The sequence below is a fragment of the Crocuta crocuta genome, unplaced genomic scaffold (genome assembly GCF_008692635.1).
Source record: "Crocuta crocuta isolate KB4526 unplaced genomic scaffold, BGI_CrCroc_1.0 scaffold207, whole genome shotgun sequence".
NCBI lineage: Eukaryota > Metazoa > Chordata > Mammalia > Carnivora > Hyaenidae > Crocuta > Crocuta crocuta.
Genome location: NW_027531996.1, coordinates 2,578,355 through 2,650,443, shown reverse-complemented (window position 1 = coordinate 2,650,443; position 72,089 = coordinate 2,578,355). Strand labels below are relative to the sequence as shown.

The window sequence follows — 72,089 nt, the reverse complement described above, 5'->3', positions numbered from 1 at the left end:
TGGTGCTGCTCAGACTACAACTCCCATCATGCCTCCCGGGGGCTACCAGGATAAAGGGTAAGCCTCTCTCCATAGAACTTTAGAACCATCACAATCCAGACCTTGTCCACTTTTCCAATCTTGAGAGCCCCGGACAGCTCACTGCTTCTTTTCACCTAGGAAGCACTCCTCTTGCTTTTCTGCTTTGCAAATGCTATCCAGCTTTCAAGACTTAACTCTGGGGTGACATCCTGTGTGAAGTCTCTCCCCTCTTCCTTTCCCTCTGCCCCCTTCTCTCCTTCACCCTGCCTACCCCTACCCTGGTTGAGTTGACTCCTCTTTCTTTCATATTCCCACTGGATGGATACCAGATGCCAAGTTAACTTTGAATTTCAGATAAACGCATTTTGGTGCTTTTCCATCTGAAACTGATAGTTAACTGTATTTTACTGTATTTTCTTTTTTTTTAATAGTTTATTGTCAAGTTGGTTTCCATATAACACCCAGTGCTCATCCCCACAAATGCTCTCCTTCATGCCCATCACCCCCCTCCCCTCCACCCCCACCAGCCTCAGTTTGTATTTTCATTTGCCAAATCTGGCAACTGTACACTGAACCCTCAATAGATAGATGGTCAACCCCAGCCAGGGCCAGACCCAGTTTGTATGAGGCCTGTAGATCATACAATCAGGGAGGGAGAGTACTTCTGAAGAAAAGAAATTTTAAAATAAAAGTAAAACATTGAGACAAAGTGAATCTTTATTTAGAATGATAAAAGAGGGGCACCTGGGTGTTTCAGCCGGTTGAGCATCCAACTTTGGCTCAGGTCATTGGGCTCCGTGCTGACAGCTCAGAGCCTGGAGCCTCCTTTGGTTTCTGTGTCTCCTGTTTCTCTGCCCTCCATCACTTGTGGTCTGTCTGTCTGTCTCTCTCTCAAAAATAAATAAACATTAAAAAATTTTTAAAGAATGATAAAAGAAATAACAAATCATAAATTTTAAAAGCTGACAAATACCACATACCATGAAATCCAGGAAGATGACTGAACCCTTTTATAAATTTGCTATGTAACATCTCTTTGTTTGCTTCTTCTTTGACAATAATTTTTTTCATGTTTTTATTTATGTTTGAAGTAGAGAGAGCAAGCAGGGAAGGGAAAGAGGGAGAAGAGGACAGAGAATCTGAAGACGGCTCTGCACTGATAGCAGCGAGCCCAATGCAGGGCTTGAACTCATGAACTGTGAGATCATGACCTGAGCCAAAGTCTAACCCTCAACCAACTGAACCATCCAGGCACCCCGACAATGATTTTTTAAGTGTTATTTTCTATGAAGAGAATAAAAAGATAAGTCTGTATTTCCTCTGATATGGTTGTCCAGAATTGGGTTTTTGTTGTTGATAGGTGAAATGCATGACATATGTGACCGGTCTGATAATTCCAAGTAATTTCTGTTTTACAGGGTTCCTGTCAGAAGATAAGACACTATGTGATTCATTTCTAATCATATATATTATGTTATTGAATAAGTATTTCTATGTTGACTTGACTTTAATGAAAACCAAATCTTTGGTGTGCTGTTTTAAATGACTGATGACTGAGTTTTCAACACACTTCCTTCTATCTCCATACATCTCAAATCTTGTTTCTCTTCTACTCCTCGCACACTTCCAGTAACAGGAATCAGCACCGTGGGTGGAAGGACCATTCTGGATGTGATTCTCACACCAGGATGGCCAGAAAAATCTTAACCACACACAGATGTGATTAGAAGCCATGGAAATATAACTCGCTAAAAGGCAAATGCATCCCCAAGTCAACTGCTCCTTAGCCTGATCTCCCACATACTGTGTATTCTCTAATGTCACCTGTCAGGAGGGGAAGTTGGACTGAAAAAGGTCACTGATCTTAACTGATTACAGCTAACATACCTTCCTCTCTTGAATTTTATACGAACATATGACATGGAAACACATGGCTAAGACTCCCCAGAGACATGGAGGGAGCCCATGCAAGTGAAGGACCCGAAGCTTAAACTTCCTTAGCTATGCAGTAAATCCCCACTGACCACAGACTCCAAGAGAATACATTGCATTTATTTGTATTTTAATTTTAATTTTTTTTAATGTTTATTTTTGAGACACAGAGAGAGAGAGAGAGAGTGTGAGCAGGGGAGGGGCAGAGAAAGAGGGAGACACAGAATCTGAAGCAGGCTCCAGGCTCTGAGCCATCAGCACAGATCCTGACATGGGGCTCGAACCCACGAACCGTGAAATCATGACCCGAGCCGGAGTCAAACACTTAACCGACTGAGCCACCCAGACACCCCTAATTTTAATTTTTTATCAAAGATTACCATGCATGTAATTTTAGAAGGCATATATATGATGAAAACTGTAGTCACCCCTGCCCTCTCTACCCTCTATTCCTATGCCCTGTAGGCAACACCCATTAACATTCAGCTTCCTCTTCTGCTACCTAGCTCCATAATTCTAAAGGACAAGTATTTATCGCTAGTTTATATTCTTCATTTTAGAAATGATCTATCAGCCAATTATAATAGAAGATAAAATGTAGTTCTTGTACAATGCCCATACTAACATGCTTACTTTCCTCCCCCATCCCACCAGTATAAACATATCACAATTGCACTTCTTTTGAGGCAACATGCCATGAAAGTCTACCCAAGGAGGTGGGAGCCATTGGGAGAAGGCAAAGTCCTGCTCTCTAGCACTGTGTCTCAATTTGTTCCAGGGAGAACCAGAAGAATAGTATCAGGTTCAAATATCGGACATGTTTTTCATTCCATTACCTTACATTTCTCATGGTCACCAACTCAGAATTCACAGACTGAATGGGGTTAGATTAACAGAAGTAGCTAACGACTATTAAGCACATTTATCAGCCCAGGCACAGTATTAAGCACCTATATGCATGATCGCTTTTGATGTTTCTACCTGTTCCTCAAGGTACATGCTACATTTGTGTCTATTTTAGCTGTGAAGAGTGACACCTGTCAAGTGCTTCACCTAAGGGCAGCTGGGGAGCAGGTGATGGAGATGAATGCCATCGAGGCAGCCTGGCTCCAGCACCCCCACTCTTTTTTTTTTTTTTTGGAAAAAATTTTATTGTTATCTTTTTTTTAAAATAGTTTATTGTCAAGTTGGTTTCCATATAACACCCAGTGCTCATCCCCACAAGTGCCCTCCTCCATGCCCATCTCCCCCCTCCCTCCCACACCAATGAGTCCTCAGTTTGTTCTCAGCATTCAAGAGTCTCTCATGGTTTGCCTCTCTCCCTCTCCCCCACTATTTCCCCCTTTCTTCTCCCCCTTGGTCTTCTGTTAAGCTCCTTCTAATCCTCCTATATGTGCAATCATATGGTATTTGTCTTTCTCTGCCTGACTTATTTCGCTCAGCATAACACCCTCAAGGTCCATCCATGTTGCTACACATGGCCAGATTTAATTTTTTCTCATTGCCATGTAGTATTCCATCATATAGATAAACCACATCTTCTTGATCCATTCGTCTGTTGATGGACACTTAGGCTCTTTCCATGTTTTGGTTATTGTTGAAAGTCCAGCACCCCCACTCTTAACCACTACATTCTACCAGCCACGAAGAAGCATCTGGTCCAGTCTTCTTATTTGCAGATGAGAAAACATTTGAGGCTCAGAGAAGGAAGAAGTGTCTTGTCTAAAGCCACACACTGAAAAGTGGTGAATTGGGGACCCATATCTCTGAACTCTCAGTCCAGTCCTCTTTTCCTTCTCATGAACTTTATCACTTGTCACTTCTTCTGGCTTCTTCCTACAAATATAGAAACCTTCCTACGAAGAAAAAAAAAAAAAAAGAAAGAAAGAAAGACACCTCTTTTCTCCAAGCAAAGAAAAGCAGAGCAGCAAATGGTATACAATACAGCTTGAGAGCACCCTTCCCAACCAACAAATCCAGGCATGTCAACAAAAACTGATTCTGTAGAAATCGGATGTGGTTTTTCCCTCATTGGTAAAATGAACCAAGTCAGTTGAAGACAGCTGTTCCTATGGGCACTGGGAGCCAAGGATTTCCTGGGGAAAGCTTCTTCTCAAGAGACCTGACGGGAAGAGAAGGTTGGGCTAGAGGCTGTTGGCTTACTGCATAGTTATAGTTAACGGGTGACGAAGCAAGGGCTGATGGATCTGAAATACTCGAGGTGGGAGAGCAGGCAGGCACGAAGACTCCAACCAGCAGCACACTGCTGTGGTATTATCCCAACCCTTAGGATCCTGTCTATCCAGAAAGCCAGAGGTTTTGCCTAAATTTACTAATCCTAGAGGATTATCTCCACTGGGTGGGTTAAACCTCCACCATATTCCAGGTATGGATTCTTTCCATTTGGCATGCTGAGTGGGAGCCAGCTGTCGGTATCTGTTAGAAGTGAGCTAGGGTTTTTAGTTTAAGGCTCAAATTTAGAGCATGTTGCAATTTTTCCAGAAATCCTCTTGCCCCCCCTCACTTCATTCTTTTCTGCTTGGTCTCCTTTCAGCACGGTTTCCTCCTCAGAGGACTGCATTCCAGCTAGCAACTAGATGGCTCCTTTGGTAAATCGACTTTTCGTTTGGAGAGCATAAGATCAAGTTCTTACTTGGGTATAAACTCCATAATGGCAGAGATCTTGTCTGTCTTGTTCGTTATTTTGCCTCCAAAATGTAACACATAGTAGGTAGTCCATAAATGTCTACTGAATGAGTGAGGAAGTGAATGGCAGATAATGGGAACTTCCAAAAGCGTATATACAGTTGCAGAGCTTTTTGGTGTTTCCCCACGGCCAGCTGTAAGTTTGGGTGAATTTAACATGAAGAGCTTGCCCAAGTTGGTTGCCTGGTAGGAAAGGGCTCCTGAATTTGTACCATAGAAACACTTTTCTTTGGTGCCCCTTAGGTAAAGCCTAATCATAGAAAAATCAGGGTTTACATGCTTCTCTCCCAGTGTCCATGACAATCAGCCCCTGGGAAGAAGTAGAGGCAAGCCACCTCGGCTATGGAAGAGTGGAATTGTATAGGTCTTTCTCTTTTGGTGTGTGCACCTATCTTAGAGATTAAACAAAATGTGGTACCAGAAGAAAAAAATTGTGAACATGATATTTTATAGATATTAAGGAATTATCAAACAGGAAGGGAAAAAATTCCATTTAGCCAGTTGTATACAAGTAAAATTAATTGTTTTGTCTAATGCACTTGAAGCACAATAACATTTAAGCACATTGTAAGTGTTCAGAGTAACATGCCATCCCTAAAGCTTGTAGCACCATCAGTGTTTAAACATAGAAAGTTAATCATGCCAGACTACAGATCCAAGATGTCTGCTTTGTTCCTTTGAGAAATTCATGAAATATACGGAATGAACCCCCCAAATGTGCAGAAGATACAAACTTTCTGATGTCCGCCTATGAATATTCAGGAGTCCATAAGCTCTAAATTTTAGACGTTTAAAAGACTTGCCTTGGGTCTAATTTTGACAGTGGCTGGCTATATAACTTTGGACAAGTGAACCTCTCAGTGCCTCACTTTCCTCATTGGGAGAAATGTAGTTGATCACCCCTGCCCTCTGTTACAAATCATGTGCTGCACACATGTGTAAGGGATGATAAGATGCACAGGGAGGGGCATTCATCTGGAAAGGAAGAATTGCCTTTTCTCTCTACCTATTTATCTAAGAGCAGGCCACAGCACGCTCCATGATGGAAGTCACAGAAGCAGAGACACAAATCCGATACTGGGAGGGAGCCACCACTTGGCCTCTTGGTTAAGTTTATTCATGTTAGTCCTCCCTAAAGAAGGCTCTTCCCAGGGTGGGGTGCTTGAACTATTTCTCCCTTAAGAAGAAGCAGGTGAGAAATTTCTGGCTCTCATGGGTCTACAATCCCCACTGAGAACTAGCAAAGTCAAATCATGCTGAATTATGGAATAGGCCCCGGACTTGGGCTGACCAGCCACCCCAGGCTGCCTAGGACTGAGGCATTTCCTGGGACACAGACTTTTCAGTCCAAAAGATGGAAAAGTCCTGGGCAAACCAACACAAGCTGGCCACTGCCAGTCAGACTGAGAAAAACAAGCCAGATTTGAGATCTGGCTCTGCCTCTTGCTAGCTGTGCAACCGTAGGCAAGTCCCATAAGGCTAGCTTCCATTAGCCTCAGTGTTCTCATCTAGAACATGGGGCAAATGAGGATGAAACTATATAATATATAGGCCTATTTCTAGCTAAAGGAGGGAATTCAATAAATATTTTCTAATTTGAAAACGCAAGCAACAGGAGTGTAACTCCCTGAGGGGAGCCTGTGCTTTCTGCTTCTCCACCAACACTCTTTTCCTTCACAAACGGGAGTCTGTCACCGTTTCACACACTCCAAAGCATTGTCACATATGGTATTGCTTGATATTCCAAATTCCTCATAAGTAGGGAAGATGTTCCTATTGTCTTACCCAGATGGGAAACTGAGGCTCAGTTGATTACAGGGTCATGCAGCCAGGTAGACCTCAACTCTTAGTCCAGGCACCTTCCTTCCAGACCATTCTCCTTCCCTCCCCCACAGGCAGCTGCTTGTGCTTCCCCCAACCTAAGTTCTGGGTCTCCGGAGGCTATGACTCCATGGTTACCAAGTGGCAGTGACCCAGTGGGCACCAGGAGACATTTCACCCCTCACCACACATGTTCATTATTGTTGCTGGGCAACACAAGACTTAGGGCTGAAATTATTCTTTCCCTCTAAACATGTGGAGATTCTTTTATTTTTTTTAAGTTTATTTATTTATTTTGAGAGAGAGAGAGAGCATGAGTAGGGGAGGGAGAGAAAGAGAGAGAGAGAGAGAGAGAGAATCCCAAGTAAGCTCCATGATGTCAGTGCAAAGTCCGTCAGGCTTGAACTCATGACCCATGAGACCATGACCTGAGCCGAGATCAAGAGTTGCACTTTTAACCAACTGAGTCACCCAGGATCCTTTTACAGTTCAAATGTGCTTCAGTCAGATCCTTCTTAAGAAAAGCAGGAGTCTCACCCCCAAGGCTTTGTACTTTGAGAATTCCCTTGTTAGGAAGCAGCCAGTGAGACCTTCAAGGGGCACTGGGGTGCTGAGATGGTGATGGGCAGGAGAGAAGAAACTGGAGCCTTTCCCCGAATTACCTACACCTGTGTTTCCTTCAGCCATGTCTCCGCCTTGTCTCTTCCATATCTTGCTCAGTGTTAGGTTTGTTTAACAGCATTCTCTCTCTCTCTCTCTCTCTCTCTCTCGGTGCAGCTTCTAGGATTTTATTAACATGAGTTTTTATTTTTTTTAAAATTTCTTTTAATGTTTATTCATTTTCTGAGAGAGAGAGATTGTGAGCAGGGGAGGGGCAGAGAGAGATACACAGAATCTGAAGCAGGCTCCAGGCTCTGAACTGTCAGCACAGAGCCCGACGTGGGACTTGAGCTCATGAACCACGAGATTCTGACCTGAGCTGAAGTCAGATGCTTAACTGATTGGGCCACCCAGGTGCCCCTTAACATGAGGTTTTAAAAAACACACATCCCTACCACTGTGGAGCGGTGAGGGTGGAGAAAGAGGGGACGAGAGAGGAGGGGGAAGAAATTCTGCTCTACTGGTCACAAAGCTCTATGAGCATTTTCTCTTTTTTAACCATTAGAAAAATACTCCTTGCTCTGCTAGGGAAAAATTGTGGGGACTACAGAGAAAAAGAAGGAAAGAAAAGTGGTTGCTCACAGGCCTTCTATCCAGGAATAACCTCGATGCCTTTTTTTTAAAACTTGGGATCACCGAGAGAAAAATAGAGGGTGCACACAGTGACCTATAACCCTGTGCCCCAACCCCACAAGGGCCCTAACCTGAGCCCACCTTAGTCGCTTATACATTCATTCAACAAATACCCCTGGGTCCCTGTGATGTGCCAGGCCCTGTGCTAAGTTCTGAGGACACAGTAGTGAGCAACACAAACAGCCTTGGCTCCCCACAGGCCTCTCAGTGGCAGAGGAAACAGGTGGTTAACCAGTCATTGCCATCACATCGCCCTTATCAATCAAGAGCTGACCTCTGTGCTAACCACTTTGAATGTATTATTTTATTTCCTCTTTACAGCCCTGTGAGGAGATTCTATTCTCAGCCACATTACACCAATTGAGAGAATTTAGGGGGAAAAGAGCTTAAATATTTGGACAAGGGCCATAGAGCTAGTCATGGAAAAGCTGGGATCTGGACCCACAGAGTCTGATTCCGGAGCCGGGTGAGGATGAGGACGGTGGGAGACCCCGTGTGGCTGGGGAAGAGCTCCTGAGAAAGTGAGGCTGACCTGGAAGCACAAGACAGAAGCACCAAGTTCCATTCTTTCCTCCAGATGGCCCACCAGACTCCAGCATCCCTTCTCAGGATTCTCGATCTATCTTTGCCCCTAGCACGGCTCTTCCAAACCCTACATCTGCCATTCTCGCGTGCCTTCCTTTTCAGCCCTTCTATCCTGGGGTGTTTCCCCATCAACCCTTCTCAGATGCCCTCTGCACTCAAGCTTCTTACCCAGGACCCTGCACTCTCTCTTTCTCTCAAGGCCATCTTGGAAATTCCTCTCCCTGCCCCCCAATTTTCAAACTTAGCCTGGAATTCTGGCTTTCCCAACACCAAATATTAATCACATTTCAGGCTAAAACTGCCGTGCTCAAGTTTCCACAAATTCCTGGGAGGGTGGGGCAGGGATGGGATGAGGAAGAATCTGGGACTTTTCAGCTCCCAGGCACCCCAGAAAGGCAGGGCAAGAGTCAGGCCTGAGGAAACTTGAAGAACCTGGCACCTCCTCCAAACTGAGGTGCAGACCAAGCCTTTTCCCCAGGTGTAACTGACTCTCATTCCAAAGGGTCCACACCAGCCCAAACGACCCCAGGTTCAAAGGGCAAAGAGAAGGTGGGTGCTGATTGCTGGGTGGCAGATACCAGGGACATCTGTCACTGACTCCCATCTGCCTCTCCTCAGGGCTGTCAAGCCTGGAGAAGCACAGAAACACCCAGCAGGTGGCAATGCCTGCATCCACCTGCTGCAATGGAAGCCAGTAGGAGAGAGAAGCCCAGGGCATTGGCACAAGACTAAGTGGAAGACACACCCAGACTGTTAGCCTTGAATACTTCCTCTTTCAGAGGATTCCTCTTTCGGGAATTCTAACCTCAGGGAACTCCCAGAGCCTGAGGAGGAGGAGGAGGAGGAGGAGGAAGAGGAGGAGGAGCATGTGGAAAGGTGCTGGTCACTCAAGGTCTCATTCTAGGGAAAAGCCTAATGGAGAAGCAGAAAGAACTTTTAACAAGGTCACCTCTTCCTCTGAAAGCTGCAGAAGCCATCATAGCGGCGGCAGCAAACTCTTACATTGTGCTTACCGTGCATGAGGCATTGCTCAAGAATGCTTTATACGCTTGAACTCAAGTCATCTTAGGTCCAGGACATCCTGCTTCACTGAGGCCTTATACAAGTGCTGGGCCCTGCTGCGAATCTGGTATTTTGATACCATTTTAATTTACAAAATCTGTTTTATCATCACATAATTCATTGATTCAGCATACTGTGAACATCTTCCAGATCCCACACACTGGGAAGACAAGTTTCTTCTCTTTAAGAGCAAAGAGTGTAGTGGGAGAGACAGGGAAATGAAAAGAACAGTCCATTACACAGGGAGAAGTGCTTTAAAGAAGGGAAACACATGCTGTGGCAATATAATGGAGAGTTACTTAATGCAAACCGAAGTGTGTGGGGTTAGGGGTTATCAGAGGATGCTTCCTGGGGGAAGCGACACCTTGACTGAGTCTTCATAGGGGTTGAGTCTGCATAGGGGTTGGTCAAGGAAAGAGAAGAAAAATCATGTTAGACAGAGGCCTGGGGATGCCTGAGAATGGTAAGTCTGAGAAATACCTGTTGTTCAACATGGGCAGAATTTGGAAGTGGGGTGGGGAGGAGGGTGGCAGGAAGGCATGAGCAAGATTATGAGATCCTCAGAGTTTATACTTAATGGGCTGTGTCAGAGGATCATCACTGTGCCAGTCCCCAGCTGTCCTTCAAGCCACCCCAACTGATGCCACATGGAGTAAAAGCAAAATGCTCTTACCAAGCCACACCCAAATTGCAAATTCACAAGCAAATAAATGATTATTGTTGTTTGAAGCCACTGTTTTGAGATGGTCTGGTTTGAGACGGTCTGGGTTTTTTGTGGGAACAGATACTTAAAATAATCACTTCAGAGATGGCGTAGTGAGAGGAGGAAGAGGAGAACTAAGTGGAAAATGGCAAAACATTAACACTAGGGGCTGATATCTTGATCCTCCCAGGAGCCATGTTTGTTTAGAATCATGTATTGTTTGACCGACATCTGCAAGCTAATCATATTAGTTAATTAATATTAGTATGTGATTCTAGATGATACTAAACGGACATTAGGCTCTAACTGCAGGGAATATCCTTGGAATCTTGATATAAGGGCAGAGAAAGGGTACGATGCTAATACCTCAAAGAGCATACATATACTGGTAAACTGATGTCAGCCTGAAGAGCAATTTCTAATAGCTGGCCACAGGCCTCTACCCTGTCCCTTGACCTATTGATTTTTAGAGTCTAGGACACCGTGCTTATAAAAGTTGCCAGAGATATGAACCTTGGGAATTTAGTGGTCATATGAAATGACGGAACGAGGATCCTGAAATATTTTGACAATCTGGAGTAGTAAGTTTAATCCAACAAGATAAGATTTAGGAGGGGTAAATATGAGACTTTATGGTTGAATCTAAAAAGAAAACTTTCACAAGTATAAAATGAAGAAGGTGTGGCCTAGCCATGGGATATGTGAGAATAACATAGGAGTTTAGGCTTTGGGTTTAGATAGATGTACACTTACATTTTGGCTATACCGCTTAGTAACTGTGAGCCTTGGGAAATTATTTAAACCTCTCTGAGCCTTAGACAAGTCATTCATTCATTCAATCATTCATTCATTCATTTTATTTTTTTAAAGTTTATTTACTTATATTTAGAGACAGAGAGAAAGCATGAGCAGAGGAGGGGCAGAGAGAGAGGGAGACAGAAAATCTCAAGCAGGCTCTGCATTGTCAGCAAGGAGCTGAACTTGGGGCTCGAACTCACAAACTATGAGATCACTGGAGCTGAAATCAAGACTTGGATGCTTAACCAACTGAGCCACCAGGTGCCCCAAGATAATTCATTTAAAGGGTAATTTCTGGCACAAAGTAACTTTTCAATAAATGGCCAGGAAAAGATCTAAGCTGTTTGTAAAGGTACTGATGAGACTGGAGCAACCCCCCAATTCTTTACCGAATCTGGCAAAGACCTGTCCAGGAGAACTTTCTCTGATGAAAGAAATATTCTATAATCCATGCTGTCCAATATGGTGGCCACTAGCCACATATGGCTACTGAGCCCCTTGATGTGCCTATTGCAACTGAGAAATGGAGTTTTAAATTGTAATTAATTGTATTATATATATGGACATATATGCTTTCTTTTCTCTTGGGAAAATGGTTGGATCATGTTGTAGATGTCTGTTTAGGTTTTTAAAGAATTTTTGGTGAAGAATCTGTTCAAATTTTATGCTCTGTTTTCAAATTGAATTATTTGTTTCTTTTCTGTTTTTTTAAAGATTTTATTTTTTTAAATGTTTATTTATTTTTGAGAGAGATAAAGAAAGAGAGGGAGAAAAAGAGAGAGGGGGAGGGTGAGTGAGAGAGAGAGAGAGAGACAGAGAGAGAGAGACAGAGACAGAGGGAGAAAGAGAATCTCAAGAAGGTTCCAAGCAGGCTTCATGCTCAACATGGGGCCCGATGCCTGGCTCCATTTCACAACTATGAAATCATGACCTAATTGATATCAAAAGTGGGACACTTAAGGGACTGAGTCACCCAAGTGCACCCTGTTTCTCTTTTTTAATGTGAATCCTTTATTGTCCTGTAAGGTCATGGCATTAAGGAAAAAAATGGTCGCTTCACAGATTTGCACATCATCCTTGTGCAAGGGCCATCCTCATCATCTCTGTATTGTTCCAATTTTAGTATAGGTGTTGCTGAAGTCAGCACAAATTGTTTGTTTCTTAATACAAAATGTAAGGGGTACCTTGTGTGTTTTCTGGATACAAGTCTTTTATCACATAGAATCTTTGTAAATATTACCTCCCATTCTCTGGCTGGTCTTTACATTCTCTTATTAGCAGTGCCTTCTAAAAAGCAGAAGTTTTTAACTTTGGCAAAGTCCTATTTACCAACTTATTCTTTTATGGATTGTGCTCTTGGCATTGTATCTAGGGGATCTTGGTTAAGCCAAAATCACGAAGACTTTCTCCCTGTTTTCTTCTAGAAGTTTTATAATTTTAAGTCATATACTTAAATTTCTGATCCATTTTTGTATATGACATGTGGTAGGGAACAAAAGTTATTTATTTGTGATGTTTATTTATTTAGTTCAGAGAGAGAGAGAAGAAAGTGAGCAGGGGAGGGACAGAAAGAGAGAGAGACAGAAAATCCCAAGCAGGCTCTGCACTGACAGTGATGTGGGACTCAAACTCATCAACCATAAGATCATGACTTGAGCCAAAATCAAGATTCCGATGCCTAACTGATTGAGCCAGCCAGGTGCTCCCCATGCCCCCAATCTGAAAAACAATGAATATCTAATTATTACAGCACTACTTGCTGAAAAGGTTATCCCTTCTTCACTAAAAGACTTTACATCTTTGTCAAAAATCAGTTATCCAAATGTATGTAGGTGTATTTCTAGACTCCTTAGTCTGTTTTACTGATGTATTTATCTTTACACACTGTCTTGATTACTATCACTTTATGATATGTCTTGAAGTCAGGTCATGTTAGTCCTCCACATTTATTCTTTTTCAAAGCCATTTCAGCTATTCTTAGTCCTTTGAATTTCATAAATTTTATTTATTTTTTAAATTTTTTAAATGTTTATTCGTTTTTGAGAAAGAGAGGGAGAACATAAGCAGGGGAAGGGCAGAGAGAGAGAGAGACAGAATCCAAAACAGGCTCCAGGTTCTGAGCTGTTAGCACAGAACCTGATGCAGGGCTCGAACCCACAAACTGCGAGATCATGACCTCAGCCAAGTTAGACATTTAACCAACTGAGCCACCCAGGCGCTCCTCAGCTTGTCAATTTCTATAAAAAGTGTCTGTTGGCATTTTGATTAATATTTGCTGAATCTATAGATCGATTTGGGGAGAATTGCTGTATTAATACCACTGAGCCTTCTGATCCACAAACAACGTACATCTTTCCATTTATGTAGGTCTACTTTCTAGTTTTCACTGCAGGTTTTCATAACTTTTGTCAAACTTAAACTTTGGTATTTTGCATTTTTATGCTATTGTAAATTGCAGTTTTCAACTTCAGTTTCTAATTGTTGGTGTACAGTTCATCGTTGGTGTACAGAAACACAATTGATTTATGTACAACTAGAAATACAATTTTTATGTGTATTAATCTTGTATTTTGCTCTCTTGCTTGACTCACTTACTAGTTCCAGTAGCTTTTTGTAAATTCTATAGAATTGTCTACGTAGACTATGAATAAAGATAGTTGCGCTTCTTCCTTTCCAATCTGGATGCCTTACATTATTTATCTTTTTGCCTTATTGCAATGGTTAGAATCTCAAATACAGTGTTAAATACATGTGGTGAGAAGCAATATCTGTGTATTGTTTCTGATACTGTGGAGAAAGTATTCATTCTTTTTTCATTAAGTACAATGTTAGCTGTAGGTTTTTCATAGATGCTCTTTTGTAAATTGATGAAATTCTCTTCAAATAATCACTTGGTGGTACAAATTTCACCCTAAGTATTGTTTTAGTAGCATTCTACAAATTATGACATGTAGTACTCTTGGAAGGCAGCTATGCTCACCACTATACCACCAACGCATGATGTGTAGTACTTTTGTATTCATTCAGTTCAAAACACTTTCCAATCCCTCTTTTGATTTCTTCTTTGATCCAAGGTGGGTTTTTTTTTCCAGAATTACGTGATTTACTTTCCAAATATTTGTGTATTCTTCAGATATCTTTTTCTTACTGATTTCTAATTTAATTCCATTGTGGTCAGAAAACACATATGCACATGTGTGTGTATGTGTGCGTGATCTTCAATTTACTTTTGACTAGTGTTAATACAGTATACCTTTTGGCATTTTCCACATTTTTTTTACATTTAACCTATTTGCATAACTAAAGTGTGTTCCTTGTGGACAGCATATGGTTGGTTTTGCTTTGTTTTGTTTGTTTGTTTTTAAATCCAATCTGGTGAGTACTCCCTTTTAACTGGGATATTTAGAACATTTATATTTCATGTTATTATTGATATAGGTATAAGGTATAAGTATTGATATAGGTATAAGTCTATTGTCCAGCTATTTGTTTTCTATTTGTACCATCTGTTTGTTAATGCTTTCCCCTCTCTTTTTCTGCTTGATTTCACTGAGTTTTTATTATTATTCCATTTTATCTACTTTGTTGACTTATTACATGTAAATCTTTGTTTTGCTATGTTAGTGGTTGCCTAGAGTTTAGTATACCTCTTTGGGATATTACATGCTTCCTTCAGATCATGTTGTACCACTTCATGTAAACTATAAAACCATATGGTAGCAAACTTCACTTCTCCCTTCTCAGCCTGTATGCTATTATCGTCATATTTTACCTGCACTGATGTTATGAACTCTAAAATACATCTTTGCTATTTTGTAAACAGTCAGTTACTGTTTAAAGAGATTCTTAAAAGAAATAATCTGAGGGGTGCCTGGGTGGCTCAGTCGGTTGAGTGTGTGACGGCTCAGGTCATGATCTCACAGTTCATGCGTTTGAGCCCTGCGTCGGGCTCTGTGCTGACAGCTAGCTCAGAGCCTGAAGCCTGTTTCAGATTCTGTGTCTCCCTCTCTAACCCTCCCTTGCTCATGCTGTCTCTCTCTCTCAGAAATAAATAAAACATTAAAATTTTTTTTTAAAAAGAAAAGAAATAATCTGATACATTTATTTATGTAGTACCATTTCCAGTGCTTTTTATTTCTTTGTGTACATTCAGATTTCCATCTGGTATCATTTTTCTCCTGCCTAAAGGACTTTAACGGTTCCTATAATGGAGGTCTTCTGGTGATGAATTCTTTTAACTTTTGTATTTCTGAGAAAAGCTTTATTTCACCTTCTTTTTTGAAAAATGTTTTCACTGAGTATAGAATTCTAGATTGATGCATACTTTTTTTCATTCAGTACTTTAAAGATAATAGTCTGCTGTCTTCTCACTTGCACTCTTTCCAATGAGCAATCTGTTATCATTTTTATCTTTGTTCCTCTGTACGTAATTTGTCTTTTTTTTCCTGGTCCCTTCTAAGCTATGTTTGATTAGGATTTGCCTTGGGGTCAATGTTAGGACTATTTTTCTATAGGATTATGCTATTCCCATTTTGCTGCCTAATCCCCCAAATCATGTTGATAATCAAGTAGGACTGACGTAACCAAGAAAGCCATGTATATAACAATTAAAAAGGGAGTATACTTTTCAAAAATGTTTTATTTATTTATTTAAAGTAAGCTCCATGCCCAGTGTGGGGTTCGAACTCATGACCCTGAGATCAAGAGTAACATGCTTCACTGACTGAGCCAGCCAGGCATCCCAGAAGAGGTGGTATACTTTAACTCAGGATTTCTAAAGGACTTGTGTGACAGAACTATTGAATGGAAAGAGAACTACATGCACCTTCCCAGTTAACTTGGCCAAGTAGGTATTCTTAGTAGTAAAATTTTGATTGTTTCTTCTACTATTTTCTCTGTGCCAGCTTTAAGACATGACCTTGCCCCAGATTCTTTAACATTCTTCCCACTGAGAATTGAGATCTATGTCTTCTGTCCTTGAATCTGGGTTCTGTGACCACTTGACTAGTGGATTGCAGCAGAAGTAACATGGTGCCAATTTCTGGGCTCAGACGTTTAAGACCCTGTCAGTTTCTTTTTGTTTCTTAGGATGCCTGTTCTTTGATCCCAGCCGCTCGGCCGTAAGTAGCCTTAAAGTGGCTGGAGGGAGGCCCACATGGAGAGAAGGCTCACAGCCCATCACCTTGGCTGAGCTCCCAGAGAGCCAGCACCAACCATATGAGTAACACATTTTGAATGTTGATCTGCCAGCCTCAGGCTAGCTGTTATAGCCATACAGTATGGAACAGAAATGATCTGTCTGCACTGAGCCCTGCCCAAATTGCAGATTTGTGAGCAAAATGAATGCTTATTGTTTTAAAATTTTATGTTCCTACATGATTTGTTACAAAGGAGTAGACAAAAAGAACATCTTCCCTAAAGAACTGGATTCTAAACCAGTGTCTCAGACAAGTAGCTTCTGCTCTGAACTACTGTGGTTTCCTGTTTCCCAGCTTCTGATCTTTTATATGACCCACGGCGTTCTGTTCTCTTTTCCTTCTGCTCCAGAATAATCCTGTCCTTCTAGAGAACTTACACTGCTATTTGTAGAACTTACACTTGTTCTTCAAATCTGTATGTGTTCAAAGTGTATTCCCATCACAGCTCTATTAACTGATTTCTATACTGCTCTGTTTCCCTCCATTACACTCCATGGGCTCTACATGTTAATCATTGTCTCTTGCTAAGTTTTCTAACCTACACACTCTACTTTGTCATCTATCTTCTCTGCTTAGGTAATGTTCTATTTACTGGCTATAATTTTTACCCATGTTAGCTTTTTAAACTCACATTAATATTGGAGTCTTTATTTAAAACTTCCACCAATTCTGCATCACTGAATCAGTTAAGATTCCCTCATAAAGTCAAAATCATGCCAGTTATTTGGATACAGAGAGTTTAATATATATTAACACATACCGAGATCCTAATTTGATAACTGTATCAGTCAAGTCTCTCCAGAGAAACAGAACCAAAACCTCTTAGTAGATTTATTTCAAGGAACTGACTTACACAATTGTGGGGACTAGTAGATCTGAACTCCGATGGAGTCTTGAAGCAGAATTTCTTCTTCTTCCAGGAAACCTCGAGTTTCGCTCCTACAGTCTTTCACCTGAGTGGACGAAGACCACCCACATTATTGAAGGTAATGCCCTTTATCTGAAGGGAACTGATTGTGGATGTCCACCCCATCTAGAACATATCCTAACAGCAACACCTGCATTAGTGGTCATTACATAACTGGGTACTATAGACTAGCCCAGTTGGCACGTAAAACTAACCATCGCAGTAAACAAAGGGCTAAAAGAGAATTATAAAATATCACGGAAGGTGCAACTGCTGAGCTCTGAGGAAGCAAAACAGAGATTGAAATTATCAAAACTTAGAAACTTAGTAGATAGGCCATGAGGAACTGAAACTCAGACCTCTGAGTAGGAGGCATTGCTCAGCCAGTATTAGTTGTCTAAGTTCAGAAGAGAAGACTCAGGTCATTGGGACCCAGTTCTTAATGGAAGGGCAGTGGGTGGCTGTTGTCGGCATCCCCAAGGAGGCACGATGAAGCTGATCCTGTAGGTGTCAGAAAAACTGCAAAGCAGATTCAGCTGCTGTTCCAGGAAGAAAATGCTTCTGCTATGAAGATGTTTTGTCGGGGGTAGTACTCACAGGAACCACAAGCAGACAAAAAACCCTCAGCAAATATACAGCAAGGGCTCCACTTCTTGTTCCTCCTCCCGCCTTGTCATCTCCATCCAGTGGCCCAAATGGCAGAGCCAACTGGAAAAGCAAACTATGGCTTTCAGAGTCCCAGCTCTAGGATCCTTGGTGCTCAAGGTTACCAAGGCTGCCAGCACCAAGGAGCAATCCCAGTTCTGACACTAGGTGCCCACCCACTCCCCCAGACATAATCAAGTTACTTTCCCATTTTAAAAAAATGGTGCATTTGAAACTGAGAGGCAATAACGTAATAACTGATACAGTCCATTCCTTTGGCTGGCTACTCAGCATCCATGACACTACTCTACAAATTTTGAACTCTGATATTACCACAAAAACCTTTGTTCTCCCCCCCTCCCAATGCAGCTTTTCTGCATACAAACCAAGACAGTGTTGCCTTCTTACCAAATTGAAATCTGCAAAGTCCCGACTACCATTGCACCCATCTCTGATCAACATTTGTTATTTTTCAAATTCAACTTAATCTGAACATGTTTCCTAAAAACCAAATTATAAAGTTAACTGTCAATAACACTTGTGAAAATAATAAGGATAAGAAAGAGAGAATAATGAAATAATATATACAATTGTATATACATACACATATATACGTAATAAGCAAGTAACTGGGCATGAGGCCATAACTGATGTTTAAACTTCCTTATTTCACCACCCATTTCTTATTTCCTTTGCCTTCATCCAGTACCTCAGATAGTNATTGGTTTTTTTTTTTTTTTTTTTTTTTTTTCATGATGGGGTAATCCACTTTGCCTAAAGGGTCTGAATCACCACTGGATATGCCTTTGTCAGGGGTGGGTGGGAAAATTGTCATCTTCTATTAACTTTTGCTGTTGGCATGAAAATACTAAAGTCACCCCAGAAAAGACCCTGCATTCCAAATACTATCCTTCCCATTGAGTCACAGTACCCAATTTTTCTTTGCTAATCAAAATCAATCACTCCAGCCAGTAGAGTGACTCTCATCTCTGCCTGTTGTTTTAGTAGCATGAGGAACACAAAATGACCAGGTGGTAGTCTCATTTTCCAAATCAACACAAGATTGATGTATACTCTAGGAGAAGCATTTGATTTTTGGGAATCAAGACTCCAAATGAACAGAGCTCAGAGTCACAGGGATTGGAAGCAAAACATCTGCGGGCAGGCTCTGAGATATAGTAGTGAGAAAAGCCAGTCCACTTCTACCTCTTATTCCCTGGCCCATGGAGATAGGCTAGGGAAAATAAAGAATTATATATTTATCTATGATTCTAAGTATAATCTACATTTTTTGAGGAAGAACTATCCTTTTAGGATATAATCTCTCAACTGGTACCCTACCTTCAGTAGGCCATTAAATCTTTCCACTGGTCAGCTGCTTCTTGATAGTGGGATATGTGGTTATAACAGTGAATTCCATGGACATGAATCCATTGCTTCTTTTGAAATGGCTTTCTTGATGAGAAGGAATCTTGTGTACAGTACACCATATTTTGTAATCGCAGATGATGCTGGCAGAAGATTGTTGGGCAGGAAAGCAAATATGTACTCAGAATACATATCTCCTCCAAGGAGGAAAAAATTTTGCCCTCCTCCATGAGAGAAGGGAACAATTAAGTCAACTCATCGCCGTGGTCTGGTTGAGCTCATCAGGGAATGGTGTCACATCAGGGGCTTTGTATAGCTGGCAAGTTAGGCATTCAGCAGCATTACTGGTAAAAAAACAAAAACAAAAACAAAAACAAAAACAAAAAACCTTGATTAGGGCAAATTCCTATTGTTGAGCCCACACACACTCCCATCCCTGCCTTTATAACCACTTTATATAAAGGCCCATTAAGCAAACACTGGGATAACTGGAGAAAGATGTTAACTGAAGTCCACAAGATGGTCATTTTGCTCCCCTCCAATGAAGGGGCTCTTCATCTGTAACTGACTTGGATCTAGAAATTGGATGAGAGGTCACTCAAGTCAAATTTTTGGCCACCAGACTTTTTATATAGATCTAACAACATTCTGGTAGTCTATCTATCCATCTTTTTCAATCCTAGGTGCATCATGATCAGTTGTCCAACTAAAGATCTCTCATATCAAAACAGTTTGATTACCACTATGTTCATGTTGCTTTTTATGGTAAATGTCCCCTTGTCTTTGGTGGCTATGTTCTGTCATTTGACCTCTGCTACATGGGAATCCCATCATTCCCATTGACATCAGCAAGCCCAATTCAATGTAAGTATCTTCACCACTTTGTCTGGGTAAGAGAAAACAGCCACTACTATAGAGTCTTTCAGAGATGTAAGTGCTAATATCAGCAATGCATTCATCAATGTTTTGTCCTCTCGGCCCTCTGGTTGATGTGTTTGGGGAGTAGGTGCACAGATCTCCTGTGATAAGGTCACTCTATCATTCTTTTCTCCCTGTCTTGAATGCCTTCATCTACATCACGTCAGGGGAGTTCTAGTATTCCAACCTTATTAAACACGTACCACCATCAAGTTCAAGGTTCTGTGCCAACCAAGAAATTTTTTCCACTTCCAGTTGCAAGAACTAACACATTAAACAGAATATCTGATACGTGGACCTGATCAATTTGATCTGATCCAGTTCTATATTCTATCATCCTTGGTCTAGCATCCATAGAACACATTTCTACATAGCTTTCCGAGGTTTCTGCCAGTATGTATTATAAAATCTTGCACTTCTTTTAGCAGATAAATGATTTCCCCTGAGTCAAACTTTGTGCTATTCCCCCCCTATAGAAAGCTATTGGACTCTACTTATAAGTCTAGTGGCAACAAAGAACGGTTGTGATGGGTCTTGAGAAGAATGTGTATCCCTTTGAAGGCAACTGCCCCCAGGTGAAGTTTCTATAAGGTTTTCTTTTCTCTTTTTATGTTTATTTATTTTTGAGAGAGAGAGAGCAGCAGAGGGGTAGAGAGAGAGGGAGACACAGAGTCTGAAGCCAGGCTCCAGGCTCTGAGCTGTCAGCACAGAACCCGATGCGGGGCTAGAACCCACGGACCACGAGATCATGACCTGAGCCAAAGTCGAACACCTAGCCGACTGAGCCACCCAGGTGCCCCAAAGTTGCTGTAAGGTTTTCAGAAACACAGATGGGATAGTTTATTCCATACCTGGCAATTGCTGAGTGTCAACCCACCAGTCATTGATTGATGTGGGGAGATTTCTCTTAATATCGTTAGAAATGAAGGGAAGTGCCCTGCAAGTCATTTCAAGGAAATGCATCCTTTCACCACCCCAATTCCAGTCCTATAGTTACCATATTTTAAAAAATTGTTGTGTAGTTGATACATACTTTTACTTTAGTTTCAGGTGCACAACATAGTGATTCAACCAGTCTGTACATTATGTTATGCTCACCACACGTGTAGTGCAGCTACCGTCTGTCCCCATCCAATGCTATGAGACCACCATTGACTATATTCGCTAGGCTGTACACTTTATCACTGTGACTTATTTATTTCATAACTGAAAGCCTATACCTCTCCCTCCCCTACATCCATTTTACCCATGCCTCCACCCTCCTCCCCTCTGGCAGCCATTAGTTTGTTCTCTGTATTTATGGATCTGTTTCTGTTTTCCTTTGTTTATTCAATTTTTTTGTTTTGTTTTGTTTTAGATTCCACATACAAATGAAATCCTATGTTACTTATCTTTCTCTTTCTGACTTATTTACTTAGCTTAATACCCTCAAGTTCCATCCACGTTGTTGCAAATGGCAAGATCTAATCTTTTTTTATGGCTGAGTAATATTTCATTGTATGTATATAGAATATGCATATACATCTACCACAACTTCTTTATCCACTCATCTCTTCGTAGACTCTTGGGCTGCTTCCATATAGCTTCTGTATTGGTCTAAAGCAGGTCTCATGGGATGCGCTGAGACTCTATGATGCCATCTAGTGGCAGTCGCTCATTGAACCTTATCTTCTCATATGCTACATTTAACAGGTGGTGGTAAACAAAGCACAGATTCACCTTTTCTAATGATTCTTCTAAAACTACATAGATACCCAGAGGTTGGTGTGGGTAGGTTGCAGACTTTATTAGAGACAAGGTGAAAAATAAAATCATCTTTAAAGTCCCTACCAAAGCTGAGGACTGGGCAGAGGAATGTTCTATTCAGCTGGCCAGTAGTCTTTCTTGGAGGCTGAGTGAAAGTGAAGACGTGACAGGACAAACCAATGGAGGTCAAGCCCACGGACAGTGTTTCCAGAAGCTCACAACCTTCCCCCTACACCCATATTCTCCAAAACCAAGTATAGCTGACATTACAGATCCCAGAGTCTGTCACATATGGGATCACACATAAAGACATGGGGATCATTCATCATCCCTTCCTTTCAGTGAAAGCAGTCTTAAGATATTGAGCTAGCTTGAGGTTAAATAGATATAAAATGGCAGAGACAGGTAAGCCAGCCCAGATCTTCTACCTGAGAATGCTACATCTGCCTCTCTTCTCTATTCCTTAAGGACCCTTGGTCTGCAGGTAGCAGCACACATGGGGCCCCCTTGAGGGACATCTTTATCAACAAACACAAAGATTGTGTGACTCTCGATCTCAGGGTCATGAGTTCAAGCCTCACATTGGGGGTAGAGTTCATTTTTTAAAAAGCACACATAAAGATTGTTTTCCAGGAATGGAGAGAATCTTTGCTTGCTCCCCCTAAACAAGACCTACTCCTGGGTTGATAGGGAGTAGTGCAAGTTTGCTTCCAGAACCTTCTGCCTTCCTTCTTGTCATCCAGGATCTTCATGCACCCCTTCACTCATGATACCCATGACCCTGGCCTTTGTTTCTTGGACAGCACCTCTAACACCTGTAGCCTCTTTGTTACATATTTCTCGCCCCTTCCTTATTATGCCACAAGGTGTCCTTATTGTCTACAAACTAAGAGTCCTAGGGCTGATTCAGGTACACACAGAACACTGAGACCCTCCAAGGAAAAGCTTTGTCCTCATGGCAGCAATTTCTGGATTTCCTCTAAATTTTAACCCATGGTGAGTCTTATGGTACATGGCAACCTTGCTGTACTCCTCACACCCTTACCCCACTACACTTAACCCACCTCAGTTCTAGATCTTTGCTTATTAGTCTTTACCTAACTTTCCTATACATTAGCACCAACACACACACACACACACACACACACACACACACGTGTATGTGCACATACACATGAAATGCTCTCCTACCTCTCTCCTTACTCCACTGAGTCCTACCCTTCCTTCAAGGTCACAATCACTGTACATGCACAGCTAATTCTGCTTTCAGAGATTCTATGTTACATCAGTTTATGTCAATTTTTATGGTACTAACTCAGAAACTGAAAGAACTCTCTTCTGGACTTGCACATTTAATCTAGAACTTTAAAATCTGCCCCCCTCTCCCCAACTCCACTGTTTTAATATTGTAGGTCAGTGCTTAGACCTGGAGATTCAGCGGTGAACAAAATAGATATGGACCCTGCCTTCATGGTGTTCACACCCGAGGGCATGACAGATATAATACAAATGAACACAGGTAAATATATAATTACAGGCTGTGATGGCGGTTTGAGATAAGGGTGCCAAGAAAAATAGAAGGAAGCCTATTTTTTAGACTGTTGAGACCAGAAAACATCTGAGGAAGCGGTATAAATAAACAGATGTAATAAAAGAGAAGAAACCAGACAAAGAAAGACTCAAAAGAAGATAGTCCCAAGTGGAGGGAACAGCACATGTGGCGGCTCTGACAGAGGAAGGAGCTTGCCACCCTCACAGAAAGAACTGATAGGTAGCTATGGGATTGTAGTGCAGTGAGCAAAGGACAGTGTAGCTGAGAATAATGCGCAGAGGTTGAATCAGCAAGGTCTCAAAGGCTATGGTAAGGCTTGAATTTATTCTACATGCCATACAAAGCCAAAAATTATTTAAAGCAAGGAAGTAACATGATCTGGGTCATCAGGAGACCATTGGATGGTACGTGGAGAATGGCTTAGAAGGCTTGAAAGGGGAAGAGGAAGACAAGCTATGAGGCTGTGACAATGGTCCACACAAACGATGATGGTGGCAGTAAAAAAAAAAAAAAAACACGGTAGAAAGGGACCAATTTCAGAGGTAGACTCACAGGAAGTAGTGATGTTTCATACCTGCTTTTATCCTTATTGTTCTGGAACGTATTTTTAATGAGCATGCTCAAGGAGAATCCTGGGAATTGTATTTTCTGAGTGCATATACTATGAGTGACAATGTGCTTTGGTAAAGAATTCCTAGGTCACACAACCTCTTTCTTTTGCAATGTAAAAGACGTTGTGCCTTTGTCTTCCAGGCTGTAGGATTCTGGAGGAGAAATCTGAAGTAAATGTGACTTTTTTTGCTTGCTGTGTATTTATTTATAGGGTTTGGGTTACCTTTTAGAGATCAAAATTCTGCGTGAATAAGTCTGGGAATAGTTCTTTTATTAATTTGCCCAATATTGATGTTATTTAGCCTAGTCACATCCATTTCCCTTTCTTTTCGTGTCAGCAGCACCGTCATCTTCTGGGAAATCATCTCTCCCTTACCTGCAGTCCATGTGGACCCTGGATAGAGCTGACAGCCGCTCATTCCACGAGTAAGAGTATGCAGCCAATGAAGCCAATACTGCCACCCTTCTCAGCTGCCCCAGCTGATTCAATGGTGAGTACCTGACCCAAGCCCAGCCAACCAGAGTCTGAGGATTAACCCAAGGTTAATGCCACACAAGTACTAAAAAGGAAGAACTCTTTCTTCCCATCAGGCTTGGAAAGCTGGAAGAATATCAGTATGTGGCGCCTGGGTGCCACCCCATGGGAACAACCTACCCAAGAATGAAGCCAAACCAGAAGAAAGCCAGAGCTGGAGACGTGGATTCCTCGTGAAACTTTGAACTTCATTAGGTGAGCCAACAAAATCCCTCTCCTCTTTTGTTTAAGCCAGTTTGAGCTGGGACCCTGGCACAACCCAAAGATTCCTGATTAAATACAATTATCGTATTTAATTTTAAAAACAGGATTTTACTTAAAGCCAATGAATGTCCTATCTATGGCTTCTTCTACAAATAATTTTGTTCATTATTTTAGGAACTCTTATTATCTGTGAGTTGGCTCTTTGATATCTGCCTTTCAAGATTATTCTATTCTTTCATTTTCATTTCTTTGTCTTTTGCTTTTGTGTTCTAGGAAATTTATCTTCATCTTATCTGTTACTAATTTAGTTCCCTGCAGTGTCTATTTGCATATCATGGCTTCTATTTTAGAGCTTAATTCAATAACCAAGCTTTCCAGCCTAATAACATTTTTCTTCAACTTGGATTGTTCCCTTTTCATAATGGCTTGTTTTAATTACACAGGTGTAATTCCTTTTTTATTTTTTTACTTTTTTTTTAACATTGACTTATTTTTGAGAGACAAAGACAGAGTGTGAGTGGGGGAGGGGCAGAGAGAGACAGAGACGCAGAAACCGTAGCAGGCTCCAGGCTCCAAGCTGACTGTCAGCACAGAGCCTGATGTGGGAGTCAAACCCACAAGTCATGAGATCATGACCTAAGCAGAAGTAGGATGCTTAACCTACTGAGCCACCTAGGTACTCCTGGCATTCTTTGATAAATAGGAAAAATAAATAGGATTGTCATTTATTTTCTTGATCAATGATTTCCCTCATTATATTATTTAACTCCCTTTAATCTACTTTGTCTTTACAGCACTTACTACCTGAAGTAGAAAATAGATAGATTGTAGATGAATGGATGAATAGATAGATAGGTGTTAGATAGATAGGTAGCTAGATAGATAGAGAGGTAGACAATCTCCCAGGACCTAAAACAATGTTTGGCACAAGTTGGCATTCAAGAACTATTTGTTGGACATGTAAATGAGCGATGTAAATGCATTCATATGCTCATAGCATCCTTGAGAAAGTTAACAAGCACAAAAAGATAAGCAACAATCCAGGTAGCTAACTGAGAACTATCAGAAATACATCCATGATTAAAAGCCAAAGAAATTGTACAGATACAGGTGAACTCTGGAATGAGAGCCAGGTGTGGGCAGAGAACATCACTTAGTGCTTTGAATGATCAGAACAGTTTCCATGGAGACACCAAGGATTGAGCGGAACTTTGAAGAAGGGGTATGATTTGGGAAGGACAAGGGCGGGGGAAGTTTTCTTCCAAAAAGCACTCCTCTGGGACTCAGACCAATGCGCCCGCTGCAGTCAGTGCACATTCCATCCCTCAACGTCACAACTCCCATAAAGTAATGGAATTTCAAGCCCCAAACAAATAGAGGCTTTTAGAGTGAAAACTCCCAGCCCATCTTCTCTTCCTTCACCCCTAAATGAAGGTGCAGAAAGCAGCTAATGAGCCTGGTTGAGGGAGGTTCGTTTGCCAGGTTTCTTCTCTCTTGTGTCTCTGATTCTTGGGTCAATATGGCAGGCATCTCTGGTCAGGAACACTTTTAGCACCAAATCTTCTCCTTATTGGGCCGTACACTGTCCCTGGAAAGATGCTGACATCAATAAAAACGTACTAAGAGTAAAGATGCAGTCTATGACTCAAATGATGCATACCTGTTGCGATAAATGTGCTTATCATTAATTACAATTTGAATGGTGCCGCTAGAATCATGCAGTGAACAATTGAACAGCTGCCCTGGGCATTCTAGTTATGACTAAAACCTGCCCTAATTCCTTCCATCTCTAGTCACTTTCAGCTTCTCACTACACATATGATTCAAGGCACCCAACCTGGTAGGGACTGTAAGGAGACATAGAAAACAGATGAAAATCAAGCAAAGAACAAGTTGAGATGGTTAAAGTTAAAGCCAAGGAATGTCTGTGTTGAGAAGGACTCCAAAGTTCATTGGCCCCAACTCCCCCAGTGCAGGAGTTCTCTATTGCCATGACTTGGACAGGTGTCACCCAACTCAGCTCTATGACTTCCAGGGTCTGGGAGCCTACTTCCTGCAATTGTCATCTGCAAACTCAGCAGGCAGGTGTAAATGGCAAGCAACGCAAATTTAAATATAATGAAAATGCATGTATGTAATTTGGTTAATTTGTAAAGCACTTCTGGATTTCATAGAGCTAGACAGGCTCCTGTGCTGCTCTACAAGACAGATGAGGGGTGAACCTTTCTCAGCCTCCCGCCATGAAGGGAAGGGAAAGACAAAGATGAAGCAAGGTGAGAAAAGATGACTTAATATTACAGTGCTCAGGCTGATGTAATTTTCCCTCTTACCTTAGTGGAGTGGCTCCCAAATGCTAACCCTTGGAACAATGTCAGACTGGCTACTCCAACGTCCCCGTTTCCCAGGTCCTAACCCCTGAGAGCCTGAATTTAGTTGATCGGGGATGAGGCCTGGGCATCTCTATTTTTTTTAAAGCTTCAGATTATTTTGAAGTACATCTAGGTTGAAATTCATTTCCTTAGAGATCTCAGCCTGGATAACCCCATTCCTGGTGATAAAAACAAAAACAAAACCAAAAATGCTATGATCCCTAAAACTCATGCAAACAGATAGTTCTCAGAGCCTCAGGCAGTGTTTTCTGAAATCATGTGTTTTTTTTTTTTTTTTTTTTTTTTTTAATACTGAAGGCAGTTTGAGTAATGCTTTCCTGCTCTCCCCCAACCCAGCCATGCCCCAAAGCATCACCTGACACAGGCCTGTGACGGGGCCTCTCCATCTCAGCTTACCCTCTTTGTTGCGGGTCAGCCAAGATGCTGACAGGAACAAAACTGACTTGTTTTTGAGAATAAAGATACAAGCGATGGCTGAGATGACGCACACATGTTCACGGAGGGAGACTCTCACATCCGATCTGCCTTCTTCCGTCCACAGAGAGTCACGTTGCTACTCTAACCACATCACTAATTCCGAAAGACGGGGACTCCTACACACAGCCTCCAGGTCAGTGTTCCTGGTTGGGGCAGGCACCTGGAAGACATTCAGACCCAAGTTCCTAGCACCTCAAGTTGTCTGGACACCAATCTCTAAAGCCCATGGATGCAACTGCATTGTGGAAAGTGGTATTCTCAATTTGTAGAATCTCTGGGGTGCTTGTTGAAAAATGCACCCTCTCAGCCTCCACAAAAAACCTTCTAACTATCTGAGGTATATCTAGAAGGAAATCTGCCTTCTGAACAAGCAAGCCCAGGTAATTCTGAACAAGGCTGATTTTGAACTTCACCCATTCAGAATGGATGAAGGAAAAAGGAAAGAAAAAGTATGTATAAAAAGGGAACAACTTCTTTCCTGTCCTCCGAGGGTCATTGCTACATCTCATCTTGAGATCTCGGTCAGATATTCCCCTCCCTTTCCTATGCATTATCTTCCTTATCAAAACATCTTACCAAAAGATTGGTCTTTTTGTTTTTTTAAAGGCTAGCAGTTAACCTTGCTTGGGGGTCCAGTTCTATCTATTTGGGCAGAGGGGACAGAACAAGGAGAAAGGAAAATGAGTAGAAATATACAGGGAGAGAAAGACAGTGTTTAAAGAAAAGCCCAAGTCTGGGACTTGCCTATGTCAAAAAAAAAAAAAAATGAGGAGGAGGAGGAAGAGGAGTGGTGGAAGAGGAGGAGAGGAAAAGATAAGAAAAAAGAAATCCACACCCCTATTACGTCACTTAGAAGCAAATTATTAAGTGATGATTTACCCATTAAGTTCTTTCCCAATGAGCCTGGGCTGTGAAAAACCAAGTCAAAAAAAGTCACAGATCCCTCACTTATTGGCTAGGTGACCTGAGGCAGATTATTGAACCTCTCTGAGATTTAGTTCCCTTATCTGTAAATTGAGGGTAATCACCTAATAGGGCTGCTGTTTATTTTATTTTAATGAGGTGACATATTTAAAGTGCCTAGGGGTGCCTGGGGGGCTCATTCAGTTAAGCAGCCAACTCTTGATTTTGGCTCAGGTCATGATCTCATGGTCGTGAGACTGAGCCCCATGTTTAAGATTCTCTCTCGCCCTCTCCCTCTGCCCCTTCCATGCTTGTGTTTCTTCTCTTGAAAAAATTAAAATTAGAATAATGTAAAAAATTAAAGTAAAATATCTAGCACAGGCATTGGTCCATGAGAGTCCATCCAAACACCCTAGATGTTATTAACAATATAACTTTGTAATATGCATCTTTCTGCATTTCCCTCCCTTGTTTCTTTTCACTTACCCTAGGCTCCAACTTGAATTACTTACTTTTCTCTAAAGCCCTGAGAAGCATGGGCTTTAGAGTCTCACAAAATTGGTCTACTCCTGTCGCTATCATCAACTTTCTATATGACTTTCGCGGGCCTCCGTCTCCTTCTCTGGGAACAGTAGACACCTTACCAAGTTTCTGTAAAGGCCTAGTGCAACGCTGCATGTAAGGAGCTCAACTCCATGCTTGACACTTAGTATTCTCCATCCTTCCTTCTTTCTCTCCTTCCCTCCAGGCTCCCATTATTGGTCTATGCTCTCCACCTCAATGCCTTTGCTCACACTACTTCTTCCACCTGAAATGCCCTTTCCCCATTTTCTGCTTGTTGGAATTCTTCCCAAAGCCATCTTCCTACTACCCAATCCCAACAGACAAGATGCCAAGACGAACCACCCTCTATTAACAAATAAGAGTACTCCCTGAGAGTCTGTTCGAGGTCAGACACTGTTGCTAGTGCCTCAGGGCACAGAAATGATTGAGGTCTAATCTGTGAACTCAGAAAATTCAGTTGGACGTAAGAACAAATAACTGTAATATTATGAAGTGAGAGTGGTAATAGAAGTTAAGTCTAAGGTGTTAGGAGAATACAGAGGAGGGGGCTTGTGTGTCAAATGAATCTATGTCTTCACAGAGACAGAACCTTTGGGTTTGAATGGATGATAAGTGATGTTTGACAGGCACAGAAGAGGAAAAATGTTGCCTAAGAGTGTCCTGCAGTCCGGAACATCTGAGAGAGGCAGGAGGGCCAAAATGGCTGAAAGGATGAACAAAGATCTGGAGAAGTAGAATGGGACCAGAGTATGAATACTGTTGACTTTGACCCGGGAAAACTCGCAAGAAGTTGGCTCCATTCTACCTCTGCTTGGCATATCAGGGCAGCAGAGAATATACCTGCGGTCCCACGAGGAACAATATCCCAGGACAAGAGCAGTCTCCGGAAATCATTCATCTCTAACCCTCATAATTTCATTGGCTAAGAGGCCATGGGGAATAAGACTGTAACTCAAAAGATGTGTGGGTATACAGGCCCCTTTCTGCTGGCTTTTTTTTTTTAAACTACAAATGGATTTTTCTTTTGATTTCTTAAATTCAATTGCAAAACTTAGAAAATCCCACTCTGCTCACGAGGGAGTGAAAGTTGGAAGATTCGGTGCTTTCTGAGGAAGATTGCAGTTTGGGAGGGAAAATTTCATCTCACCATCCAGCCTTCTCTCTCTATGAGCCAGAGGTCAATGACCACAGCACTGGTGCAATGCTTCATCTTGAGACCTTCCAGAATATGTTCCTGACCAGGTATTTTTATTGGTCTCCGGGCTCTGCCTGGCCCCATGCCTGAAGCAGCAATCATTGCCTTCCAGATGCGCTCTTGACACTTAACTTATGACCTCCTGGGTTTAGCACACAAGGCCAGGCAAGGTCCCTGGCCAACTTCACCATTATTCCCCCCTCATGTTCCTTGTGCTCCAGACACACCGACTGCCTCACCACATTCTAGATACAGTGGCAGTTTCACAGTGCTTGAAATCTGCTTTGCATGTGCCTATCTGGAAGGCTCTGGCCACCATCATGCCCACCTCCTTTCCCTTGCTCCCCTCCCACCAAACACATTCACATGTTGAACTCACAGTCTCCTGAGCAAATTTATACTCACCCTTCAAGTTTAGTCACGTGTCACTGATCCTCAGTGAAACCTCCCTTGGCCACCGCCTTCTTCCTAGTGGCAAAATCACTCTCTCTTGGAAATCTTACAACTTTCTCTGCCCTGTCATACAGTAACATATCTGAGGGCTTCTCTGTGATTCCCAGGGGAAACTGGGCTTGGGGCAGTGCTCCCTTGGGGCAGTGCTAGAAACTTACACATCTCTAACCTAGTACCCAGCATGAAGGTTCATTGACAGTAAACACTGTTTGTTAATGGTCTCCCCCACTAACTTGGAACCTCGGTGGGGTAAGGATTTTCTTTGCCTTGTGTAGAAATGTAGCCTCGGCACAGCCAAGACAGTGCTTGGCATGTAGAATGCACTCAATTAAAATTAGTTGAATTAAAATTAATTGGGTGAATTAATGGTATTTAATCAACTCAAGATAGTGAGATGAAATGAAAGACTTGACCAAGTTAAGGTTCCTGAAAATTGATTTATTTGGAGATTATCATGATTTAAAATAGTTATTGAGCATGTGGAAACTAATTTGACAATTAACTATTTGTAAAAAAATAAAAAATAAAATAAAATAGTTATTGAGCATGTGTTCAACCTTTCGTTTGCACAAGCTGTGAGATATATGAAGATAAAGGAACAAGATGGTTATGGACATGTGGGATGGTGGATAAGATTTTTATAACAGCAATATTAACATAAGGTAAGAAGCAATAAGTGCCACGGAAGGGGGCAGCTAAAATGCTATGGGAACTCTGGGGGGAGGGGACTTCTCCCATAAGATTAGTTAGGAGTTTTCATGGAGGACCAACCATTTGACTTGGGATGCCATTTATGATGTTTTTCCAGTGTGACCCTGGTCTAATGGATGTGGCTGATTGGAAGGTGGACACCTGACCTGGACTGAGCCATTAGTCTCTCTCCCAGGAACTGGGATTGGAGACTTCAGAGCACTAATCAATTTTTTCTGCTCCTTTCAATTAAAGACATGTAGCCTCTGGAGCTGTGTAGTTGCAGTCTTTTAAAAACCACTCAGAGATGCAGAAAAATCAGGCCTGGGGAGAGAGAAGAATACAGGAGTACTGAGGAAAGCAGAGAAGAGTGACCATGTGGCCTCAGTGAGTGAAAGACTGAGGACTGACTTTCTGATGACTCACGCTCCTGGTACCAGCCCCTCAGTGACCTGCAACATCTTGGTCCATGAATCTTCTGGGACACTCCAAGATCCTGGCAGTAAATACCCCCTTTCTGCATCAGCTAGCTGGACTATATCACTACAGCCAACAAACCTTGGTGAAGCCAGGGTAGGTGTGAAGAAATGGGTCATGTCCAGGATGGAGCCTAATGCAGAAGGGATATGAAGTCATAATTTATTGGTCTTCATTTCCATTTCACATTCCTTTGCTCCCCTTCAGTATCTCAGTCCAGAGACTCCTCCATCTCCTCTAAACCTGTCCCACAACAGGGAAGTGTTGAAGTAGTGAAGAATCTGCGTGTCCTATAGCTAAGCAGTCCTGGCTATTCGTAGATGCCTGGAAGCCTAGTTTTATAGATCCTGGGAGTAAACTGGGCATCCTTTGTCCCAGAGAATGACTCTACATCCAAGGTCCCTGTAGCAAAAGTGACTCACTCGATGGAACAGATCTAAGAAGTGTTGGCACACATGCATGCTTACATACATCCACACACGTGGATGGTGAGGAGCTCATGGATTTGTATGTAAATGATCCTTGTATCAATGCATGCAACCTTCTATCTATGGGTAAAAATCATAGAGAGTCATTGTTACAAAGAGTACACTAAGCTCCTATCTTCTGGTGGCTTTGAGGTCTACTAAAGTGCACACCCGGCAACCTCTTTACAAAAACTTAACCCAGCTACTCCGAGCTGAATCACACCTTCAATCAAGGCTCGTACTGTGTGGGAGGGCTCCAGGAGGAGAAGGGTTCACCGGTTTTCTCAGGGGGTTGTGGGACTCTGACATTTGACATTTAGCTGATCAGAATGGGGGGAGGGGACAGTCAGGTTTGATGGGGTCCTGAGTCATTTATAGTTGGAAGGAGAGCTCTCTAAGAAAAAAAATATAGAAATGTGTGTGTAGTTACTAATATAATGCTAGGTACAAGGCTTTGGGTAGGGCTGGTGCCAGTGAGAGACTCTGAAGCCTTGGTTTTATAGCTTCATAGGAAACCGACTTGGGAGTGGGACAATGGGAGCTCAAACTTAAACTTCACTTTTCCTTCTTCTGTGCTTGTCATTCCCATACGAATTGAAGTCCATGGAGGATTGTAGTTCTGCAAAAGGTACCACTTTGCTCACAGAGGTGATGTCGGGGCTACCGTGTGGGCTTCCACAAGCATCTGCAGGCTGGAGAGGGGAAGCCTTGGTTACACTGGTCCAGGTGAAGAACAGGATCGGGGTAGCTTGAGAGGGAGTGAAATGAGCCGTTGCCACCACTCTCATCCAGCAGTTCCCAAACTCTTTCATCCTGATCCCTTTACTTCTTCCTCTTACAGATCTTCCCTCTTACTCTCCAGGTCACACAATCCCTTCCTTTGGGGAGGGGGAAAGACTCACCATTCACTTTGCAACACCACTTCAAGCAACGTAGCTAAGAACGCGAGCTTGGAGTAGTGCTGCCTGGGGTTGAAGCCCAGCTCCATCACTTCTTAGCTGAATGACCTTGGGCAAGTTATTTCAGCTTTATCTCTGACTTCCAGTTTCTTCTCCATACAACAGATAAAATTAGACCTCAAACCATAGGGTTATTGTGCAAACAATTCAAGAGAAATATCTAACACAGTAAATACTCATAAGGTTGACTCGCATGCATTCTAACTGACCAGCACTGTAGGCCAACAGCTGTTGGGTTTTAACACTCCAGTCTCCACACCTTCATAAGAATCATGCCCTCTTGTTGGATCAACCTCTTTCCTCACCCTTCCCTCTGAGGAACTCAAAGTATTTCTTAGATGTTCTGCCTTGGAGCAGTACACAAGGAAATTGGGATGATTCTCCTCATTTTATAGCTGTCTAAGATAAGGCCCAGAGCTGGTAAGGGCAGGGCCAAAGCTTCAGAAAGAGCAAAGGCATGTCTACAAGTGAAACTAAGGCCCCATGGCTTCTTAATACAGGACTCTGGACTGGGAAGCAGGGTAGGACTGCACCTATGGAAGCTTTGACTCTGCCGGGGACCCTGCTGGAGAGAAAGGAGTAGGCAGCAAGTGGTCCAGGGGAAGTCATCTGTCCTCACAACTCACAGCAGGTGTGTTTTTGCTTCCTCCTTCAATTCCAATACAGCCCAACCAAACATAGAAGGTTCTGCGTTCCGTGAGCGGTCAAGAGGTCTGTGGCCCTGATCAGTCCTTAGCTTTGCCACTAGATAGCTCTGAGATTCAGTTTTTTGCTTCTAGAATCAGAGATTGGGCATAATGACATCCAGACGCTTACCTTGGTGCTTATCTTAAACCTCTTCAGAAACTGCTCCATCTTGAAATCATTTAGAAAAAAGAACCAGAGTCAATATCCCAGAATGTTGCACTTACTAGAAACTACTTCATCTTCTCTGGAGTTTCATTGTGCCCCAGAGAGCCCTGATTCCTGAAGGGCCATGGCCCAAAATGGCCAGCTACTGGCATCCTTGGGCCATGGAATCACTAGTGTTTGTAAGTGGTAAGAAGAGATGGGTCTGGAGGTGGCAGCAGGAAACGTGGCTGGGCCTTGAGCAAACGGTGGGGGGAGGGGAATCAAGAGACCATGGTGCTTTAATGTGGAGAGTAATTTTTCAAGTAATTTTTTTTTTTAAGGAAAATGAGCATAGTGTCTGCCCATTCCCATATTGGCAGGATAAACAGAGAGAGGGGCTCAGAATCAAACTACAGTAGCAGAAATGTAGACATTTGCAAGAAGAGCTAAACTGTCTGGGTGTGGAATGCTGAAATGGGTGACCACAGGTAAATGCACAACCCCTTTGGTGGCTCTGACTTCCATATGATCTGCTTAGGAGAATGTGTGACATGACCCCCACCCCACCTACCCCCACCATGGATTATCTCCTTGCCTGAGAATTCTAGCATTCTGCATGGGTTGAGCAACAAAGCACATAGGAGGACTGACTTGGCAAAAGGAACAGGTTTGGCAATGAATGTGTCACAGCGTGACCCCAGACAAGTTACTTAACTTGACCATGAAAAAAATCAAGGATGTTCACATCCTGTCCAGCAACAAAAAAAAATCTCTGCACTGCAGGGGGTGAGCCCTGACCCTTACAGATTGATTCCAGCATAGGAGTAACAGAAAGTTCTTCTTCCTCAAAGTCTTACTTACCCCAGACACACCCATAGCACAAAAAGACTTTGTGACCTGGGTCATCAGACAATGCTACCCACCTCCTGCACCAAGCATCCTTGAGTTTATAACTCTGAGCTGGACAAACGGTAAGAATCCAGATGGAAAAGATGATGGCCTTCAAGTGTTCCTAGAATGGACGCTACCGCCAGGCACTGCCAGATTAATAGGGATGACAATTAACACATTGAAATAATCCTACAGGAACTCATGGAGAAAAAAAATGCTAAGTGAATATTAACATAGCACAAGCCCACCCATTAGTAAAGGATGAACAATGAGCTGAAGTAATCAAAAGAAGGCTTTGTGGAGAAGGTGATTTTTAAGATTGGTAGTAGGAGGAATAAGGAGAAGGGAGATGCTGATTCAGACACAGCGAATATAAGACTTGGTGATGGGAAATAACCTGAGGGTAGGCTCTGATCCCGGGGTAGGCAAGCACACAGCTTGTGCAAAGGCCATATGAGCACAGAGCAAGTTACTCCCAGACCCTGGGTCTCTCTTCCCATCCATAGAGAGAGAAGGTAAACTAGGTAGTCCTTCCAGCGCTAGCATTTTACATTTTGCAATCCTGAAGTATAGGAAAGAATCCAAGGGGGATTTGGTTTGGGTAGAGTAGAAAACAGGTGGTAAGTAGGAAGGGCTAGACCAGGGTGTCAAGGCATCTAATCTGAGCATAATACAGTTATATCAGCTTAAGCTGAGCAAACTCAAAGCCTACCCCTGACCAAGCATCATCCAGGACTGGTCCTTGTAAAATGCAGCCCCAGAACAGAAGGCAAGCTGTGTAAATGAGGGAATAAACCCAGATGGATGGGAAGAAAGGAAAATGTGTCAAGAAAATAGTTAGGGTCTCATCTTAAACAACAATCCCCTCTAACAACAGACCACGGCTCACAGACTGTTGCTAACTGACTAATCCCTTACTCTAATTCTCAGATTCTTCAGCAGGCCCATGTGTCTGGATCTAAACTGGCCCCCATGCCTGAGCTGTTTACAGAGAGAAAAGAGAGTTCTTCCCTGTACCGCTCCCCCATCGAGAGAGAGGCCTAGTCCAGAGCAGGACTGCCAGGAGATGGGGGTAGGGCTTGGGAAGCCTTGAGAGATCTACAGAGCATAAGGTTTTAAGGGCCCCTCATCCCGCCATGAAGGATGTACTCACTGGCCTATGCCTTGAGGTTCCCAACATTCTCCTTCCCACAGCCCCTTTGCCAATTCAAAGGGGTACCATGGGAAGAAATAGGTATAGAAAATAAAGGGTATGGCAAGATTACAAAGCAAGGGGCTTGGTACAGGTCATGGTCCAGGGAAATCCCCAAACAGAAGTGCCCCAGCTTGTTTCCCCATCACTTTGGGTAACTTTCCATTGCCACACACCCACCCGTACCCCCAGGTCTCTTCTAATAAACCTATTGCTCACTTAGTGACCTGTTGGGTATGGGAATCATACAAAGCAATGAGCCTGGTTTCCTGAACTTGAGAAACTACAATCTACATGGAAGATAAAACTAACAGTGTCCCTGGAAGGGAGACTGTGTATACCCTAAGAGGGTTTACAGTGACCAAGGGCCAGACAAATACTACAGGCTCAGAAAAGGGTGTACCAGTTGACATGATACTCTACATGGAAAACCCGACAGACTCTACCAGAAGCCTACTAGAACTGATCCATGAATTCAGCAAAGTCACAGGTACAAAATCAATGTACAGAAAAGGGAGTATCAGGGAGAACAGAGCCATGGGAGATGGCTTCCCCGGGGAGACACAACTAGGACACAACCGTGTGGCAATTGGTGAATGTACAGGAGATAGGAAGGCAGGAAGAGTGGTTTAAGGAGCAGGGAACAGAACATTGGAATATTTGAGGGGACAGCCCATAGAGAGAAACTAGAGTGAAATGAACCACCATTTGTTGAGTGCCTATTGTATGCCACTGGTGTGCCAGGCACTTTCCATCTTTTATTTCATGTGAACCTCCCAACGAAAGTGATACTGTCTTTATTTTCATTTTGTAGTTGGGGCAACTGAAGTGTTTATATGAATTTAGACTTGGCCTGGTGGTCCATGAGAAGTGTCTGCCAGCAGCCGAACTGGGGACTAGCTTGATGGTAATGATGCCGGGGTAAGAATGGCCTGGCTATGGTCACCTGGATACTTGGAAAACATTGCTTCTCTATCACCTAAAGGGTCAAGAGCTATGACCCGGAAGCCCTCTAGATGGCTTTGGGATATTGAGTGATGATCTCATGGGGTTTCACCCTCATGACTCGGGTGTACTAAAATTAGCCTCTACCCCAAGGGCCTTTTACCCACACCTGGTGTCCTACTCTCTTTCCCCCAGTGCTCAGCTTCTCTGTCTTGTCAACAAGCACGCTCCTCCCTAGCCCGGCAATTGGATGAGGTAATTAATCATCACTAACTGTTAATGAGGCCAACGAGGTGTTATCATCACAGCCACCAAATTGCGGCTATGACTAACTGACTAGTGTCAAAAATTCAGAAAGCATTGATAATTATTATAATTATTTTTTCCAGTCTTCATTTTTTTCCTATTTTTGAGGTCTCAGGTGTGAGCTGGAGAGTGAAGGGAAGGCCCAACCTTTCCCAGAACTGAAAAGATGCACCATTTTGTTCAGCCTCCCACCCAGCCTGTGGTGGGCAGGGGAATGCCTGCTGCCTGCCAGGGTCTTATTTGACTCTCCAGGCAGCACCTTGATGAAGGTCAGCGTCACTGAGCAATCTGGGGGCTGGGGTGAGTCAGGCCAGATGGGGGAATCAGAGGCATTGTACCAGAGCGTGGCCGCCCAGGCATACAGTTGGGGAATCCCTCAAGGGAACCGTGGACCGTGCTGACCAAATCCGGCCCAAAGGAAAACCCTGTCTTGCTACATGACTCCTGATTCATGGCTTTCCCCTCCTGGAACTTGGCTCATGTGCTACCCCTGAAGCAGCCACCATCAGCTGCCTCACATTATTTTAAAAATAGCTACCCCCCACCCCAAATTCCTCAGACAGCAAACTCCACCTGAAATGGAGACATTGAAGTATGAGCAACTATAAAAGCCATATGCAGGAGGCTTCTCAGATGCAACCCCAGGGCGTTCCCCAGCTGATTGTCAGTGGCCTGCTTGGTTGGGTATCCTACAGACACTATCCATAAATGCTTCCATGCGATTGATCCTGAATGCCATTCATTCCACTGTTAATAAAATGCAAATCATTCCCTAGGGAGGGACAGAAAGAGGAACAAGGGGACTAACCTTTATAGGGTTCTTTCTTTGTGCTGGGCACCATCTGGTGAACTTTAAATACTTCATTTCAGCTCAGGTTCTCAGGGCCCCGTGAAATGTGTAATTGTGACTCTGATTGGAAAGAGGCTTAGAGGCTCCAGTATATCCAAGGCCACTTAGCAGAAGTTGGCAGAGCTAGAATTAGGACTAAAAAGTGATTCCAAAGCCCCTGGTTTTCCTTTTTTAAAAAAGTGTTTAATGTTTATTTATTTGAGAGAGAGACAGAGCATGAGTGGGATAGGGGCAGAGAGAGAGGGAGACACAGAATCAGAAGCAGGTTCCAGGCTCTGAGCTGTCAGCACAGAGCCTGACATGGGGCTTGAGCTCATGAACCACAAGATCATGACCTGAGCCAAAGTCGAACGCTTAACCTCCCAGGCACCCTAAAGCCCTGGGTGCCACTGGCTGCTCCAAATCTCTTTTAAGGGACAATGGAGGGTGTGGCTTCTGCAGCCACACAGCTCAGGCTCAATCCCTGCTTCTGATCCTTACCAGCTGTGTGAGGTTGGATTGGGCACATCCCCTTTCTGACCCTCGGTTCCCCCAAACTGTAAGATGGGCCAGTGGAGGTACCAGCATCGATTACACAGATACAGATCTGTGAATATATGCACACCATTTAGAACAGTGCCTGATACATTCCAAGGGTTAGGTTTTGTTTTGTTTCTATTATTTAAAAAATGCATGATACCTATATTAGACTCTGTGCTGAAAACAGCTCTTTTTTGAAATATTTTTATTTATTTATTTTTTATTTTTGAGAGAGAGGGGGAGAGAGACCAAGCAGAGGAGGGGCAGAAAGAGAAAAAAGAGAGAGAGAATCCAAAGCAGGCTCCACACTGTCAGCGCAGAGTCCAATGTGGGGCTCAAACTCACAAACCATGAGATCATCACCTGAGCTGAAAATCAAGAGTCAGATTCTTAACCGACTGAGACACCCAGCTGCCCCTATGAAAACAGCTCTTAAAAAAAGGGAAAGAACACGTATGTGCTGATCCCCAAAGGGGCAATGGGGGCTATCATGTTTTGTCATTACCCAGTTTTTCCTAGAGTGACCCTGTCTGAGAGCATAAACTACTATTAACAAAATACAGCCCTTAATGTGATGGGGAGGGGGCCGAGCCATGCCCAGAGTGGCACCGGGGAAGGAAAAGATGGCTTGAGGAATTCAGACCTGCCCTCAAGCTCAGGAATACTCAGCCACATTTATTCAGGAAGTGGGTGGGCAGTTGGTATGCTTGTATGTTATTTCCAAGGTGGACCACTTATGTTCCTCCCTAGGCTTCTCAGTAGCTTAGGACAAGGAGAAGGCATCTCAAACCCAGCACTTGAAGTCACACTATTACCAGGATGGGGTAATTCCAGAGAACTGAATATTTGCCCATGATGGGCACTATTCATCTGTCAGCTTGGGAAGGAAAGTGAGATGGGAAATCCAATCAGTCAGGAAAGGTCCAGAGCCTGCCCCCACCCTGCCCTCAAGTGCACGCATGCATACTCACACACACACACGCGCGCGCGCGCGCGCGCGCGCGCGCGTGGGAGCGGAGGCATTAATGCTCTAGTTTACCTAGACACCCTATCTGCAACATAACCAGTGAAAACTCTAGAAGGTTTCTTGAGAGGGTGGGAAATTGCAGTTATGACCTACTTTTTAGTATTCAGTTGGACAGTTACCTTTAAGAAAACGGTGTTTTTCCAGGGAGTGGGGAAGAGAGCACCTGGTAAGGGTAAAGCTGTGGGTGAAGGAAACTGCACTGAGGCTTTAGAAGCCATAGAGCTGATGAGAGGGCCCTGGAGAGCTGAGCCTGGGTTGCAGGAAGAGACAGGGCTGGCCACAGTAGACAGAGAACCAAACTCAAATCCTGAGGACCCTCTGGACTCAGCCAGCAGCAAGGTCCCTGGGAATTTTCCCAGCCTTGCCCCACTTATGAACTAATTGTGTTCACTGACTAGTCCTCTCTGTCTATTCCTACAGCCATCCCTGGAAACAATCTCCTTCCCAAAGAGGAAGTGGAAGAAGCCACTCTGGCCCTCTGATGGGAATCTGATTATTAGTAGACATGACAGGCATTGTTCATCCTTCATGCGGTGATCAGCAGATGAGACGGTAAATCTGAGCAGCCCCCGGGAAAGCCCTACTCTCCACAAATGCCTCACACATCTGTGCACTGCACAAGAGAAAACCACTTAACAAGAAGGAATGGAGAACAACATCAAATGTCATCTATCAAGTCATCCTAAACTTTCTGGAATTTGTGCTACGAAAAACTCCTATGAAATCCAAGGTCTTGCCTTGTGTCCTGCCTGCTCTGCCTTCAGGCTCCAGGCACATGCGAAGGGGATTCTGGGCGTGGTAAAAACCCTAACTCCCTACCTGCACCTCCAACTGCTTCTGCCCCAGCTGGTCTGGTCATGTCGGGAAGGGGAGGGGGAGGCAAGGAGATGAGGTGTCAGAAGCCAGAGATGGGCTTGTAAACCCCCACACACCTGCCAGGGCCCTAAACCTGCGTCAGAGTCTGCACTATCAAAAGGAAAGAAAGCAAGTGTGCCACAACCAAATCACAGGAGCCAGAGTGGAAAATATAGCTCTGACACAGGCCGTTGGCTCTGGGGAAAATTCTGCCGATGAACCATATTGAGAGTCAACGTTATTTATCTTCTATGATTGCCAAGCTTGGGGAAAATTTTCTCCTCTTGCTCTATTTGGGAAGTGGTGGGCATTTTCCTCTCATTGCATGCCATTAGGAAGGCTACAGGCAGGAAAAGGGCTAAATATTAGCAGTGATGGAATCTTGGGTGGCTTGGGTTTCTTTCTGGGATACTGAGAGAATAGGGGGGTGGACCACACCCTTATAGCACCTTTTTTTATTGAGCCATAACTGACTTGTCACATTAGTTTTGGGTGTAATGCCAATCTTTTAACATTTTAGAAGTTATTGAAGCTGCATTGTTGATCTCGGTATGACGATATAGGCAAAGATATGAACTAATTAGCAGGAGACCAAAGTTCTAACTCTGCCTCTGCCTCTCAGTCTAGTTCTTAAAAGACCCCGGAATTCAATTTCCTCATCGGTAAAAAGAGAGGGTTAATATGGAAATTACCTGAAAAATTAATTCCCAAATCCCTCCCAGCTCCAATATTTTCTGGAACTCTGGATGCTCCCTGAAGCTNAATGAGCAAAATATTCACACTGGGCTAGACTGTGTCTCCTCTATCCCTGGCATACTGAAGCATAGGTCCAGGTTCCAAATACAAAATACACACCCCTACATGCATGTGCATACACACCTGCATGCATACACACATGTGGGCTCACACAGGGTGCCTCACAACTCTAGGGGGTATAGATCAAGTATGGCCATGTATGGTCATAAGCATTGGACNCCAAATACAAAATACACACCCCTACATGCATGTGCATACACACCTGCATGCATACACACATGTGGGCTCACGCAGGGTGCCTCACAACTCTAGGGGGTATAGACCAAGTATGGCCATGTATGGTCATAAGCATTGGAGGGTTGTTTTTTTAAGTTTTATTCTTATTTATTTTGGGAGAGAGAGCATGTAAGAGGGGGAGGGACAGAGAGAGAGAGACATTGGGAGAGAGAATCCCAAGCAGGCTCTGTACTGTCAGTGCAGAGCCCAACGTGGGGCTCGAACTCATGAACTGTAAGATCATAATCTGAAGTCAGATGCTTAACCAACTGAGCCATCCGGGTGCCCCTGAAGGGTATTTTTACAAAAGAAAGAAAGCTTGGTGGGATGAGACTGGTAAAGAAGGGCTCAGAGAGGAGGCGCACTGAGGGGCTATGCTGGACGGAAGGGGAACAGGTGGGTACAGTCACTGCAGATCAGTAAAGCCATGAATGATGGAGGCAGAGGAGTTGCGAGGGAGCAGGGCATCTTCCAACAGCGGGTGAGGGAGCCCTCTCTTTTGAGCCAGAGACCTTGTGCAGGAAAATCTGCAGGAAAGGAGGCTGTGAAGACCTTTGGGAGTGTGAATGCCAAGCTTGGAGGGCGGGATTCTATCCTGAAGGTTTGTGCAAATGGGAGTTTGGTGATGAAATCGGTGCATCAGGAAGATGAGCCTACAGTCTGGAGAACCCTTAAAGAATGCCTTCTGTTCTCTGGCGGGCTGTGGTTGAAGGGAACAGTCCACGTAATAAGTTAACTTGGCTGTTTTTAGAATGATAATGCCAGTAACCACCAGCTAGAGCTGAACATGCATGTGGCCTTTCACTCTGCCAGTGTGTGGGGGGGAGGTAGAGGGGGCCAAGGGCTGGTCAACGTGAAGGAGTCGGCACCCCTCACACCGTTTCTGCAACCCTAGATCTCGGCTGCAGTGCCTCAACCCCAGCTTTCCTGCCTCTGTGGCCTAGACAGGGGCAGCCTCTCGTTCTATGTGGCCTCTTGTGTGCAACCCGGGCTCTCCTCCTCGCCCCCAGTTTACTCGAAGGCCCTTTGATTTTACATGAAATGAAACAAAACCTCCAGCTGTGGTTAGAGTGACCAGAAGCTCCTAGGCCCTGCTACCCCCAGCCCATGCCTCCACCCCCGGGGCCCTGCCTCTTTATTCCCTTGCAGCCTCCACCCATGCAGGAAGGGCTTGGCGAGGAGACCAACTCTTCCTCCACCTGCACCACCCTTTGGGATGTTCAGAGTCATTTCAGGAGGGCCCAGAAGGGAAAGCGAAATTGTGGTAGCATCAACAGTCATAGCTGTTCTGATGGTAGTGGCCGTGGTACCTGTAGTACCTGTCACGTAGTGATGTCGCAGTCAGTACTGGAAACAGTGGATTTTGCCAGGTACGAGTCACAGAGTCCTCGTTATGTGTCAGGCACTGCGACAAACGTCTACCCCACGTTCTTCTCATAGCCAGGAGATGGCTATTACTTCTACAGATATGATCAGGTCTCCTTGGTGGAAGTATGTGTGCGCTTCTGGATGCCCGTGACAGTGCTCCATCACAGCCAGCCAGCCCGTGACACTCCGCTAGAGATAGCCTGTTATCCCTGTCCTTCCTCATCCCAGGCCCGAGCCCCACCCACATCCCCTTCCCCAATACACGGTAGAACCTTGCAGTTCCCTTGATCAGGTACACGTCTGTTCACCCTAGGGCAGGTAGCTTCTGTACGGCTTATGCACAGACGTTTGAGTCACTTTTTTGGACCGTGGAACGATGTCTTCATAGGAACTCATTGTATAAATGCTGATTGGTCATAGCCTGTGATGTAACTGGGTTTTTCTACAGAAATAGCATCAACCTGTGTTCAGGGTTTTGGGAGCTGGGGTCTACAAGATTTACAAAAGATAGTCTCTTCCTTTTTCATTGAAGTAAAATTGACCTACAGTGTTCTATTAGTTCATGGTTACTACAGAGTGATTCAACATTTGTACACACTGAGAAATGGTTACCACGGTACATCTAATTGTCATCTATAGCCGTAAAGGTTAATACAATATGATTGACTTATGCCCCATGCTGTGTATTATATCTCTATGACTTATTTATTTTACAACTGGAGGTTTGTACCTTTTGGCCCTCTTCCCCCATTTCACCTGCCTCCCCACCCCCTATCTCTGGCAGCCACCAGTATGTTCTCTGTATCTACCAGCTTGAGTTTGGGGGGTTTTGTTTTTGTGTTATTGGGCTTTTTGGATTCCACATATAAGTGAGATCATATGATGTTTGTTTTTCTCCATTTGATTTATTTCATGTAGCACAATGTCCTCAACGTCCATCCATGTTGTCACAAGTGGCAAGATTTCATTTTTTAAAGCCTGAATAATATATATACCACATCTTCTTCATCCATTCATCAATGGACACTGGACACTTAGGTCATTTCCGTATCTTGACTATTGTAAATAATGCTGCAATGAACACGGGGTTGCAGATATCTTTTCAAATTAGTTTTGTTTTCTTCAGATAAGTACCCAGAAACAGAATTGCTGGATCATATGGTAGTTCTATTTTTAGTTTTTTGAGGAACCTCCATACTGTCCTCCACAGTGGCTGCACCAGTTTTCATTCCCACCAACAGTGAGGAGGGTTCCCTTTTTTCCACATCCTCAGCAACACTTGTTATTTCTTGTCTTTTGATAATAGCTATTTTGACAGGTGGGAAGTGATAGCTCATGGCGGTTTTGATTTGCATTTCCTTGATGATTAGTGATGTGGAGCATCTTTTCATGTGCCTCTTGGCCACCTAAGGAGGATTTCTTTCTCTTACTGCACATTTGACCAGCCTTAGTCAATATTCAAAATAAGACAAAATTATCTCAGGTCACCTCCTATTGCACTGTACTCCATCTCCCTGGGACCGCTCTCTCGGAGGTATCCATCCACCTTCCCCTCCAAGGGGACCCTCTGTTGAAACCCCTGCTTTCTGCCCTGCTTGACTAAGAGCTCCCCGATGACCTGTTCCCCTTCCCATCTGTCCCAGCTCAGTACCCAGAACTCAGCCTCTGGGGTGAACACCTAAGGGGTTCCTGCTTTATCTTCCAGAGCTTCTCCCCCACCTCTGAATCTGACCCACTGCTCGCCTTTTCTTCTTTTCCCCATGGGACACACCTGAGGGGCTGAAGGACTCCACTCATTGCCCCAAAGCCTGTGGCAGCCAGCAGCTACCCTACCCCAAGACTGAGGCAGAACTCTGAGCTTCATTGTGCTCTGTCATGGGAATCCATCACCACATGGCCACCTCCACCAGGAAGACCTATTACCTGACACTCATGGCCTGAGCCAACGACAGCACGAACACTTCCTCCCCAGCACTGGCCTGCCTCGCAGCAGATACCAAAATGACACAGACATTTTACGGCAAGGTACAAATAATTTCTTGAGAACGTGAAGGTCCTTTTGAAGAGATGTGAAGCGATCTCTCAGGCTTTCCAGTAATATTCTTTCTTCCCAGAGACAGTCAATGTGAAAATCCACTTCCTGAGGGCGATCAACTCCCTCGCACGCCCCCGCCGCCCCCCAGACCATGCTCTTGAGGAAAAGGCAGCATCTTGTCATCTGGTTTCCACTGCACTCAGCAGACCTGACTCACAATGAAACTGCAGCCTCAAGCATGCTGGGGGCCAGGATTGCGAGAAGGAAATACAGGTGAACACACGCAAAAGTCGCCTGAGGGAAAGGTTTTGTTTCTCTTACAGAATGATGCTTCCAGGGCTGGGTCGAAGCTATGCACCAGAAGAAGGGGCCCGGCATGAAGCTAACTTGTGGATTTGGCATATATGCCTGAGAAGCACGTGTGGTGGCTAGCTCCTGCCAGCAAGGATGGGGAGGGAGGGAGGAGTATCATGAAATCTTAGGATATTAGATTTAGAAAGGACCTTAGAAAAACAAATCTGTCAACTCCCCCAACTTATTGATGCAGAAAGAAAGGCCAAGGGATGGAAACGGATGGGTCTGGGATCTCATGGTGAAGGCCCAGGGCTAGCTGCCATTCTCCTGGACGCCTGGGCAACAGCTCTTTCTACTATGGGGAGGACATCTCTGTATCATCCTCAGAGTGTTGGGGGTGGAGACCTTGTCCTGTTCTGAGGCATCAGGTCCACAAAGAAAGAGACCCAGCTCTAGCAGCTGCGCATGCCCATGGAAAAGCATCAAAAACCACAGCTCTGATGTACTGACTGCTCGTTCCGTGCCAGGCACTCACAAAGCACTCGTGTCCACACACTATTTCATTCAGTCCTTACAACAGCCATGCAGTGCCAGTCACCATCTCCAGTCGTAGATACGACAGCAGGAGAAAGCTCAGCAACTTGCCCGAGGTCACACCGATGGTAAGAGGCAGAGGTGGGTGGCAAAATTAGCTTGACTCTTGGACCCACACACACAACCAACCACACTCTACTGCAAAGACCAGCTCAAAGGGAGGGCACATCGTGTGGTTTCCAGTAACTGAACACTTGGACCCAGGGGCGTGGGGTGGCAAATTGGGGGAGATGAGTGTTTTGCTGCCCAAAGATTCAGCCTTTGCTTCAGAGGAGGCATAAGGTCTGCCATGTAAGAGAAGCAATCAGGGAATCTTGAAGCCAATCAGTCAACTATTTGATACCTATTTATATCCCAACCCCTGCTTGAGAATCCTGACCTTACTACCAGGAACAGTCTGTGATCACCTAAAAGCCAAGGCACCAACAGATTCTCTTAACATTTTTAAATAACAATATATATTTTTTAAAGTACTGATATGATTGCAAAAGTATTGATACATCAAAAGTATCAGAACCTTGTTGGACTTCCTTAAGTATATTGTATACTTTAGTGATATGTTATTTTGAACTTTAAAAAAAAATTATTCATTTATTTTGAGAGTGAGAGAGAATGCAAATAGAGGAGGCATGGAGAGAGAGAGAGCGAGAGAGAAGGAGAGAGAGAGAATCCCAAGCAGGCTCTACACTGTCAGCGCAGAACCTGGTGTGGGGCTCAACCCCATGAACTGTGAGATCATGACCTGAGTCGAAATTAAAAGCCAGGATGCTTAACCAACTGAGCCACATAGATACCCCTATTTTGAACTCTTTTTGAAGGTTGAAGCCTATCAGGGCCTTGGGAGTTCTTAGTCCAGCTCTGTAAAATTCTGCTTCCACTCCTTCTATAAAGAGTCTCCCACAGTCAGATGGGCAAATAGGAATCAAGCTTTAATTTGATCCCACAGTTCCTAAAAGGGTGCACACCTTGTTAAAGTGATTTCTCAGTTAGCCAGATCAGGAAGAGCTTAGCGACCGTGTACGCCCCTTGACTTTGCATGGGGTGAGAAGAACGTGGAAAGCAAAGTGTATTGTTTTGGGTGGATAAAACCCAGCCACCAGACTGGAAAATATCTGATGGTATTTTCATTTTTTTCTGAAAACTGAGAAAGCACAAGGCTAACCAAAGAGAAAGCAGAGAGAGCAAGAGAGAGAGAAAAGAACTAAAAGTGGAAGTGGAAAGTAGAACCCCAAATAAGCCACAGTAGAGTCCCTCTAATAGCCTAGTGGCCCCTGACCACGCCCAGCTCCGACAACCTGGGCTTGGCCCGGGGCCCTGTGGAGAAGGGGATTTACGGTAATAGGTAAGGCACTGCAAATCAGCCCCAAAACTCCCATGGCTTCTGACTTGAAACCACAAACCCCGCGTGTGAGGCACTTCAGCTTCCATGACATACGTTGATGGTCACAGGAGCTGTGGCACTACAGGACCACACTGGCTATTTGGAAACTCTGAATAAGGAAGACAACAATGAGGCGGTGGGCTTCTCCTTCTCCATCTAGGCCCGGTGTCCTGTTGTTATGTCTTCCCCTCCCCCACACGCCTTCCTCCGAGGCCAAATTTGATCACCCTCCTCCCACTCATCTTCAGCCAGAGATTTTTGCTGAACACTTAAGCAAGTGGTTCTCAAAAGAGGGGGTGGTCCAAGGATCCCTGGGGGGTCCTCCCATTTCCAACTGTGTATCTATGAGGCTAGATTTTCTTCATATGCTTCAAGCTAAAGCAATAGATTGCAACAGATTGAATGTAGAAACGGATGTAAGAATACAAGCTCTTCTATTAAGCTAGATATTTCAAAAGATTTGGAACAAATGTCAGACAGTGTCCCTCTTCTCACCAAAGGTGTTCTGACTTGGGAAATATAGTTATTTCCCATAAAAATATGTTATTTATGTTAACATGCAATTTTTTATTATGATTGGAAAACTCATAAATAGGTATTTTTAATATCTGTTTTAGTTACACAATAAATATCGATAGATAGAATCCACATAAGTCAAAGCTCTTTGAGAGCTTTGGAAGTTTTTAGGAATGTAAAAGGGTCCTGAATCCAAAGAGCTTGAGGACAGCTGACTTAGGGAAACTAGGATCACAGTGGATACCGTAGCCCCCTTCCACCCCCTTCCTCAAAGAGTTTATGACCTAAGGCTTCATGTAAATGACACAGTCACAGCAGAAGTGGTGTGAATCCAGGATGGAGGAAGCATCTGACTCTTCACACATGTAATACAGTTGTGCATCTAAAGCACACATCAAAATATCTTAAGTGTGATTGAAGATTTAGTCAGCAGTACGTTTTGGAGATAAAGACCAGAATAGGCAAGATGAAGGGAAATACTCAATTCTCTGCTCTCTTGAATAAGGTTTCTGGAGAGAGAGTGCTCGAGGCGTTCCTTGGTGGGAGGACATGCCAGCCTATGCCTCTTAGCACAATTGCAGTCATGTTTCAGATAAAATACAGTAAGAATACTGTCTTCTGTCTGCAAATATCCTAAGGCTTCAAGTTATTTCCCTAGGACTATATCTAAGCAACCATCGCCTCCATCTCTAGTTCCCAAGCACAAAGTTACATACCTGCGGAGCACATAGTGGAATCGTATTGGTTTTTAAAGGGAAACTTTCCATGACTTTCAACTTCTCACCATTGCAACTACACACTGCTCACATCTTAGACAGCGCCCTCTAGTGTTGGTGTGGGTCATGAGAATTCAGAGCGATTTAATACTCCTCTGAACCAAGGAATTAGGTGCTGATTTGAGAATAATCCAGAGAGAATTGAGGTCAGATTCCACCTTTACCATTAACTGTTTTGAGTGCCTGGGAAAGTCACTTTCTTCTCGGGGCCTCCGTTTGCCCATCTGTAAAATGAGAGGTATGGGTTATATAATGGCTAAAGTCCTTCTGATATTCTATGGTATTTTAAACACTTCAAGAATCATGGGAGCTTTGGTTAACACCTGCCTGCATGAGTGTTGACTAGTAATGAGACTGATTTTTAAAAATGGAAAAGCTAAATGGGAATAAGCATATAGTTTGTGAGGGTAGCTATTTCCCCAAGTGAATTCATCCTCTACTTTCTGTGAGATGGAAGACAAAGGTAGTCAGTTATACCTACAAAAAGTTTAGGAAACACATAGTCATTCAACAAATATTTAGCAGAACCTTGGATGTGCCCATTGTGCTAAGCACTAGGCAAACAATGGTGATCAAAAACAGACACTAGCCCTGCCCTGTGGAGGACAGTTTAATGGCAAGTATGGAGCTCAATCAAATGGCCACAAGGCCACATGTATAATTATGAACTGCCATACATACTATAAAGGAAAGGAGCAAGGTGTTCTGAGAAGATATATCCAGAATATCCAACTAAAAATAAGTTAAAACTCACCTGAGGAAGTAACATCTGAGTTGATAACTGAAGGATGAAGGGAAGGGGACGAACAATCCAGAAAGGGGAAATGTCATGTGCAAAGGCCCTGCAATAGGAGAGAAAGCATGGACTATTTGAAACCAAAAAACAAAAAGAGGAAAGTCAATGAGGCTGAAGGGCAGAGACAATATGGAGCACTGAAATTCAAGACAAGAGGGTCAGATGATAAAAAAAAAAAATGCATAGACAGTGTGAAGAATGCAGGTCTTTATTTTACCAAGAAAGAGAGTGTGGGAAGCCACTGAAGGGTGTAAACAGAAGGAGAATCATGATCAGATTGCTATTTGCAAATAATCACTCTGCCTACAAAGTGGAGAACAGTTTGGAGAATGGATATTGGAATTTTAATTAGGCATTTATTTTAGAGCCTGGGAGAGATAAGATGGTAGTCTGAACCAGAAAGTTGTTGCTGATGATGATAAAAATGGAGAAAAGTAAGCAGATGTGGAAGATGTTTGCAAAGAAAAATCAGGAGCACCTAGTAATAGATTGGTCATAACTTGGCAAAGGAGGGGGGGATCCAGCAAGTTATTTTTAGGTTTCTGGTTTGTATGTTGGGTTAGAGGGTCATGTCACTCACTGCAGTAGGGAACATTAGAGGAAGGGGAGGCCAGAGAAAGATGACTTCAGTCTCATATACAGAATCAACTATGTAAATTGGGGACCCAGTGCAAAGTGAAGATGTGGGACCATTTATTCAATAATTACTAAGTATCTCAAGGCAGTAACAGCTGAGCAAAAGCCCTTCTAAGTATGGGACCCTGTGCAACTACACAGTTATTCTACACTAGTACTGCTAATAATTACACTAGTACTTTATTAACTACACCAGTTATTCTAGGTAGTCATACAGATCAGAAACAACTGTGTCCTCTGGGGAGCAAAGGCTCCAACACCTGGTGTCCCAGCCCATGTACACCGAATTTCTCATGTGAGAAGTTACAGATCACAGTGTCTGTCCCCTAAGGAAAATCCAAATTGCTTGATTTGGCGCCCCGGTTGCACAAAGGGGAATTCCACGTTGGCTGTCCAAAGATCAGCCCTTCCGCTGTGGTTTGCAATGTCTGTGGGCCACACTCCTAGGACAGGCACCCGATACAGTTTGCATAACCCTTGCTTGATTTGCCCTAGGGACCAGCCCCTACTCAGGCTCCTCTGAAACTTCTGATCCACCTGGTCCATATTCTGAAGCACCCCAGCCACAAGGCCAAAGTCAGAGAAGCCCAGCAGAGGACAGTGCCACAGGGCCCTGTCCCCTGACGCTGCCACCCAGCCACACTTGGGGCTGTGCTCTCAGACTTTGTGCTGTTGACCAGGCCTGTTGTGGCATAGCAGCTGAGGAAGCTTCTGTCCAGGATGCTAAGGAAGGTTATTCAAGGGAATACTAGAAGTTTCAAGCTGGGGAAGGCATTGTACATACTACATGTCCCAAATAAGAAGAAATGAAACTCCCATTACCAGCCTTAAAATAATAACTACTAATGGGTAAGTAGAGGCCAAGCCCCAAGGGGATTCTTCATCAGGATAGTTGTTAGCCTGTGCCAGGTAGGTACCATCCCCTCTTCTCTGCCTGTATCACCGACCTGCCTGCTCCCTCCTGAGTAGCTCAGGTTGCCAGGCAAGCTACATGAACCCTGAGGCCAGCAAGCCTACATTGTTAGCCTTCCATTTGTGGTTTAGTGAAGGCCCACAGGGCTGTTGTAGAATTTTAACATGACGCAAAGCAACAGTGCCAGGAAGGCTTCCATTTTGCTGAGCAGGAGGGTAGCTGGAAGATGATTCCTTATGGGTTCTTGTGCTCTTGGATGGGACTTCAAAATCTATTTACACAGCACACAATATACACACACACTACACACACACACATACACACACACACTAGCAGTGCTTGTCTGCCTGGACCCCTCTGCAGCTAAAGTGGTGAAACTCGCTGAGGGGAGGTTTCTGGAAAGATTGTTAGGATCTTCTGGGATGACATGCCTTTGGACCTGTGGACTTTATCTACATTCCTTCTCCCTGACATCTTGCAACAACAGAGAGGAAAGCAGGAAGGCACGAAAAAGCAGGTTCTAGATGATGTGGGTGTTGAACAAGCCCCAGACTGCCCGTCTCTGACTTCATGTTAAAGGAAACCAAAAAAATAATATCCTTTTCTTTTTTAAGCCATGATTAATCAGGTTTTATTTCATTTGCAGCTGAATACAGAAATTTGGGAATATTCTGGAGGAGGAGTGGAAAAGGGGAGGTATTTCCTCTCCTACAATGTTCCTCTGATTCTCCCAGTGAGTCTCCATGGGAGAAAGTCATTTAAACTCAATTTAAGAAACATTTATTAGACCCTTGCTATGCATCTGGACTTGAGTGAAGATTGTACTCAGGTACAAGCTCTCATGGAGCTTACAGTGATCAGTGGCATTTGGGTCCTCATGAACTCCACAGAACCAAATGGTGGCCAGACTGACACTCCATCGTTCATAGTGGCCTCCTCTCTCACTTCCTCCCCTACACGGGCTCTTCCCTTGTACTAAAACCCAAACTCAAACTCTGTAATGTGCAGACTGTTGACCTTTATGTTTCAATGTGACTATGAGTTTGAGACTTTTCCCAATGGATCCTAATGACTTTTCAAATGAACAGATATCTTCACAGCCTTGAAAAATAGAATGGTACCTATTTTTTTAAAATGTTTGTTTGTTTGTTTGTTTGTTTGTTTAGAAAGAGACAGAGCACAAGTAACAGAGGGGCAGAGAGAAAGACACAGAATCCAAAGCAGGCTCCAGGCTCCGAGCTGTCAGCAGAGAGCCTGATGCAGGGCTTGAACTCCCAAACTGCAAAATCATGACCTGAGCTGAACTCCGACGCCCAACCGACTGAGCCACCCAGTTGCCCCAAATGATGCCTATTTTTATTGTTCTTGTTGTTTTGTCAATATAAAAACAGGGGTTCTTAACTTCTCCCAAAATATTTATCTGCATTTTCTCCTATCAGCTTGATGTCAATCCTATATGTTGATAGAAAATACATTGGTATCTCCATTTGTTAATTAAGGAATTGCATCCAAAAACTTGCTATGGTTATCTCCAGTCATTTAGATTCTGAAGTTTTGAGATGAGAGAGGACAATGATTTCAAATCAGTAGGGGGAAGATCAACTATTCAACAAATGGCTTGGATAATTGACCACATGTTCCAAAACAAATAAAGAAGTCAGAGCCTAAACCTAACCCTACCTAATAAATTATGGATTAAAGAAATAGATCCAGAGTCAGTATCTGACTCTTGATTTTGGCTTGGGCCATGATCTCATAGTTTGTGAGTTTGAGTCTTATGTCAGGCCCTGTGCTGACAGCATGGAGCCTGCTTGGAATTCTCTGTCTTCCTCTCTCTCTGCCCCTCCTCTCTCTGTGCTCTCTCTCTCTCTCAAAATAAGTAAATAAAAAGTAAAAAAAAAAAAAAAAAAAGAAAACCTAGNNCCCTCTTGCTCTCTCCCCCCCCAAAAAAAAAAAAAAAAAAAAAAAAAAAAAAAAAAAAAAAGATAGAAATGCTTTGCCTAGCTTCCTGCCCCCTGCCATCTTGTGCACGTGTGTATGTGTATGAGTGTGTGTGTGTGTGTGTGTGTGTATCTCAAATTATAAGAAGAAAGTGTAAGAGCTGCTGGCCTGCCTCTCTGAGTTGCTTCCCCTATCCCTCTGAGTGCCCAGACCAGCCTTCTGCACGTTACTTCCTCCAGCCCTGGCACAGGCTCATCGTGTACTCAGCTATGCCCATCCCAATACAGAAAAGAGAAAGCTGTATGGCCAGGAACCTTCTTCCATGGACCAGACCTTATGCGTGGTAGCAGATACACAAGCGATAGTTAAAAAAAATCCTACTTCAGGGAGCTCCCATTTGACTGGGGGAGGCAAGTTGTGCACAGAAATGGCAGCAATGTCAGCCTATAGGTTTAGTAGTAGAGGAAATCACATGGCATGGGAGCAAATAAAGGAAGGAGGGGTCTACACTGCCTGGGTCAGGGAGAGGAGCCTCATAGCCTTGCCTGGGGTTTGAATCCTCTGACCTGACTCCGCCATGCTGCATCTGCACCCAGAACACCCAGCTTAGAGAGGCCGTCAGCTCTATGGGCTAAAGCATGCATGGTTCAGAAAACCCAGAAGACAAGAGAGAAGGAGAAGGGTAGGAGGGGGTGAAAACTCAGCTCTTGACCTCTTCTCTGCTTCCTGGCAGCAAAATTCAGTACTCCTACGCCCAATATAAATCAGCAGGAACAAAAATTCCTGCATTAGCTCCACCCGTGTTTCTAAAAGAGTCTTTTCTCCCTTCATGATTCTTAGGCTTTTGCATTGACACTCTCCAAAGTGTTGGAAGGAGAGGCCACAGCCCCCGGATCCTGACCCACAAGCTACATCCACAGGTAGGGCCTGGACCCCCTCATTTCTTTCCCTTGGACTCACTCCAAACTGGCCTGGCCCCAGCATGCCTGCCCCATTTGCTCTGGCACAGTGACCTTGTCTGCTGGGGAAGACTCAGGGGGTGTCCTGGGTGCCATGTGAGGTGTCCCAAGTGCTGACGCAGGAGGGCAAAGAAATAACAGAAACATGGGAGGTAGCCTATATCCGAGCCCACTTGTTACTCCCCCAAGCCCCTCTCATGTGAAGCCCAAAGGCCCCTGGTGGGCAAGAAGGCAATTACTGGTGCCACCTTGGGACAGAAGGGATACAGACATAGGGAAGCCAAGTGACTTTCCCTGGTTTTAAAGAGTGGCAAAACCAGGGCAGAGCCCAGGCCTCCTGCCCACCAAGGGCGGTGGTCTTCCTCATTCCTGTCTTCACTGGGGAGGTGGGATAAGCCCCTATAGAAGAAGGTCAAGGCATATCAAAGGACCCCCAGAGACTTTCCAGATATCCAAACAAGTGATGTCACTACCCCTGTCCTTCCCTTATTAGAGGTAGAGCAACCTTCCTCACTACATCTGGCTACCCTACCTGCTCACCCTCAAAAATCCACATGTGCAAGTCCAAGACAAGATGGCCAAGACTTCTTTGGAAGGCAGGGGAACGGATAGTAAGAGAAAGGAAAGGGGCCTGCTGTCCAGCTTTCATGGGATCCTGACTTAGTTTCCTTATTATTTCTACCTTTGCTCCCTCCCCCACTTCCATCTTACAAGCTTATGTCTCCAACCACAGAAGCTCACAATTAAAAAAAAACAAAACTAAAGGATTCTCTAATCCAACCTTTTCATTACACAGTGTAGAGTAATGAGCGTGGCCTTGGTGTCAGGCAGGACTGGGTACAAAGTCTGACTCTCTCACTTAGCCCCCATGTGACCTTGTGCAGTGTACTTAACATCTCTGTGCCTCCATTTGCTCACTATGAAATGAAGACTCATAATGGTCACAGTGACTGGCAGGTGCCAAGCTATCAGTAAGTGTGGACTACTCTTGCTAATTTCCCCCAAGCATGGGGACCACCGAGGAGGTAGAGACACAGATCTGAGAGTTGAAATGAACTCAGGGCTGGAGAAGGAGCTTGGAGCACATCCCATGGCTTTGCTAGTCCTGTAGGAAGCTGACTTCCTTGAGAGGCCTTCTTGGAACATAAAAATGAGAGAAACAGAGGGAATTTTGAGGATATTTAGATCACCCTGGTTCTCACTTGGGGAAACTGAGGCTCTTTCCAATTCAGCAAAGAAAAGTCTTGGGTATTCAACTCAGGTTGGGGAGAGGATCCAATTATTTCTCAATTCCAGTGCATTCTGGAATGGCCATTTGTGCACGTCACTGTGACCTAGGAACACGCGAATGGAACCCACAACTGTGGGCCTCTATGCACAGAACAGCTGTTCACCCCAGGAAATCAACTTCTTTTTTTTATTAAGAAAAGCTGGAAAGTTATTTTAAAACAGAGAGAGAGAGGTAGCTCATCCTAAAAATAGCTGTAATGCAAAAGCTCATTGTTCAACAATCTGTTTTGCTTACGATGCAAGAAAAAATTAACAACTTTAAGAAGTTCAGCGAATGCAAAGTTGGAGAGGTCGAGGGAAGGGAGGGGCTGTTTGCCAGGAAATCTGTGACTGTGGCTTTTTATGAATGAGGAGGCCTCACTGAACCCACAATATAAAAGGGGGACCCAGTAGGTGAAGGTCTACACACCAGGGGCTTGCTCTTGCAACACCAAACCACAAGGCAAACTCTCGGAAGGCAGAGCTTCGCCATGCCCAGCCCAGCACTTCTGTGTTTCCTGGTCTTCCTCGCCGGCGTGGGAGCCAGCCGACACCAGAGCACCCTATTTGAGGACAACTGCACCCACTTCTCGACCAGCCTGCCCCACATGCTCCGAGAGCTCCGGGCTGCCTTCGGCAAGGTGAAGACTTTCTTTGTGAGTATGAATGCCCTCCTTTCCTTCCTTCCTTGCTGGGATCACCCCAACTAGCCATTCTCCTAGAGGTCTAAGAACCCTTCTTCTCCTTCACCTCCATCCCTAGCATCCATTCCTCTCAAACTTCAGTTCTTAAAGAGTCCCAGGTCGAGCCATAGGTTCAGTGAGTTAAGCTAAGGCAGTCTATGTGGAATAAATGTGCAGAAAAAGCCACCTAACAGGTAAATGCACTATGACTCCTATACTTAGAAACGTGGGAGAAATCACAAAGGGTCTGACTGAAGATGAAGATGTCCCCCATACCTTGTGGCAGGGAAACATAAATGGCCTCAGCTGAGCGGGCTTCCAGAACCTGGAAAAGCCTGAGTGTTTGGAAGAGCGCCGTACAGGGGGGAAACCTGCATCGGCTTTCAAAGCTGCAGCTGGATGTCCGCAGCAGGGAGAGAGGAAAAGCAAAGAGCACTGAAGGGTGTGTGGGCGTGGGTGGCCCCTTTGAACCCGATCCAGCCCTGCAGAAAGGAGACCAGGACCAAATCAAGCTTCTGCCTTGGCTTCAAAACCTGGCAGAATTTTAAAAACAACTCGATCCTGGGGAAAAGGACCCGATTTAACTAAGGGATCCGGCCCTGTTGAATGTCCTGCTTTGAAAATCTCCTTTCCTGCACTAATTCAAACTCAGAAGCTCTATAAATAAGAGGGCATCAGAAAGACATTTCGGTTATTTCCTCAAACCTCAGGTTCATTCTCCTTTTGTTCTTCTTGCAGCAAACGAAGGACCAGCTGAACAGCATGTTGCTGACTAGATCCTTGCTGGAGGACTTTAAGGTGAGAGCTCGGGTGGGTGGATGGGCGGGAGGGGAGGGTGCAACGTGACTCAGAGAAGGGAGGCCGGGAGCTGGGTCTGCTTCCTTTGCTTTGAAAAGGAGAAGTGGAAAGATCTTAACTCAGCACACAGCCAAAGCGCTATCCTTGGGGGAGGTGGCTGGTTAAGAAAGGTCCCTGGGGACAGAGCTGTCCCCTCAAGCTGAGGCAGCAGCTCTTCCTCCCCAGTCACCGGTGGCTCACTCCCACCCCGCTCCCCGCCTTAGGGTTACCTGGGTTGCCAAGCCTTGTCGGAGATGATCCAGTTTTACTTGGAGGAGGTGATGCCCCAGGCTGAGAACCACGACCCAGACATCAAACAGCACGTGAATTCCCTGGGAGAAAAGCTGAAGACCCTGAGGCTGAGGCTGCGGCGCTGTGTGAGTGCAGATCAGTTCTTCCCCTTGTGGCTCAGCTGGCACTTTTCACTCACACCCAGAGAAGCGGAGACAGACTGGCAGGAGGACTCTCCGAAGGCGCGAGAGTTCCATCTCTTGCTCATTTCTTTCTGAGCAGGGAGTGGGGGAGGCTGCTAGGCATTTACATGTTTGCAAACAGCTTTCCTGTTATTTGTGAGTCATTTGTGGGTTATTAACTATTCTCTTCTCTCTTTGTGAGAGGGGCCCAGAGCTGCAGTCTGGGCTCCCTTCTCCCTTTGGCTCTAGACCCTGAGCCCAGCAAAATGGGCCAGGAAGCAGAGTCCCGTGGAGAAGAAACTCCACTTACCTCTTGCTCTCTACCTGTGGAAAGCAGAGCCCGTAAGTGGGGCCCAATTGACAGGACTTTCCCTGGCATTTTAGAAGGCCCACGAAAGGCCTTCTGGAGACTACTCGTCCCCAGGCTAGTGTCTACGAATAATTCCCCAGGATAAAAAGTTCTCCAACTGAAATGATACCCTCACCACTGGTTTCCTCTGTTCTCTCACTGATAATTGGGGAACCAGTTGGCCTCTCTCTGTAGGATGGGACTATGAGAAGGTTTTGGTCAGCATGACTAAGGCTGCATCTCTAGTCCTCAGAGGACTTAGAAATGGTCCTTGGCCGCTGGAACTGAAGAAGAGGGACAGGAGAGGGAAGCAGGAAAGGACAGACGGCTGGCTCAGCACTTGTCAGCACTGTGGTGTTCGGAGAGGAAGCTCCAAGCTCCAGCTCCTGGGTTTTCATGCAAGCTTTGCAAACAACTCAGAGAGGCACCTGGAGAGAAGCACTTTTCATCCTGGGCTCCCTGGGCTGGTTCTTCTCTGTCTAGTAGGCCAGAGTGAGGGAGGGCTCAGTTTGCCCCAGGAGCTGTGGGGGTAAGATATCCACGATGAGCCTGACCCCTTCTTCGTGCTTCCAGCTTGTCCCCCAAGTGCTGTGGACACAGGAGCTGGGAGCCAATGGCATTAACACTTTCTCTCTTCCTTCACAGCATCGATTTCTGCCCTGTGAAAACAAGAGCAAGGTGGTGGAGCAGGTGAAGAGTACCTTTAATAAGGTAAGTGGATGGCGGCAGAAAGGGCTTGGGGAACGTGACCTCCACCCACTCCCCAAGTTGGCAGGTGCTAAGCAGGCCGTCCGTCTCTTGAAGGGGGTGTGGGAACCCCACAGATGGTGTGACCTCCCCAGCCAGTGAGGAGCTGCCGCCTTGGTTATATTTGTTTTCTGTGAAGTGTCTTTGGGGGTTTCTAAATGACTGCTCCCCGCCTTTGCAGGCCTGTGGGTTGAGCCAGCCAGCCAGCCTGTGAACGCAGTGAGGTAGATGCTGGGGAGAGTGACAAAGGAAACAGAAAGTAGCTTATTGGGAATCTAGACTAAAGCCACACGTGCAGGAAGCCAACACGTGAATGTGCACACACAAACACACCCGGGGGTTCAGCCTAGACTCCCAAAAACTGAGAGCAGGAAGTAGAATTCTCATTGATTTGGCGTTGGTCTATACTCCCTTCCCAGCTGCCGTTCACACCTGCCAAGGTGCCTGAGAATGTCAGCTCTCAGATCAAATGGGGTTTCACGCTTCCAACTGTCTGTGAACTCCTCAACCCCACTGCCCAGAAGCCATGTGGTCTTGTCCTCTTTGCGAGCTGGGGACAGACACTGGGCAGCCATCAGGGGGCATAGACCCCCTGATAATAGACCAGAGGAGCAGGCCAGGGCCTGCTCAAACCAATGGTGGGAGAGCATAAACATAAAAGGGCTCTCTTCTCTCTTCTTACTGTCTTGCTTTCAAAGTTGTTCCTCTAATGTCTTTTCTCCCAATTCTGAATAAGTGTCATGTGAGCACATGACCTTTAAAACTGTTTAAAAGGAATCATTTTGTAGACTTGTGCTTTATGAAGTGAGTGTTCCTCTTGTTACTCGCTAGCCATGCTTTAGAACATGTAACCTTTCCCAAGGCACCGGGAATACCCTCAGGCTCCTAGGGTCTGTCCTTCACGTCCCAACACATGGGAGCAAGTATATCTCCTGGGCCCCAGGGTCATGCCCATCCAAGCCAGGTGCTCATTTACTCACTCAAATGGGGCTTGCACTAAACATTTTTTATCTCCCTACACAGCTCCAAGAGAAAGGTGTCTACAAAGCCATGGGTGAGTTTGACATCTTCATCAACTACATAGAAGCTTACATGACATTGAAGATGAAAATCTGAAACATGCTGGGGAACTGAACATGCAGGACGGCAACTCTTCTGGACTCTAGGACATAAATTGGAGATCTATACAATCCCATTCAGAAATGTGGGAGAGCCAAATAGCTCCTTGGAGAACCCTGTCATACCTCTCTCTTAGAATATTTATTACCTCTGATACCTCAACCCATTAGTATTTATTTACTGAGCTTCTCTGTGAACTATTTAGAAAGAAGCCCAATATTATAATTTTTTTCAATATTTATTTTTTCACCTGTGTGTAAGCTGTTTTCATAGGGTGATACCCTATGATATTTGAGTATTTTAAGAGAAATTGTTAACTTATATAAGGAAAACAATGTTTCTTGGGGAGCCTACTGATGTTTCCATTCCAAGCCTGACCATACTTCATAGCTGTTGAGCTATTTTTCCTGACCTCCCTATAATTTCTCCGGGCCTGGGGCTCCTAGAGTGTTGTAATGACTCTTACCCTCTTAGGAGGAGAAACTAGGGAGCCCCTTTGATAATTAATATTCCAGTGGCTCAGAGGGACTCCCTTGACCTCTTTCCTCAACCACTTCATTCTTGAATGCTGTGTCCTTCCTTGTTATTTATAACAACCTAAAGTTGGTTCTAATAGAACTCAGTTTTAACTAGAAGCAATTCAATTCCTCTGGGAATGTTACATTGTTTGTCTGTCTTCATAGCAGATTTTAATTTTTAATGAATAAATGAGTCTTATTAAAACTATGATATGGCGTGAGTTGACTTCTGTTCGACTAAAATTACTCCCTCAGTGTTTCTAAGATAGAAGAGAGTAGGTGAATGAATTCTGCATTTCAGGTAAAGAAAGCCAACTACACTCTCCCAGAGAGGAGGCAAGTTCCAAATCTGATCAGAGGAAAAAAGACTTTTCACTTCCAAAGGCAATAGCAAAGACAACCATGGTCTTCCTACAAACTGAGTCCTTTAAGAAATTATCCTTAACTTCTTAAAGATCATGCTGATTTTCAAGGCTAAGGATAAGGTTCTGCAGATACCAACATTAGAAAGATACACAGAGGACTTTTTTCTGTGTTATCTTTGTTTTCTGGGGTTTTGTTTGGGTTGGGTTGGGTTGGGTTGGGTTGGGTTTTTGCTCTGCTTTGTTTGTGCTTCTTCAAGCCCCAAAGATCTGGGTGAATGAATACTAATTTACCAGGGTTGTTGTGAAAATTAAGATAAAGAGCTAACATGGCTCCTCGCCGCTAAGAATGGTCCCTATCCACATGTGTGATTGTTACTGGTATTCACAACTAAAATCTCCTACCAAATCCTCCTTGAGCTGAGATCAGAGGACCACCCAACCGAGTAGAATATAAGCAGATTAGCCCACTTGATAGAACACCCAAGGACTCAAACTGCTGCAGTCCCTTCTCTTCCCTCCTTAAGCTACCAGCCAAATGTGAGGTTGGCTTTTGGCTGCGGTCTATTGGGAGGGGCATGGTAGCTGGGGAAGCCCTACTCAAGGCCCCGTGACTTGGAGGAGAGAGAGGGAAACAATGGTCTGAGTAAACACTGATCACCCTCACACTCTGCCCAGGCAGTCCTGGACCGGGGGAGGATAGGGGCTGACTGGCTGTGGTCAGTTTTTCAGTAAGACCTGACTCACTTTAGTTAAAGTAACCATAGGAAGGAAGTGGGAAACATCAAAGCTGAAATTCTGAGATGAAAGGTTAAGAATGGAGGCTAGCTGAAGACCAGGAGAGAGGAGTGACTCTCTCCGCAGCAAGGCTCTCTGTACTGAAATGGAGAAACTGTGAGGTTTAGGCTGTCAGGGCTCTCTGTTAGGTGATGCACACTAAGCTAAGGCTGAGGTTCACACCTCATGTGAGGGAAGAGAGGCAGAAACTCACCTAAAGAAGCCACATGGCTGATAAGATGTTGAAAACAGCCACAATTAACCGAGCACTTCTTTTGAGCTTGTTGTCGCTAGGTATATTTGTATCAGGCATGCTATACGATATTATTATTGCTATCTTCTGTAAGAAGACACAGATGTTCAGAAATGTTGGTATGGCTTGGCCACATGGATTATATGGAGAATGGAGAACTGAGAATAGTATAAAATGCTTTTCCTTTTGTATTAATTATCTATTGATGCCTCCAAAGTTTAGCAACCTAAAGCAACACGCATTTTTGTCTTTTTCTGAGAATCTGAGAGTGACGACTAGAGGATCTGGTTCAGAGTCTTTAATGAAGTTGCAGTCAAAATGACAACCAGGGCTGCAGTCACCTGAAGCTTGGCTGGGGTTGGACAGATCACATCCAAGAGGACGCACTTGCAGGGCACGAGGCCTTAGTTCCTCACTGGCTAACTGGCAGGTGGCCTTGGTCCCTTGCTATGTGGTCCTTTCTGTGGGGCTTCTTTAGTGTCTTCACAACACAACAGCTGTCTTCCCCCTGAGCCAGTGATCTGAGAGAGAGCAAGGAGGAAGTCATGGTGTCGTTTAGACCTAATCTTAGAAATCTCACACTACACTTCTGCCACATTCTGTTCCTTAGAAGTGAGTTGGCAAATTAAGCCCATATTGAAGGGGAGATAATTAGATTCCACCTTTTGATGGGAGGACTCCTAAAGAATTTGTGGACATATTTTTAAACTACCACATCCTTCTAAGAATTTAGAAAAAATATCTCTGTGTTCAAATGGCACTTCAGGCTCCTGGGTTGGGGGAGGTGGTGGTAAGGGGAAGAGTTGGGTAAGCAGCTCACCATGGAGAGGCCATCGTCATGGACACAGCCTTCCTCCAGTGCTCTCTCTTGTGAGCTCAGACATATATACTTACCTCTGTGAGCCTCAGTTTCTCACCTGGAAAACTAGCAAAAACTTTCTTCCCAGGTGTTATCTACTTAATGTTTGTGTTCCCCCCAAATTCATATATTGAAGCCCCAACCCCCCCACTGTGATGATATTTGGAGATGAGGCCTATGAGAGATAATTTTGTTTGAATGAGGCCATGAAGGTGGAGCCACCCTCCTGCAAGTGCCCTTATAAAAAAAGACACCAAACAGCTTGCTCTCTCCCTCTCCCTCTGTCTCTCTCTCTCTTCACATGTGCACAATAAAAAGATTTTATTGAGCACACATAAAAGATGGCAGTGGCTACAAGCCAAGAGAAGAGATCTCAGAATGAAACCTGCCATGTTGACACCTTGATCTTGGACTTCCGGCCTCCAGAACTGTGAGAAATAATTTTTTTTGTCATTGTTTAAGCCATGCAGTTTATGGTATTTTGTTATGGTAGCCTGAACTGGCTAATGGACAGGACTTGATATGAGGGTCAAATAAAATGTCAGGTATGAAGGTACATATGTCTTATGGATTGGAAATCTAGAGATGAGGAGATGAGGTTTCGATGGAGATTTTTGTTTTGTTTTGTTTTTTTGGCAACAAGCCTTTATTCTCTAAAAAGAGCAACCACCTCATCTCCCATGGCCCTTTTCGCCTCACATCAGAGTTTGGATAGAAATGAAGGCTGAGAGTCTCAGTCTGTGGCCCAAGCTGCTCAGGTGGGGAGGGTAGGAGCAGAGAGAGAAGCTCCCCAAATCTGTGATGACAGTGTGGTTACCCTCCCCAGCCACTGACAGAAATCAGGCAGATCAAAGGGTTCTGGAAGGAAGGGGTTGATATGAGAGATGTAGAGAAGGAGGAAAAAGAATTGGCTCGATGGCAGAAACTACCCACTCCATGGCATGTTGACCCTTAAAACACTTATAAGAGTGGATTTAAAAATTTTTTTTTAATGTTTTTATTTTTATTTTTAGGAGAGATAGAGAGACAGAGTGACCAGGGGAGGGTCAGAGAGAGAGAGGGAGACACAGAATCGGAAACAGGCTCCAGGCTCTGAGCTGTCAGTACACAGCCGGACGTGGGGCTCGAACCCACGAACCGCGAGATCATGACCTAAGCGAAAGTCGGACGCTTAACCGACTAAGCCACCCAGGCGCCCCAAGAGTGGATTTAATTGTGGAACATGGGGACCAGCTTTAGGCCTGGGGTGATTGAGGGAGAAGCAAGCATAAAACTCCAAGAAGATAAGAGCTGTGTCCTAAGAACAAACACTCAGAGTCTGAAATGAAAAGGTCTTTAAATTTCCATAAGCTGCAGAACTGGCTACAGAATGAACCAATCGATCTACCCTGGAGTGGTTAGTGGATCCCAGGTGACACATGTATTTTATTATTTAATCACCCTTTTACACACCAACTCACTTGGTGACTTTGGTAATTTTACTTCCCCTCTCTGTGCTTCAGTTTCCTCAATGATAAAACAAGGACGTAAGTCTGAATCAACGATTTTCAACTGGGACCACTAGATCCACTCATGTTCCTGAAAGTATTCGTGGTAGAGAGGCTATCTTTGAACAATTTCCAAAACTTGAGAAGGCCTAATGATATCATTCATTTGCCATCCCCACAGCCTGTAAGTCTGTAAGAGTTCATTAAAAAGCACTTGTATGTTCTCGGCTGAAGAATAGCCACTCGGTACAGAAAGGCAGGTCACCTCATGCTGGCCAGAAGCTCTATTTTCTAGTCATCTATTATATCTTTGATTAATAAAAACAGAAAATGGAATTATTTTTGTAAATTTTGTAACCAGCCAAAATGTTTTAAGATAGTCTTTGGGGGAAATTAGTAACAGCAATCCTTTGTGGTCAAAAGCTTCAAAACCACTAAATTAGATGACCTCTAAGTGCCCTTTGTGCTCATAGTTCCTAATTCCAGCATCTGATTTCTCTGGTCAGCAGGGCTATTCCCACTTGAGCCCTTTTCTGAGACATGTTCCTGTCCAGAGTCATCTGTATACTATCAACAGCCTCCGTCTCCAAGCAGGGCTGAGCCACAGAGCTCTGAGTTTCCAGAAGCCTCCTTGACACTCTCTCTAAGGAGAATATGGAAGCGATAAAGACCTAAGGACAAGTAACACAGCTTGTTCTTATTCCACAGCACAGGGGTGACGTGCATACCTCTGGGATCTGCCAAACCTCCAAGATGTGTGACCTTGAGCCATCGCTTCCCTCAGTATTCTCTGCTGTGACATGGGGAGAATAATCACTCCTTCCAGGTGTTGTCATCATAAGAAATAGAGGTGTGAATACGTGTCGAGCACAAAGTAAATACTTAGTAAAAGCAGCTCTTCCCTTAGACATTTGGAAAAATGTTCACATGAGACCAGATGGTAAGATCAGTGCTAACACTCTGAGAACCAGTCAGACACACTTTGTGTGCCATTCACTAAACTTGGACATTTCCTTATGTTATTTTCTTCCTCCCCACGCACGTTTCTGGATGAAAAGAGAAAATGGACCATCCTGACACTTGGGAAGGACAGAAAGGAAATGACATTTTTTTGAGGGACTGAAGAAATACTTGGCTTGATCAAGTAAATACATACATATGTATGTATGTACATACATATACAATTATAGCCACAAGAGTTGCATTAGTTCAGTGAACAGAGGCTTAACAGAGGCGCCTAACTGCCATCCAGAGCAATAATAGTTACACATTAAATACCATTAAATAAATATTAGGTTAACTATGTAGAAAGTTTTTATTGATTGCAACATTGGGCTTTGCTCATATATGCTCATTATCCATCACTGTTACTTATCTGTTAGCAACCTAAAGAAATGAGAGTCTACCACAGTGCTTTTTTCCTTAACATTATTCGAGGGCAAAAAAAAACATTTTTCCCCCAAAGTCAAGAAGTCATTGTATAACAGAGCCCATAGTTCATCCAATATGCTACTCAGAATCTCACACCTATTTGAAAAAGTCTTTCTGGATTATTTAGAAGAAGTGGATGTCATTCCCCTATCATACCTCTACCAGAACTGAATTAGTAGCTGTGGCTAGTATGCAGCATAAGTAACTAATTAGGTCTTCTCACAGAATATTCTCTACGTTCATATCTAACAAGGACGAGGCTCAAATCAAAACAGAGGCTGATTGGCTTCTCCCTGGCCTTTGTCCCAAGTCAGAGCTTTTATGAGATGCACATTTATTTACTCTGAACCTATCATACTTTAGGTACTATGTTAGGTGTGGGGGAGAAAACAGTGAAAAAAAACCTGACTGACCTAGTGCCTGCCTGCATGGATTTAACAGCTAAATCCATACAGTCAGAAAAAGACATTACAAATTAGGCACACAATGTTAGCATAATTGTGAACACTAGTGGATGAGAAGTGGGAGGTGTCAGTAGAGCAACTAGCCCAGACTCAGGGGAGGGAGGGCTTCCATAAGAAGGTGACATCCATCTGGACATGAAGGGCGAGTGGGGGTGGTTGAATGAAGAGGGAGGTGCTGAGAACCTTAGAAAGAGCCATATATTTAAAGACCTCTTTGAACAGCAAAATATGAGGGGAAGGAATGTCTCTGAAGCAAGGGTGGATTTGTACGGACACTCAGCATGGCTGGGCCCTGGGCTCTCTTCAGAGCCCTCTGGCTCCTCCATCTCCTCTCATATCCTGAGTCTCTGAAGTAGGAAGGGACTTAAACTGTTTAAGGAACTAAAAGATGACACACAACACGTGAGGCATATTATACGTGAGGGAAAGAGATTTAACATGAACTGGAAGAAAAGGACTGATTTTAAGTAAAGAGAAACCATTAAGGGCTATTAAGTAGAGAGAAGAATATATATTTTCTGAAAGAGACCCTGTAAGGTCCATTGGCTCCCAATGCAGACAAGAGGAAATTGTAGTATGGATTAAGGTGGTAACGTAAGAGTTGAGTGAAGTACACATGTTCAAATACACAGCAACTGCTTAGGTGAGAGTGGTGATGGCAGGTGATGGCCAAAACCCCCTCAGATCCGGCCTGAACAACTGGGTAGGGAAGAAGAGAGTTTGGAGGCAAAGGATACATTCTATGTTGGCCCCATTGAGTTGCAAGTGCCTCAGAGTTTGAATTCTTCCACAGTGGTCAGCTGGACATAGAGATGTAGTCTGAAGATAAACATATGATTGTCATTGCCATAGGGATGGTATGTGGAATTGTAGGAGTGGGGAAAGTCACCAAGGGAAAGAGTGTGAGAAAAGAGCCCAGAACCAAGACCTGGAGAACCCAGATATTCATAAGTCAGAGCAAGAGAAGCTGACAGAGGAACTTATAAAAAATGGCCTGAGTGGTAAAAAGAAATATCAGGAGAGAGTGGCGTTCCTGAGAACAAGAACAGAAAACATTTTAGGGGAGAGGGAATGGTCAACTGAATTGAATGCTAATGGGAGGCCAATCAGGATCAAGACAAAAGAGCTTCTATGGGATGTAGCAAATGGGGGCACCGGTCACTTTATCAAGACGAGTGCAGGGGATGGGAGAGAGATGGGATCACACATTAAATGGGAGGTGAAAGAGTAGATCACATGACACTGGGCCAACACCAGAGAAAAAGAAGTTGAAGATAGATGAATGAGAAAACTGATGAAGACAGTTTCCTCAGAAGGCAGGAGGGGGTACGGTGCAGGTAGAGGAATGGATAACCTTTGAGATGAAGAGGAACACCTTCATTGAATAATTACAGGAAGGAAGTAGGGACAGTGGGTACAACAGCAGGTTGGTTTGAAGATTTCTTGGCAGGAAGTTGAAGTTGTTTCCACCCGATAGCTTCTATTTTCTCTGAAAAGAGTGAATAAGAAGGAGATAATGCAAGAAGGTTTGAGGAGAGGAGCAAAGATTTGAAATGATGCTTGCAGATATGTGGAAAGCAAATGATTCTAGAGAAACGTGGTAGACATCCAGGCAGTATTAAGCCCAGTTGAGGAAAGTAATCATGAATTGCAGTCTGCATACTTTTTCTCAGGATTCCCTTGGCAGCCTGAAGGGAAGGCATAGTAGGCAGAATTGTTTTGGCCCATGACTATAACAAAAGGACAAGGGGGAGAGGAAGTTGAGAGCATGAGAGCCTGACTGGAAACCCAGGATTCAAAGTTAAATGATGTGCAGACAAGAGAGAACTGGTGAAAAGCGAGAGTGTAGATGAGCCAACGGACTGGAGGCTCTGAAGCAGTCAAGGAACAGTTGTGAAGGTAAGAGCAGAATCCCCAGGGAGAGGAGGTGGTGGCCAGACAGGGAAGAGACTGAATGAAGAGATTTTGGAGGTGGGATGATGAATTCCAGGTTATAGCCATTGAAAGAGATGGCTGAGTAAAGGCAGGGGGAAAGGTCATCAGCAACGTGGAGACTGTGGAACTGAAAAGCCACATTTTGGAGAAGTCACCCACTAGGACACTGAAGTCCCTAGCCGTGCAGCAGTGGAGGGAAGGCCAGTGGAAGGCAGTGTAAAAGAAGAGTAGGACGTAGGTGCTCAAATCATCTGGGACTGAAAGGGAGAGGTAGATGTTGGGGCATCTTGGAGCTTCTGATGGATTCTAATTTTCAAATATGTAGAGTTCTCAGAGTTTCATACACTTGACAAATCACCATTTTAAATCTCCTAAGTCTTAGAGGAGTACAGATCTAGATTTCTGAGAAGATTCCCTAATATATAGATTTCTGGGTATTTCATAATAAATAAAAGAAACTATATATTTGTAAATATATCTTAGCAGATTGAAGTCATTTTTACGTCAGGAAAACAACAAATGTCTAAGCATTAACCACATGCAGTCTGAGTCATTCAAATCAAGAACCTTATAATTTTTGCCGAGAGGAATCATCATCCAATGACACATCCAACTGGTCACCTCCAGCAAATCTCCAAGCAGATCTTTCCTATGATATGCAGAGTCTTTGACCACTGAGTCTTTCCGATTTCACATACAGTTGTCCGCTCTTAGCCATGGTTATGCTTCCCGTGGTTTTGGTTACACGTGGTCAACTGTGGTACAGGAGCAGATGATCCTCCTTCTGACAGATTGTCAGAAGGTCAATAGCAGCCGAGCACCACATCACAATGCCTGTGTCATCCACCTCACTTGGTCTCTTCACACGGGCATTTTGTCATCTCACATCATCACAGGAACAGTGCAATAAGATATTTTGAGAGAGATCACACTGACAACTTTTATCACAGTGTATTGTCATAATCGTTCTATTTTATTATGAGTTATTGTTGTTAATAGTTTACTGTTCCTGATCTAGAAATCAAACTTTTTCATAGGTATGTGTGTACGGGAAGGAAACAGTCCCTCTAGGACTCGGTACTACCTGCAGTTTCAGGCACTGTTGGGGGTGTGGGAATGTACCCGCTGTGGATAAGGAGGGACTACTGTGTTACTATTGTGCTCAATCTTTTTCCTACATAACAGGAAAATAGAAAATCACCAACACGAAAGTGTTACCCCAAGTATAATAGAAATCTGTCAGTGACAAGAGGAGTCCCCCCAAAACAGCAGTGCCAACTTAACATTTTCCTCTGATATTTGACTCACTAATGATTAATAGGTAATTCACCCACCCCCACCTCAGCTGAGGCATCAAAGCATCTAGTATCTTGAATTGCTGTTGAGGGAGAAGGATGGAGGCAGAAAATCATCTAAATCAGCACCACTCAGTGTGGCTTCAAGACCAGTGCTGGTCCATGAAGTGTTTGTTACCAATCTGTGGCAAGAGCAGCACAGAAATGAAGTTTTAAAAACTTTATAGTAGGGCATCTGGGTGGCTCAGTCGGTTAAACGTCCGACTTCGGCTCAGGTCATGATCTCCCCTTTTCTGGGTTTGAGCCCTGCATTGGGCTCTGTGCTGACAGCTCAGAGCCTGGAGCCTGCTTCAGATTCTCTGTCTCCCTCTCTCTCTCTATCTGCCCCTCTCCTGCTCGTGCTCTGTCTCTCACTCAAAAATAAATAAATAAACATTAAGAAAATTAGAAAAAACTTTAGGGCAGTTTGACAGAGTATTATTTTGTTAGATCAAATCGTTGAAAACAGGGGCTTGCATTCTGTATATCTTTACATTATTTTTCATTTTACTTCTCTAGTAATTCTTTTTGTTGTACTTTACTAAAATGTTGGTCCACAATAGATTGGAATTCTTTAAAAATCTGATTCTTTACCAAAGATAGTTTGAGAAACTCAGGTGTAAATCACACTCCCAGACTTATTCCCAGACTCACAGAACCTCTAACTTGGGAGACAGGGATAGTAAGATACCATTAGTAGAAATATATAGCCTTAGACTAACCAGCTTTCAAATCCCCACTCTACCACTTATGGTTGACCTTGGGTAAGTTACTTGATTTCAATTCCTCATGTGAAGGTAGAGATAATAGTCCTGGAGTTGCAGATTTGAGAGAAGGATTACAGGAGATACTGTGATACCAGCCTAGCACAGTACCAGGCCCATAATGAAGACTGTGAGTTGTCTTAAAGATCGCCTGGTTGAACCCACAGTTTACTGTTCCGGTGAGGATCTCTGGCCTCACCAATGAACCAACCACAGGTACCCTAGCACAGGCACTACGTCCTGACAAGGACCCCAGCTTAGGCGAAACAAGTGGGATGGGTCAGGTCATCTCTCCCCTTGTCTCCATCAACCCTAAAGAATTTCAGATCCTCCTCAGAAAGCAAACATTACAGTCACGCTCGGTTGCCATTATCCCCTTCTCTGTGATTTTGTTCAGGTGTTGCATCTATGCACTTCATGGGGGCGGAGCTCCTCCCAAGGTTATTCTTTCCCCTATCCAGTGACTGACGTAGGACTGGGTTTGTGATGTAACCCAGACAATGAGACATGAGGAGAGGTTGGATGATGGGCTACTGGGAAATATTCTTCTTATTCTTAAAAGCAAGGAAACTAGGCTTTTTTTTTTTTTTTTTTTCCTGCCTCTGGATGTTTTCCATGTTTGAAGCCAGGAATTGCTGAAGCCTTCTTCAAGACCATGAAGGGACTCAGCCCAAGGGGATAAATCAACGAATGGAAAATGGCAAGCAGAATAATAGAAAGAAGTAAGCCCTCAATAATTTTGTCAAACACATGAGTTAACCAAACCCGGATGAGAACTATTTCAGAATTTTCTATATATAAGATAATAATTTTCCTTTTGACCAAGTCACTGTTTATTGAGTTTCAGGTTACTTGCAGCCAAAAAAGTATGTACAAAAGCTATGCGTGAGTCCTTGGGCCAGAAACAGTCAAACAACTTCAATCTGGGGCTTCCCCTAACTCCCTTCCTCCTTCTGAGTGGCTGAGTCACCTCTGACTCATTCACTGAACCCCAAATATTTGAGGGATATCAGGATGGTCAGAGTTCATTTCCCTTCACCACAGCACATGACTCCCTAGTTTCAGCCAATTCTCAGGCCAGTCCCCATGCCATCTTCCTCAGTGGTTTCATCCAAGGAAACCAGACCTTTGTAGAGCTGCATGCACACTGATCTGTAAGTGAAATGTGTGAGGAATGCTTGCTTATGCCTCTGGCCCATATCTGCTTTCTCCCAGGGCTCTACCTTCTCACTCCCTTCTGCCTTCTCCTGAACCTTCTATTTCCCTTTACAAAGGCCTCCTCTCCTATGAAGCCTTCCACCGCAGTGGGAGACCAGACAGTTATTTTCACACATTCACCAAACCACTGAGCCACACATTTAGACAAATTATGATATTCTGGAAGGTTCTATCTTCTCATCATTTCCTTTGAACTTGTCATTGTCCCTCAGACCTGATTGCACCTTTGAGCACAGGGAGGAGTCCCACAGTCCTCTAACTCTAATAGTGTCAAGCACAGAGAAGGCATTATTAGAAAGAAGACTTTCCTTATAGTTGTCAAATCACAGATATTTTGAGTTAGACACTCAAAGGCTCTCTTATCTACCTGCCACCCACAATCACACTGACAGACGGACAAGAACTATGATGCGTAAACGTCAAGGTTAGCAGTGAAACAGAACTTGTTACATGGTGTTACACCTGTCTCATTTCCGGACGGCTCTCATGATTGGAAATCTCTCGATGTTCTTATCAGGCCCAATTTTGCTTTGCTATAACTTGCCTTCAGTTATTTAGTTACACTTTCTGGGATAAATTAGAATAAACATATTCCGTTTTTATATGGATAGTTCTTCAAATATTGAAGGCAACTATTATATCTAATCTGAGTCTTAATTTATTTAAGCCAGCCATCTTCAGTCACTTCAGTTATTATTTAAAATGTATGGTTTCCAGTATCTTTTCCATTCCCGCATTTTTTTCTTGTATACACTAAGAGAGTCCTTTCTTTCTTAACCCTCACATATTAATTCAATATTGATTGAATTCTTACTATGTGCCAGGTATACAGCAGAGAATCAAATGTGGCACTTACAGACCCAGAAAGGAAGACAATTAAACAATGACAGCGAGGAACAAAGGGTGCCTGGTCACTGTGTTGCACAATTTCAGGGGCACTCTTCACACACAATCTGATACAAATTTCACCCCTTTGAGTTGTGCAACCTGGTAAACCGGTAACTGATGGGAGCAAGCAAACTGGATCAGGAAATGCCTCCCTGGAAGAAAAAAACATTTAAACTGAGACCTAAAATGTGAATGTTCATCAATTAGGCAAAGACAGAAAGGAACGGTGCACTGGGCTGAGGAAACAGTAGGTAGAAAAACGGGGAGGTGAAGGGGGAAGGTATGAGAGTAAGAAGAGGGAATAGAGAGAATGAGGCTTGAGAAGTAAGCAAATGTCCGGCCATCCAGTCTCTATTAGGCCACGTTAGGGAGGCTGACTCATATCCTAAAGGGGGTGGGAATCATTGAAGGGCTTTAAGCAGGGAAATAACATGACTGTATTTGCATTGTAGCTGCTATATGGAAAGTGGATTCGCAGAGGATAAGACCAGAGACTGGAAGACCAAATCAGAACCTGTTACAGGAATGCAGGCAAAAATAAAAT

The 72,089-nt window shown here is 43.9% G+C and overlaps 1 protein-coding gene, 1 long non-coding RNA gene and 1 other non-coding gene across 3 annotated transcripts; 1 reads left to right on the top strand and 2 right to left on the bottom strand.

The window, feature by feature from the left end:
• Positions 1–11,961: 11,961 nt before the first annotated feature.
• On the bottom strand, positions 11,962–12,068 carry LOC144240755 (U6 spliceosomal RNA). The gene has a single exon (XR_013337843.1). It is a non-coding gene; the product is annotated as a U6 spliceosomal RNA (small nuclear RNA).
• A 36,568-nt stretch (positions 12,069–48,636) lies between these two features.
• Positions 48,637–68,110, bottom strand: LOC144240714 (uncharacterized). Its single transcript, XR_013337816.1, has 4 exons — positions 67,909–68,110; positions 56,858–58,048; positions 49,348–49,435; positions 48,637–48,817 (listed from the first exon to the last, which is right to left on the bottom strand). It is a non-coding gene; the product is annotated as an uncharacterized LOC144240714 (long non-coding RNA).
• IL10 (interleukin 10) lies at positions 55,522–59,958 on the top strand. The gene is made up of 5 exons (XM_077775099.1): positions 55,522–55,763; positions 56,529–56,588; positions 56,852–57,004; positions 58,035–58,100; positions 59,160–59,958. Exons 1-5 carry the CDS (start codon positions 55,599–55,601, stop codon positions 59,250–59,252), a joined length of 537 nt encoding a protein of 178 aa, XP_077631225.1. The 5' UTR covers positions 55,522–55,598; the 3' UTR covers positions 59,253–59,958.
• Positions 68,111–72,089: the final 3,979 nt, after the last annotated feature.

What these genes read in the sequence shown, in the direction of transcription:
- IL10 (XM_077775099.1), top strand. Translation starts at nt 55,599, where the DNA reads ATGCCCAGCCCAGCACTTCTGTGTTTCCTGGTCTTCCTCGCCGGCGTG. An exon ending in GCAAGGTGAAGACTTTCTTT is followed by an intron (nt 55,764 to 56,528) that starts GTGAGTATGAAT and finishes TTCTTCTTGCAG; the next exon opens with CAAACGAAGGACCAGCTGAA. An exon ending in TGAAGAGTACCTTTAATAAG is followed by an intron (nt 58,101 to 59,159) that starts GTAAGTGGATGG and finishes CTCCCTACACAG; the next exon opens with CTCCAAGAGAAAGGTGTCTA.